The 69975-nt window shown below is 34.3% G+C and overlaps 11 protein-coding genes and 2 pseudogenes across 16 annotated transcripts; 6 read left to right on the plus strand and 7 right to left on the minus strand.

The window, feature by feature from the left end:
• Positions 1–1421: 1421 nt before the first annotated feature.
• LOC142505177 (glucan endo-1,3-beta-glucosidase 3-like) lies at positions 1422–3508 on the minus strand. 2 transcript variants are annotated; one of them, XM_075618145.1, is made up of 3 exons: positions 3148–3507; positions 1928–3061; positions 1422–1739 (listed from the first exon to the last, which is right to left on the minus strand). In XM_075618145.1, the coding sequence occupies exons 1-3, from the start codon at positions 3191–3193 to the stop codon at positions 1708–1710; spliced, it is 1212 nt and encodes a 403-aa protein (XP_075474260.1). In that variant the 5' UTR covers positions 3194–3507; the 3' UTR covers positions 1422–1707. The 2 variants fall into 2 exon arrangements, with proteins under 2 accessions (XP_075474260.1, XP_075474187.1); XM_075618072.1 differs by having other exon boundaries at positions 1422–3061; positions 3148–3508.
• A 1636-nt stretch (positions 3509–5144) lies between these two features.
• Positions 5145–6856, minus strand: LOC142515833 (BTB/POZ and TAZ domain-containing protein 4-like; annotated as a pseudogene).
• A 4296-nt stretch (positions 6857–11152) lies between these two features.
• LOC142551779 (uncharacterized) lies at positions 11153–11869 on the minus strand. Its single transcript, XM_075661576.1, has one exon. It carries the CDS (start codon positions 11867–11869, stop codon positions 11153–11155), a length of 717 nt encoding a protein of 238 aa, XP_075517691.1.
• A 769-nt stretch (positions 11870–12638) lies between these two features.
• On the minus strand, positions 12639–13803 carry LOC142515849 (uncharacterized). Its single transcript, XM_075619821.1, has 2 exons — positions 13174–13803; positions 12639–12996 (listed from the first exon to the last, which is right to left on the minus strand). Exons 1-2 carry the CDS (start codon positions 13672–13674, stop codon positions 12766–12768), a joined length of 732 nt encoding a protein of 243 aa, XP_075475936.1. The 5' UTR covers positions 13675–13803; the 3' UTR covers positions 12639–12765.
• Positions 13804–17962: 4159 nt separating this feature from the next.
• On the plus strand, positions 17963–20443 carry LOC142515866 (cyclin-D5-1-like). The gene is made up of 5 exons (XM_075619822.1): positions 17963–18409; positions 18506–18592; positions 18736–19027; positions 19111–19244; positions 19358–20443. Exons 1-5 carry the CDS (start codon positions 18161–18163, stop codon positions 19568–19570), a joined length of 975 nt encoding a protein of 324 aa, XP_075475937.1. The 5' UTR covers positions 17963–18160; the 3' UTR covers positions 19571–20443.
• A 4872-nt stretch (positions 20444–25315) lies between these two features.
• Positions 25316–26020, minus strand: LOC142505452 (large ribosomal subunit protein uL24z-like). The gene has a single exon (XM_075618464.1). The coding sequence runs from the start codon at positions 25943–25945 to the stop codon at positions 25505–25507; it is 441 nt and encodes a 146-aa protein (XP_075474579.1). The 5' UTR covers positions 25946–26020; the 3' UTR covers positions 25316–25504.
• A 1931-nt stretch (positions 26021–27951) lies between these two features.
• Positions 27952–31672, plus strand: LOC142505518 (adenylyl-sulfate kinase 3-like). The gene is made up of 8 exons (XM_075618568.1): positions 27952–28500; positions 28630–28770; positions 29497–29646; positions 29725–29843; positions 29966–30050; positions 30911–30957; positions 31243–31324; positions 31455–31672. The coding sequence occupies exons 1-8, from the start codon at positions 28212–28214 to the stop codon at positions 31469–31471; spliced, it is 930 nt and encodes a 309-aa protein (XP_075474683.1). The 5' UTR covers positions 27952–28211; the 3' UTR covers positions 31472–31672.
• Positions 31673–34709: 3037 nt separating this feature from the next.
• LOC142505592 (protein SHORT-ROOT-like) lies at positions 34710–37210 on the plus strand. Its single transcript, XM_075618676.1, has one exon. It carries the CDS (start codon positions 35408–35410, stop codon positions 36944–36946), a length of 1539 nt encoding a protein of 512 aa, XP_075474791.1. The 5' UTR covers positions 34710–35407; the 3' UTR covers positions 36947–37210.
• A 2140-nt stretch (positions 37211–39350) lies between these two features.
• Positions 39351–42288, minus strand: LOC142505667 (uncharacterized). 3 transcript variants are annotated; one of them, XM_075618853.1, is made up of 3 exons: positions 41852–42288; positions 40587–41080; positions 39351–40394 (listed from the first exon to the last, which is right to left on the minus strand). In XM_075618853.1, the coding sequence occupies exons 1-3, from the start codon at positions 41922–41924 to the stop codon at positions 39540–39542; spliced, it is 1422 nt and encodes a 473-aa protein (XP_075474968.1). In that variant the 5' UTR covers positions 41925–42288; the 3' UTR covers positions 39351–39539. The 3 variants fall into 3 exon arrangements, with proteins under 3 accessions (XP_075474968.1, XP_075475032.1, XP_075474896.1); XM_075618917.1 differs by having other exon boundaries at positions 40587–41162; XM_075618781.1 differs by having other exon boundaries at positions 40587–41199.
• A 4558-nt stretch (positions 42289–46846) lies between these two features.
• Positions 46847–49201, plus strand: LOC142506045 (ADP-ribosylation factor-like protein 8b). The gene is made up of 6 exons (XM_075619213.1): positions 46847–47105; positions 47906–47987; positions 48094–48126; positions 48243–48364; positions 48565–48726; positions 48810–49201. The coding sequence occupies exons 1-6, from the start codon at positions 47068–47070 to the stop codon at positions 48925–48927; spliced, it is 555 nt and encodes a 184-aa protein (XP_075475328.1). The 5' UTR covers positions 46847–47067; the 3' UTR covers positions 48928–49201.
• Positions 49202–49511: 310 nt separating this feature from the next.
• LOC142505862 (pentatricopeptide repeat-containing protein At5g67570, chloroplastic-like) lies at positions 49512–50604 on the plus strand (annotated as a pseudogene).
• Positions 50388–52387, plus strand: LOC142505940 (pentatricopeptide repeat-containing protein At5g67570, chloroplastic-like). Of its 2 annotated transcripts, XR_012804518.1 has the most exons (4): positions 50388–50581; positions 50836–50993; positions 51244–51681; positions 51745–52387. XR_012804518.1 is itself a non-coding variant. In XM_075619106.1 (3 exons), the coding sequence occupies exons 1-3, from the start codon at positions 50539–50541 to the stop codon at positions 51622–51624; spliced, it is 582 nt and encodes a 193-aa protein (XP_075475221.1). In that variant the 5' UTR covers positions 50388–50538; the 3' UTR covers positions 51625–52387. The 2 variants fall into 2 exon arrangements, 1 of the variants encoding a protein (XP_075475221.1); XM_075619106.1 differs by having other exon boundaries at positions 51244–52387.
• A 107-nt stretch (positions 52388–52494) lies between these two features.
• LOC142506123 (uncharacterized) lies at positions 52495–53735 on the minus strand. Of its 2 annotated transcripts, none has more exons than XM_075619312.1 (3): positions 53094–53735; positions 52858–52994; positions 52495–52787 (listed from the first exon to the last, which is right to left on the minus strand). In XM_075619312.1, exons 1-3 carry the CDS (start codon positions 53332–53334, stop codon positions 52632–52634), a joined length of 534 nt encoding a protein of 177 aa, XP_075475427.1. In that variant the 5' UTR covers positions 53335–53735; the 3' UTR covers positions 52495–52631. The 2 variants fall into 2 exon arrangements, with proteins under 2 accessions (XP_075475427.1, XP_075475495.1); XM_075619380.1 differs by having other exon boundaries at positions 52495–52775; positions 53094–53734.
• Positions 53736–69975: the final 16240 nt, after the last annotated feature.

The following is a 69975-nucleotide window of genomic DNA, read 5'->3' on the forward strand; positions in this document are numbered from 1 at the left end:
GGGAAACCGAGTTCGAGTTTTATCTAAATGATTGTATGCAGGCACTTGGAGAAGCAGAATGACCTTCTAATGGACGCATACAGGTCGATGTCCCATGAATTGCATAGACTCCAGGTTTTTTGTTTTGATCTGTTTGATATTGGATTTCCTTTAATCTTATCTAGATTAAACATACATGAGGTTTCTCGAGGTTTTTTTGTTTTGTTTATCCGGATAATTGGTTTTTTCATTTCCGCCTAAATTTTCTGGATTTTCTCCATACTCATTGTTTATACACAAGGTAGCATAGATACAATTGATTTCAAGAAAATTAGTACAAGTGTTTGGATGTCATCTACTGCTAAAGGCTTCACTTTGCTGCTTCATCTAACGATTTGAAATGGGGTGTATTGCATTTTCACTTAAATGTGGAGGTTCTGAATAATTGTGGGAATTGTAGGTAGAGGAAGAAATGCTAATGCGCAAGTATTACGAGTACATGGCTGCTCAAGGGTTAATCGAGAAGATGTGTCTCATCCTCATTCGTAGGTGTTGCATCTTTATATTGAAGCTATATCGTGGAGATTTTTCTGCTTAAGTTGACGTTGAAAGACCATGATTTTACTGGTTCATTCATGGCAAGAACCCTTCACAAGCTCTAGTTTAGTGAACTGTAAATTGTTCTTCTTTTATGCATCTAGTGATTTGTGATTTAAATGCCGACTTTAACTTAGAGCGTATTTTGTGTTGTTTCAATTTTATTTGGTGCATTCTTGTCATGTACCAATTACCAAAATGATTTAGTAGGCCAAGTGGTACTTTGTTTTATTCCCCTAACTGATCAAAGATCATTGTCCAGTTTCATTAGCATTATTTTGAGAAGTTAAGAATGGAGTTTCATTGGTCTACTGCTATTCTTTTTACAGAAGAACGATAATACTAACGTAGCAAGCAACAAGAAGACTGGTCAAGGAGTGATTGATAATGGGACCAACGAAGAACAGTCATGAAATATCATTCCGTATAGTAAGTATCATACTGGGCAGTTCTCTCAGCTAGTTGCTTATTCCTCTACTATTTATTTAATCTGTTCAATGTAAATTCTGGTCTTGTGCTAAGGTATTAACTTTCTTTTAGTCAGTCTTGCTTTTACTTCTGAAAATTTAGTTCACAATTGTTCTCCTTGGATGCAATGGCAAAGGAATTATATGGATAAAGAATTTCATGGGCACATGTACCAGCACGAAGAGAAATCCCATTAACGGTCATGTAGAATGGAATAAAAGAAGGGGGACGATTTAGTAAACAACCCTCCTTTAAATTTTGGTAGCACAAATTTTATATCCTCGGTAAAACTCTTTTCATATCGTAGGAGGCCCTTTGAAGTTATGGACTATTGCCAAGAAGCCTAAAAATTCCAAAAAAATGTCGTGGGAAATACCGAAACATGACAGCAAAATGCTTATCCTGAATGGTAATTTGGCCATCCAGATTCCAAACGCTACACAATCTTGGTACCATCTCAATTAATAGCAACAGATAGTCAAAAGAGCTTTTCTTATTTAGCATGGAATCCCAAATGCTTCTACTTTAGATTACAACTCAACCAAAGACCGAAGAAAAAAAAGAAATGGTTCGCCTGAGTCAAAAGTCTTGGTTTCTCATTTTACGTAAAAAGCAAAAAGAAACCTAACCCGAAAATGACAATAATCCCTGCAATTAATCAAACTAAGTAAGAACGAATCCACAGTGACCGTAACCTGCAATAGCAAATTTAATGTTGTTAAAATGAGAATATGGAAATCAGAGGCATGTCAGAGCTAATGGGGTAGATGGAAAAGTGAAAAAACTGTTTTAAGGTCATACCTTAAGGCTTAAGTTTCCAAAATATAAAATATGTGAGGCATTCCATAAAATTCATAAATTAAGAAGCAAAAGATATTCTTACTGGGGTCAGTATTAATGAGCATAGCAGTGCCTCCAAAGCTACAAGTGCCGCCATGCCTCTTAGTCTTCTGCCAGTAATTGTTGAAAGCATAAGAAGCATGAGCCACAACAGTATCAGGGGAAAAGCATGCCCCCTGTGGCTTAATGGCTTCACAATCAGCACCACCTTCTCCACAGGCATAGTCTAGGGCTTCTTGCAGCGTGCCAGCTGGCACATTAGGCTTTGCCACACACCACAGTCCATGGTGGACCCCTGCCACTGGTGCACCCACAGAACCAGATGGGTTGCATGGAGGCAAATGGGGTACCCCAAATGGAGGGCTAGTTGGGTTAGCCATTGGTGCCAAATGGGGTAAAAATGGATGGGGTGTTGGGTTAGCTAGTGGAGGCTGTGAAGGACCAAAAGGAAGAAAATTTGGTGGAGGTGAAACTGTTCCAACTAATGGAGGAAGAGGACTTCTAAAAGGGGATATAGGAGTAGGCCTCGGTGGAAATGGAACTATCCTGCTGTATAAATCCATGAATGATAGCTTTCTGGTGAACGGTCTCTCTTTCCTTGGGCTACTGAGAATTATTCGAGTGTTTTTGAAGTGAAGAACTCCTAGACTTTGAATGGATTTTGAGTGGGATTTTAGTATAGTCAAGGTTTCATCAGACAAATCAACCAAATGTGGAGGGGGATTCACAACATAAGGTGAACCTATTTCTTGCAAGAGTTCAAGTAGAGGTTTGATGTAATTTTGGGCCAAATCAACTCTGTAGTTTTCAAAGTTCGATTCCAAACAATTGGAGGACAAAGAAGCAGACACTTTAATCTCATTCTGCAAACCCCACCTAGTGAGTGAATAGTGAATGTTCTTGATTGATGGTGAAATCAAAATCAACTTGTCTTCTTGATCTTTGTTGCATAAAATGGTGTTACCAATTACAATAGTGCTCACATTCATGGCTGGGTAATGTGCAAGAACATTAGCCCTAACCCAAGATTCGGCCATTAAAACACTTTCTGACACATTCTTGAGGTGCTCATTATCTATTTGAACAGCCATGGGAACCCCATTTGCAGATGAAGCTTCAAGATTTTGTGGAGTTGAATCATGGAGAGCCAATAACTCCACCGATTCTTGACTAGTTGCTGCACATTAGAAAACAGAAATATTTTAAAAAACGAAAATGCAAGAGTATTATTTAAAGATGAAGTCTTTGGATTAAAATTATTACCAGTTAGGTATAAGGCGAGGGTGAAAATAGAAAGCAACCAAGCCATAGTCGATCTTCCACACAAGAAGTGAATGAAGATGGGGTGGGGGACAAAGGCTGAAATCCTCTCTGTGTATCACAGAGTCTCATATTCTGTCATTTTTACAGAGCTAGAAAAGGCCAATTGTGCTGATTTTTAAATTTTTTTTAAGGGTTCCACTGTGTTGTTATTCCGAAAGCATGAAAAAGGAAAAGGGGTCAAGGGGATGTTAATGAAGTGCAAAGCAAGGCATTAAAGACGTGATTAAACCTTAAAACATAATTGTTTATGTCTGGGCTTGTACTAAGCACTCCATCATATGGAATCAGAACTTTTTATTTTTTGGATTTTGCTAGAAGTATTTTCTGTTCATTGATTTGATGTTTTTTTCTCTCTTATAATTTTTTTTTCAAATAATTAAACTAATATGAACACGATGTGTGATTCTTAATAGTTAGTATAAAGCAAGAAAAATGATATTAAATGTAGAAACTGAATTATATATTAAGAATAATTGAAGGGAAAAAAAAGAGTCATTGGAACGGATGAATTAATTATACTTAAATCTTGTGAAACTATAAAAATTAGTTTTGAATGATCAGGTACTTCATGTCAGATTTGAGAATATTTACCGGAAAGAATCTTGAAAAATTAAATAAAAGTAGAACCGACCGAAAAATAGTTGACCAATTTGGGCTTCCATTTGGTTCCTCTCTTAGGTCCGCGATGCCATCAAATTATTAGGCATGAAGGTATCTATCTGCTTATTTATTTACATATAAATATTTCACTCCCAATTGTTAATTTTCATATTTGGCTTTCTCTATTTAATTTAGCAAGTTGTTTTTGTTATATGAGAAACAGTTGGTTTTACGTGACTTTTTTTTTCCAGAGTGTGGTTGATTAATCTATTTACATATAAATATATCACTTTCAATTGTGAATTTTTACGTTTGTTCTTCTCTATTTAGCTTGGCAAGTTGTTTTCTTATATAAGAATATTCATTGAATACATTGATTTTATTCATATTTTTCTCCCTTGCGGTTCTCCATAGCTTTTTTTGTCGGAGTTCATTTAATTAATTAGTAAAATATATTTGTCACTTCTCACAAAATTTGAAGATTACATCTCGATTTCTAGTAATTTATTTTGAGCTTGCATCATCCAAACTATATATTAGTATATTTTTATTTTAGTTTTATTACATTAATTTGTTTAATGCATTGAATCTTTTAGAGTTTCATTTTATTTTAGTGATTATCTATTTTTCTTCTTCTATGAGTTTATTTACTTAATTGTTTGATGTTATGTTCGTTTCTTTGATTTATTAATTATTGTAATTTTTATCGATGGTTCGTGTTTTATTTCTATTTATTTTTCTTCATCTTTTTTATGGTTCAGTTAATTTATATAATATATTTGTCATTTTCACAAAATTATGAGTTTATATTAATCTTCAAAGATTTATTTTGATAGTAACTTTTAACTCCCATTTTCCGAATTATATGTATATGGGCATTGATATTCAATTCATTGAATACATTTAATTTGTTCTTATTTTTCCTTTCTTGCGGTTTTACATGGTTTCTTCTTGTTTTTTTTTTCCAGAGTTCGGGTGGTAATTAATTAGTAAAATTTATTCGTCACTTTTTACAAAATTTATTTTGATGGTTATTTTGAGTCCCCCCACATCCAAACTATATAATATATTTGCTAATTTAATAGAGCTATAATTATGTTATAATCACGTGGATTGAAAATGTTATATGAATATGATTTATTGTCATTATGTATTTTTATCTATTGTGTTTTGATATATTTAGATTGATAAATACTTATAAAAAATATGTTATTTAAATGGTTTTAAAATAATCTAAATCTCGTGATTATATGTTTAATTATTAGTCATCCACGTATGTCACACATGAACATTCCTAGTATAAATAAATATTCGACTTCATTGAAATGAGCTAAAGATCTTGGATAATCTCTTTCTGAAAAATGGATCCTTTGTCTTCATAGTACAAAGTAGTATGATATATATACATATGGACAAAGTTGATATTTTCAAATTAGAAGCAATAAAGGAAGCTTTGAACTATGTTGATTCCAACACAAAGAATGGAGCTCCATTTACACTCTTGGATCTCACTATCTTTTTCACCAAGGTTCTCCATCTCAGGTCCTCTTTCTTGTTCTGTTTCCTTCTCCTCTGCCTAAAGTTCCTGTAAAATAACACAACTTCAACAGTTAGCCCCGCCCCTCCTCGGCAATGTATGTATATATATTAGTTCTTTAACAAGACATCACCTGCACAAGGGAACTCCACAAGCATCTGAATCAGCACAAAGCCTAGAATGCAATTCCAAAATTTGCCACATTCTCTTGCAATGGACGCATCCACCGGGACCTCTCAGCTTACATCCGGCGAAAAGGCGAACAAGCGCTTCCAACCCTTTACAAGCCATGTATTCACAAGGTTCACGATCGTCTCTCAAGGTTTTGTTAAACGGACCGATTGTCCGACAACCATCTCTACATATGTGAACCAGAGCCTCCATTAACTCGTATAGTTGCTCGTAAATTTTCCTCGCATTCGCCTTCCTCGTCCTCTCCTTTTGCCTATGGAAAATCAGAAACAATATCCCATGTAAAGGAAATGAATTTATAGTATTCTTCTCGTCTAAGTATAAATACAACTAGAGGTACTTACAAAGTCCTCGTCAATGATAGAGGTGAGTACTTCCTTCTCCAGTACAGGATGGCTATCTTTCATGGCATTCCACCCTTCGGTGGCCTAAACGGATTTGAAATTCTTCAAAACGAAACGATGGCAGATTAAGCTGAGGCGAGAGGCGTCGCACAGAAGCGAAAGCTGGAAAGTATCCACTGCGTTTTCGATGGATAACAATCTTTGCTCGAGCCAAGATTCGCATACTTGTTTAAACTGAGGGACCATGTATGCGTGGGATAAAACCAGCAATGGCATTGCAAATTCCTTCGTTTTTCCTTCTTCGTAGCTGCAAATGCAGAATGTATCAAATTGTATGTCGAATTAGAGAAGAAACAGATCTTGGCATCTTGGTGTTGAATGATGATAATTACCAAGAAGAATATAGGAATCGAATGAAAATTCGAGCTGCCTCTGGTTGAACTCCTCGGATCGAGATCGAACGAGGGTGTTTACCTCTTGTTCGGCCTTTCTGTTGCTTTAACATGCTTCTGGAAACCGGAGAAGCATTACCCTGGATAGATTAAATTACATTTTTAAAACACAATTAAAAAAAAAATAGTTCGTTGTAGATACCCATTTTCCAATAATATCAAAATACATGGGAAAAGAAACTTACAAGAATACTGGCGTGTGCGTAGATGACACCGCCATCATCGGTTAAAATCGAAACGTCTGCTCTGTAAGCTTCGTCAAAGTTAGAGGAACAACAATGCATGGCCTCTGTATTTTGATCCTGATGTGGAAAGGCCTCTCTGATAAAACCTCGTGTTCGAATGAACAGGCAACGGAGGTGGAACAGGCAACATTGTTCTCTCCAAATTCGACCGACATTCCTCATTTCCAGGTCCCATTTTCGTCACCAAGTCTAAGGGTTTTTCTCTGTATGATGAACAAACCATTTCAGCCACGTTTTTCAATAAATCTAAGCCAAGATTCCAACAAAAGTTGAAGTTCAGAAAATCCCAGATAACCTTTCAAGTTCCGTAACAATATCTTACGGAAATTGTGATTTTGAAGCAACAACACTACTTATTTCAATAAAACCAATCTTTTCAAGAATCCCAGAATGCCAATTCTCCTGATAAGTAAGAAAGCTAATCAACAATCTTTTGACAGTGGGATGATTGGCTATTATATTATTACAAAAGTGAGAGCGAGAGAGAGAAATTTAACTAAAAAAGACGGAGAATTTGAGAGATAATATGGAACCAATATTTATAACAAGGGGAAGATGCATGTTTCTGCGTGTGAACGAAGTTTAAAAAATGGGACATTCGATTGTTTTAATAATGGGGAAATGATGTGGAAATGTCTCTAGTACCGTTAGTTTTTGTACGGAAAACGTGGGGTGTGCCGACAGCTTCTCCAAGTCAACGTGTCCAGAACGGATGAGTGTAATATGATGCTTTGGAACCTTGTCCGATTCATGTATTGGCTTCGGCGGGTTCCATATGGTTCCTTTCCGAGAGCTGATAACATGTTGGATGATGTCGGTATTGGCATATTAGGGTCTCGACCCTAAAAACTTTTAGGACTTGGTCTAATTTTAAAAAGAAACTCTTAAATCATAACATGCACTCATATTTTTTTTCAGACACATAACCACTTTTTTTAATTAAATCATTGTCTTAATTTATATATAAAAGATAAAACAAAAACAAAATGATACTAAAAAACAACTCTTTTAGAGTTTTAGAGCTAAAATACTAATCAAATTGTTTAGTTTTGATTAATTTTAACTTTGAATAACTCCGTTTTGTACTTACTACAGTAACCAGAAGACAAAAAATAATTAACAAGAATTGATAAACAATGTGAATAGTTGAGAAATATTTATTTGGTCCAATTACACTACTATGTAATAAATTTATGAAATAAAAAAGGTTTTTTTTTGTTTATATTGATCCCGGGAAAAATAAATTTATATCTGAAAAAAATTATCAAACAAACTATAGATATTAAATAATAAAGGCTCATAAATTATAAAAAAGTTTATACTGGCACATGAAAAATAAATTTTTGTGATACGGAAGAAAAAATATCTATGAATAATAATTTTCTATTAAACCAATTTACACTATTATATAATAAGTTTTTTTTTTTAAAAAAATATGGGCCTTGAAAAAATAGGCCCGAGTTGAATGACTCTTTTGAAACGGCCTGGACATATTATAATCGATGATAATTATATATCTTTAACATTTTTAAATTATATGATAGTTCAAGTGTATTTGATGAAAATTGTGACACTTAAATATTTCAAGAGGACATATTTAATCGTTTTTCTATTGCTCAATAAATATGATTGAAGGATTCGTACAACACAAAGGATTTCGATGTATAACTTTGAGACGAATCTAGTTGTAATAGATTGGTAAAATTCGTGAATTTATGACTATAAACTACACTAAGTACTTGCATAGGAATTTATCTAAATTGTCGGATTTTATTTTTTAACAACAATGAAATGTTTTGTGTCGAAATTTAGCCTAGCCTTAGGAATGCCGAAGGGCCATTTGAACATTTCCAATTCAATCTTAAAACAAAATAACGAGTGATAATGATAATAACGATCATCTAAATGTTCATCGAGCAAGCAATTTCTCAAGGCCACATATTATTGTCTTTAATACCTTCTTTATTTCCTTGGAATGTTTCTTGTCAAAATTAAATTTATTGATATATATAATCTTTTTGCGTGTGTCATCGCTGCTTGTGAATGAATGAAAATTGATCGTCTCACGAAAGTTTTTGTGTGAACTTATATGATAAATATAATTTAGGTAAAAGTAAGTCGTTTTTAAAAATAGATAAAATATGAATATAGATTAAGAAAAATTTATTCCTATGTGGGCGTTATAAGCCTTGTAGCCTCGGACTTTAAACAAGGTGTAATGTTGGGTCTAATAGGACCGTATTGGGCTTCGCTTGCCCATTAACAATGAAAATGAAACAAGGATTAAAATTGTTACCCATTAACTTTTTAAAAAAAAAAAAAAGAAAAAAGAAAAAAGTTTCCCATTAAATTGAAAATTATATATATATGTATATGTATGTATAACATGTTCCATCAGTCGACATGTTATTTCGATTTGATGCTAATAAAAATAATAATAATGTGCATTATAAGGGAAGGGGTGACGATGTTTAGAATATGAGAAATCTTTTTAGAACACGTTTATAATATGAGAAATTTGTAAAATAATTTTGACCAACTATTTTTTTTATTAAAGAAAATGACTCTTTTTAATATATTATAGTTATAAATATTGAAAATATGGAGATGTTTTATTTCAAGAAAATAATTTATTAAAGAAAATATGATGAGTCAAATCAAATCTCAACTAACTCCCACAAGAAAAGGACCGAGCCAGAGAAAATTGAATTTTATTAATTTCATTTCACTCATCAATTTTAACTGCTGAAAACATATAATAGCTTTTTTTTTCATATCTTATATGAATGAGTAGCATGAAGTACATTTCATTTAAAATTTGAAAAAATTTAAAGAAAAAATGATTAGAGAATATGAAATTTTTAGATATATTTCAATTTTCAACCAACCGAATAAAAAAATTTGGTGGTAGAATTCAGAATATAATTCGCCAAGTGATTAAATATAATGTACTCCAATTAGTTTCTTTATTGGGCATGCGTTACATTTTGTGATGATGTTGTCTTTAAATCAATAAAAAAAACTAAAATATTGCATAAATTATAACTGTAATATAATAAGATGAAAAATATTTTTCAAATTAAACTTTTTTTATTGTACATAATAGAAGCAGCTACGATACATAACAAATACATACATACATACATATATGTATATGTATACATATAATAAAATAAAGAAACACAAATATAATAATCAGTCAAAATTGGGAATAGGGATCTTGTTTAGGAAATTCTCAGTCAAAGTTCAGAAATCAGAATCTTTGCACACAGTCCCATGCGGCATAAATAATAATAACCTGTCTAAAATTGGTCTGGATAATACCATCTCGAAAATAATCTTCCCTTTTTTTTATTTTTTTAAAAAAAAATATATATATATATATTCACGAAACTTTTTTAAACCATTTAATCCTGAAAAGTTTTCCTCTCATATTTTTTTGGTCCGATTTCGTAAAAAATAAAGATAAAAATTTGCGTGAGACGGTCTCATCGATCGTATTTTGTGAGACGGATATCTTATTTGGATCATCCATAAAAAATATTATTTTTTATACTAAGAGTATTATCCATTTCATAAGTAAAGATTTGTAAAACCGTTTTGCAAGATAACTACTGAAAAATAAAAATCCAGACATGATAAAGCAGTTACTTGTTTTATTTTATCGTAAATAGTAGACGATATATATAAATTATTATGATTGAATAAATAAGAGAAGAAGAGGAACGTATTGGCATGAATTATGATAATTCCCAGCTCATGCAGGGTTGGGTGGTCCAGCTTCTGGCTCGCTGAACCCGCTCCTGCCCATCACCAATTATAACATTCCAACTACTAACAGCACCCGGTGGGTGTTATAATACACATCACCTCATTAAAAATTATGGGGTTTACATGCCACATACACATTACATGAACACCTTCATTCTCTCACATTCATTTTAACATTAATACTCATTATTTATGGGTCCTCGCTGTCCACTCATTTATCATTATTCTTCTTTTACATAAATAAATATAATTTCAATTTATTTACACAATTTAAATTATTATTATTTAAAATAAATAATATTATTAATTTTAAATATATTTATTGCGTAAAATAATTTTATCTTATATTACGAACATCATTTATTTAAAATTAAAATATTGTTATAAATTTGAAATGAAGGAGTACAAGCATATAAAAAAAACACAATTGTATAAAATTTAAAAACAACGCAGAAATTAAACGTAAAGAGAAATTGTAAAATACTAATTTAAGGATTGCTGTTGTATTGTGACCAAATATGTTCAACTAAGTCGGCATGAAGTTGGTGATGCACATGACTGTCACGTAGTTCAGAATTTGTCATGAGATAATCATGAAATCCTCGGTTTGAGCCCTGGATGGGTTGTGCGGGTTCCTCACCTTCATCGTGTACCAATTTGTCACGTGACCCCCTCATCTTCAACAATCATGTTGTGCAAAATAATACATGCTAACATAATATGTTTTTTAACTTTTTTATGTACCAATAACGAGCTGGACCTCTGACAATTGCCCATCGAGCTTGAAGAACCCCAAATGCTCGTTCAACATCTTTTCTTGCGGCCTCTTTGTCTTTCCTTAAATAACCTCCTCTTGGGATCTTCTGGGCAAGGAAAAGCCTTCACGAAAGTAGCCCATTCCGGATATATTCCATCTGTTAGATAATATCCCTTCGTATATTGAGTCCCGTTGACCGTGAAATTAATCTCTGGGGCATTTTCCTGCAAGACGTTATTGAATATGGGAGATTCGTACAACACATTAATATCATTACGCGAACCTGCGACACCAAAGAATGCATGCCATATCCACAAGTCTTGAGACGCGACCGCTTCTAGCACAATTGTTGGTGATCCATGACCTCTTGTAAACTGGCCTTTCCAAGCAACTGGACAATTTTTCCATTCCCAATGCATGCAATCAAGACTGCCCAGCATTCCAGGGAAGTTGTGCCTCTCATCATGCATTTGAAGAAGACGTTGAACATCATCAGCATTTGGCCTTCTCAAGTATCGATCACCAAATAGTTCAACCACATAACCACAGAATTTGAAAAGACACTTGATGGCGGTAGATTCACCCATGCGTAGGTACTCGTCCAGATGGTCGGCCGAGACTCCATAAGCCAATTGACGAATCGCAGCCGTGCATTTTTGTAGTTGTGACAAGCCTTTTCTTCTCGCAGCATCGTCCCTCTGCTGAAAGTATGATGAATGACTCTCAAGTTCATTCACTATGCGACTGATTAAATCTCTTCGCATGCGAAATCTTCTTCGAAATATTTGATCTGGATACACCGGGTTTGTGGAGAAATAATCATTGAAGAGTCTTGCATGCCTGCTTCGCTATTTCTTTGGATGAACCTTCTTCTTCGCCGCATCTCGTTATTACTTTGATATGTTTCAACTATTTGTCGGCTTTGTTGAAGTAACAATGACATTATCTCATCCCTGGATCATAACCTTCGTCAGCAAATTCAACTTGGACTTCAGTTTTCACTTGTCGAGTCAGAGCTGGTGCTACTTGAATATTGGGACATTTTAGAGAAAACAAATTCAAGTCTAAGTGTTTGCCAAATAGTATATACTTAGAATGAATAAATGTAGAGCACAAGGTGTCTATTTATTTATTTTTCTTATCAACGGCTACTTTGCAACGGCTATATTCCAATGGCTACTTTGCAACTTACAACGGCTATATTCCAACGGCTACTTTGCAGCGGCTATATTCCAATGGCTACTTTGCAACTTACAACGGCTATATTCCAACGGCTACTTTGCAACAGTTATATTCCAACTTCTGCTTCACAGCAGCTATATTCCAACGTCAACTTTGAAATGGCTATATTAATTGAAAAGTATGATAACCGAAAATTACATTAATTGAAAAGTACAATAACCGAAAATAACATTAATTGAAAAGTACACTAATTGAAAAGTACAATAATCGAAAATTACAATAAATAAAAATTACATATTCCATCTCCCCCTAATCTCTTGACATAGATGTTCGTGGATGATAAGTTGTTCATCTGTCATTTGTGAAGTGTCTTTCGAAAAGATTGCGTATTCCTTTAGTTGAACTTTGGCTAAGGCAGCTTTCGCTTTCATCTCCTCAACTTCGAGTTGTTTTTGTTTCATTTCAACTTCAACCTTTTTTACGCTTGTATACTCAGTAAGTTTTGCAAACATATTGTCCAAATTGTCATACCTTCAATGTCAGATTTCATTTTCCCTTTTCCCTTTCTCTTTGCTGCCTTATGACCCATTGGACGAGTTTCATCTTCATTTAAGTCTACATGTAGACTTGCATCTTGGTTAGATGAGGTGTTGCTTGCCCCTGACTCCGAGGTCCTCGCCTTCTTTGTGCTAACAAGGTGATCGACGGACTGTGAAGTAAACATTGGACGATCTTTCACGATTCTCCACACATGCTCAAGATTAAATGCAATGCCGTTATTTTTCTCACGATATTTTTCATACGCAAGCCGCAATATATCCTCATCACTGTGGCCGCTACGATACGCACTATATACACTATTGTAATTTGCATTGAAGCGATATACCTTTTTTTGTATGGTATTGTGCCAGTGCGATCGTATGACACTTGCAATTCTGCTGGGTGTACCTGGAGTACGATTTTCATTGTAGTAGCTTGCAACACGTCCCCAAAAAGCATCCGCCTTCTGATCGTTGCCGACAATTGGATCATCGCTGATAGTGACAAATGATCTCGCTAAAACCTCGTCTTCAACTTTACTCCATGTTGACCGCTTTCTCCTACCAGCAGCGCCAGAATCCGTCTTATCCAAATTTGCGAGTTCGATTAGGGATTCACGGTCAGAAAGTTGAGTCTCCCGAACAAAAGTTGGAGTAAACGGTTCATTTTCTGTCGGAGATGTAAAAGGCATACCGGTTGCACGTGGATTAGATGAATAATTTGGTCGATATGGATTATATGGATAATTTGGTGGGTATGGATTATGTGGATAATTTGGTGGATATGGAAAATATGGATAATTTGGTGGAATTTGTGAATTTTGGGAAGAAGTATTTTCCTCCGGCATTTTTGGGAATTCACGAAATTTCTAAAAAATCCTCGGTTACTTTCATCCATTTCGGAGGAAAATAGGATAATAGAAATAAATTTTCAAAATAAAATTGAGATGATGAAAATAGTAGAAAGAATTTTTTTAGAGTGATTTGGATGTTTGAATGATTGAAATAAGTTGTGTAAAGTTATGAGTATTTATATATGAAATTTTGATTTTTTTTATTAAAGTAGCCGTTAACTAGCCGTTAATTTTTCTTTATTTTATTTTAAACAAAGATAGTCTGACAAAACCTAATTTTAGGTATTTTTTTATTAATTAGCCGTTGGGTTTTTTTAGAACTATGCTTGCAATCAAAAATAACATATTCATTTTTTTTTATGAAAGAATTTTAGTTTTATTTTTTAATTTAGAATTATTTTTAAAAAATAAAATAAAAAACAAACAAATTAAATCCAACATTGAAATTGGGAGCACAATCCAACGTATTTAGTGGGCCACCTTCCACAAACGCCCTTCAAGAGAGCGTGATTGTCCAGTACATAAATTTAAGCATGGCGCGTGTACATACGTATCAGTATGAGACTTAAAAAAAGAAAATTCTTTCAAATTGTGTTAAAACATATTAACGCCGCAGCTTATGTGGCAGTTATAACTGAGAATCACATTGGTTGGAAATTAATATTCATCATTTTAACATTCAAAAAACAAACCAATGCAGATGCTCTAATAAATTCCTTATTACATGTAAATCTTATATTTCTTATACGTACACTATTCTTTCTTTTATTACTAATATCATTATTTATCACATATACTCTTAAGGCTGCATATGATGTGTGTGCGAAGAAAATAAGAATGGAGTTAATGTTTCACTAAGGGTGTGTTTGGTACAAATGATGAGATGAATAAATGATTAATTATGTTATAGATAACAATATTGATATATTATTAATCAAACATTATGTGATACTATTAAGATTGTTTGATTCAACATTTTGAATATGTGATTATCTTTTAAATATTAATAAATTTACTATTATACTTCTGCTAAGTTTACTTATTTGTTGTACACATCTAAAGCAATACATAATATTAGATAATAATAATAATAATGTTAATAATAAATATATTAATAATCTTTAAATTAATAAGTTTAAATATCGTAAAATTAAATATAATAAAAATAAAAATATTATTGATAAGCATAACCAACATTAAAATTTAGTTTTTATTATTTTATTAAAATATATACAAATAAATTATTTTTTCAAAATAAAAAATATATCTTTATATTTTTTAAGTTTAAATCAAATTAAATAATAATGATATATATTAAATATCAGGATCGACATCTAACGTACAACACTTTAAAATAAAGTTTTTATTCAATAAATAACTTTATCATTTTAAGAAATAAGAGGAGAAAAATGTAATTTATTGAGTTTTGATAGTGTATCCCACTTGATTTGTTAGATTAATAATCAAATAGTTATCCACAAAATTGGATCTTAAACCGGGTCAAAATGATTATTAAAACATCTTAAAGTTTTAATAAAACATTGGCTAAGTGTTTGACTATTAATCTATCATTGTTTAATCCACTCAACCAAACACACCCTAAATGTATTACTCTAATATTAAATATAATGACTTGACCACATTAGTACTATTAACATTGATATCACACTTGTGTTAAGACATGACTCGTTAGATACACAATTGAGGTACTGCTATAAAAGTAACATCCCATTAACCTCGTAAAAAATCAAAGAAAAACGATAGTTGTATGATTAAAAATGTAAACATGCTAATTCACGACAAAAATAAAATGTCACAAAGTCATTGAGTTTTTAAAAAACGAAATCGATGAATATGAAGATTAAGAGTGAATACAAATTAACGATTTTATTAGCAAGTGATGCTAGCAATGTATAATCATACTTAATAACAAATAAATGTGATTTTTTAAAAGCAAAATTTATTAACAAGAAGAAGAGAAGCATGGAATGAAAATTTTACTAGTAAGTAATGCAATTATGCTTAAATTTTTTATATTTATGTATTAGTTATTCCATTAATTTGTTCGAGATAATTTAAATTGTAGTTCAAATCTAAAATAATTTTTTTTACGTTTATGTTTGTATCAGTCCTACTTAAGCTTAAGAAGTTTGAAGTTTCACAACCATGTTTCGACGCGATTTGCACTTTTTAGAACCTTGTGAAAAACTCACCTCAACGACACACAAGAATAGTATTTTAAAAGAGATTAATCAAGCAAAAACACGGAATAAACAAAAAAGACGAATTTTTTTTAAACAATAAACAAAAAGAACAAAACACAATCATAGAAATAAATCGAATTCGGGTTCGAAGCTTTCAAATTTAATTGGTAGAATAAAAAATCAGCCAATGCTTAGAAAAGCACCAACTTTGGTATGAGATGGATTTGAAGACGAACACCTCGGTAAGTTAAAGAAATTAACAAGAGAATCATTAATTTCTCAAGTTGGAGAATACTCAACAATATCGTTATTTATTTATTTATTTATAACAAATATTACTTAAAATGCATATTTATACAAAAACAACCCGCCTTAAGATGGTAAACGAGCATCAAATATGATAATTTTTTAACTCGTAAGACATATATACTAAATTCACACAAAACAAATAATAATATACGATTTGGAGGCTCATAACAACAGATCTATTCATATATTCTAATAAACTAAATAATTTTTTGGTACATAGTCAATCTTGAAATTTAATTTTATCTAATCCATTTTGAATTTCCATGCATAATATTTTCGTTCTTGCATTTCTTCAAATAATATGTCTCTTACGATACGGTCTCACAAATTTTTATTCGTGAGACGTCATCCTTATATATATTTACAATAAAAAATAATACATTTTTCATGAGTGATTCAAATAGAATATATGTATCACAAAATTGATCAATCAGACCGTCTCACGTGAATTTGTGGGTTCTTCAAATTATTAATCTCTTGATCTTCAATGTATAAGAATAAAGGTACCGGACTGGTACACCATTAATTTGTTTTTTGATATCATAAAGAGGATCACATAATTAGTATGCATATTAAAAAAACAAAATTTCACACACACATACATATATATACATATGTATATATATAATGTATATATTTGTATTAAATGGTATTTTGACTAATAAAAAATGACATGTATATACTGTACTTCATATTTTCTTCCATTCGATGAATAATAGCTTGTACAATTTTAATGTAATTTTATATAACTCCATTCCTACCAATTGGATATCATAAATTATCCAGATTTTGGATCTTGTGTCCACTGACCTACATATGTATATAACACACACACACACAGATATATATATATATTTATATTTATATATATAGATATAAAATTTATATTTATACTTTAATCCACATCAGTATTCACTAAATTATAAAATTACTATATTGTTCAGAAATGAAGTGAGGCTGCTGCTTGGCTTTTCTATCACTCCAATGGCGGAGTGATTATATGACATTAGAAATGGTCGATATATATGTGTGTGTGTGTATGTATATACATGATAAAATAATGATTTGTCCCTTCATTTTAAAAAAAAAAAATCATAACTCTAAAACCGCATATTTGATTGGGATTTTAGTAGGAATATTAGCTTTTGTCGCTTATAAAATTTATTAATCAATTTTAGTTAATTTTAACGTATTAAGCAAAAAATTTGTCTGATAAAAGAACGTGTAGGATCTTTGTTGTGCTTTAGTTTCCCTATTTTTTCCCCTAAAATATACTAACCAATACATGCATTTCACATCCTATATTTTTTCATTGCTATTTATTTTAATGAACCAAAATGACACAAAAGAGCGACAATTCATCTATGTTTGAGAATACATTTTTAGACACTGTTTTGAGTTTGGCTCATAAAATATTATATAAATTAAAAAATAAAGATTAAACATCGATTCTTTGACTTACACGACATAACCATATTCGAATCATATTTTTCTTCTTGTTTGATTTGTCTATATATAATACATTTATTTTATTTTTTGTTTCTTTTCAATTAAAAAATAATTCTGACCACATTCATTTCCCAATCAGCATTTATGTGCTCTCAATCACTTATGGAAAAGATTTGCTAAATTGGATACAATTCGTGAAATCAAATGACTAATCTAAATTCTTGAGTTAATTGACTAGAAAAATATTTATTCGAGAATCATATAAAAAAATCATTTATCAGACAATAAAAACTCTATAATATGTTCCATGCGCTAAATTTGGCGGCACCAGAAAACCACTCCTCGACCTTACAACCTTAATTCTTGCTTTCTGGAATCAAGATTTCCTCAATCTCTCCACCATTCAACGCCAGTTCAACCCCAGCCCTTTAATTTTCGATACTATTATTTATAGTAATTCTACTTTTTTCTATACCGGGATTGCTCAGTATTTTTGCGCAGGTCGGAGAAAAATCGAGATGGAGGATTTTGAAACTCCATTGTCTAATCTTTTGTGTAACGAAAATGAGACCTGTTTGGAAGAACAGTATAATCAGAAAGATGAAAACTTTGAGCTTTATCCTGTTTCGGAATCCGATTGTGATTATATTGAAAATCTAATACAGAGGGAGACCAGTTTTCAAGCAAGTGGGAGTGACTACTCGGTGAAGGATAAAAGAAGCTGGTTCAAATGCGCCCGTTTGGATGCCATTAAATGGATTCTTGATGTATTTTTTTGCTTTGCTTTTGTGTTACTTGGTACTATTATGCTCCACTTTTTGTTTGATTATTTATGGTTTTATTGGATTTTTGTGTGTATACAGGCAAAAGGTCTGTTTGGATTTCACTTAAGTACAGCCTATCTGTCAATGATTTATTTCGATCGGTTCTTTTCAAGAAGGTGGATCGATGTAAGTGTGGATTTAATTAATAGTTTGATTTTTGATTAATCCCTTTCGTTAAAATCTATGATATAGACATTTCTTGAGACGGGATTTTTATATTTTATCATTCTGTTTGTTATGTGACTTGGGGACTTTCTTGATGTTGATAGGATGAAAAACTGTGGGCTATTCGCTTGTTATCAGTTGCAAGTTTATCCATTGCTGCAAAAATGGAGGAACGTGAAGTACCGGGATTATCCGAATATCGTGTAGATGAATACAATTTCGAAGGAACTGTGATTAAAAAAATGGAGTTATGCGTTCTTAATACGTTGGAATGGAGAATGAGTTATGCCACTCCTTTTGCTTATCTCAATTATTTCACGACCAAGTTTTGTGAGGAATTGAGGCATAAAGAACTGGTAAATCGAGCTGCTGATTTAATCTTGGCCGTAATGGAAGGTAAACTAGATACATTTATATGGTTTGTACTTCGATGTGTCTATAAGAAACTTATTTCTGAATTTTTGACTTCTTTGATGCAGAGATTGACGTATCTGAGCATCGACCTTCCGTTGTCGCAGCGGCGGCGGTTTTAGCCGCTTATGATAATCAATTAACGAAAAAGTTGTTTGAGGTGAAGATTAATGCAATCCCTTCATGGGGATACGTAGAAAAAGTGAGTTCCCTTACTTTATAATGGTTTGCATTGTTTTGTTAATTACTGATAAAATAAAGAATCAGCTGTTCTCTCTATCCACACGATTATCTTGGATTTCTTTATTTTGGCAGGAGCATACATTTTCATGTTATAGTCTACTACAAGAGATTGTAATGTTGAAATCCAAGACCCCCATATCTAACATTTCCCGAAATTTGTTATCCACTAATTCAAGCTCCATCCATGTCGTCGATGATACGACAACCGGGATTGGCACGAAACGGAGACTAACGTATACTGATGGTGATCCACATTGCCCTCTGCATAAGGTTCCTAAATCTTAAGGAGTGAGTGTGACAATAAAGGGTTACGAAGATTGCCTGGTTTTCTTGATATTGATTGTGATATTTAATGAGAGGCTAAAGTTCCAACATATGGTATGGTTTGAAGTTTGATAGGGGGGTGGGGTGCGCTCCATTTTCAAGAATTTTAGAAAACTCTCGAGTAGTGACAACCAAGCAAACAGTGAAAGGAGGAATTTGGATAAATAAAGAAAAGTATACCTTTAGCTTGGAAGTGACGAGTAAGAAGCTAAGTAAAGTAGGCGAAAAAAAGCCAGTTGTTGAGGGAGCGAGAGCCAAATAAATGTCCAAAGGCTCCATTAAAGCCTGTGGAAGGTCATTTTTAGTAGTAGTGTTTGGTTTTAATGAATGCTACTAGTGCATATCACTTTTTTGAAAACCTTATTGTTTATTCATAATTCCCTCATTTCTTTATAACTTTGATTTGTTGCACATGATTCAAAAGACTTTGGTGTATGCCCTACATATTGAAGGGGGAGACTTAAGATTCTTTCTATGTGTTTGGGGAGTCAGTCTTAAAAAGCGTGAATGGGGAATGAGGGATGATAAATTGTTATTCTTTGATGTGATGTCTCTATGCTGCATTTGCCATTCAGTAAAAGCACTGGAAGTCGAATACTGCTGGCTTTTGAATGTTTGGCTCAGTTTCTTTTTCACTTGTTGATAACTTTTTGTGTTTGGGACAATGATTCATGAAGCTCCATGCATTTCAAAATCTTGGGGATGTAAATGGAGGACTTCTAAAGATTGCCCTTCGATTTTTGTGTGTCAGGGTTATAGTTCAAGATTTAGTTGTAATAATAAAGAGCATTTGATAAGCTTGATGGTCCATGCATGTACTGTGCCTTTTTTTTTTTTTTTGCCATCTGTTGGATCCAAGCGCCAGCAATTGCTCTTAGCAAACGTAGAGAATGTTTGGAAACAAAATGCCAAAACTAATACAAGCTAAAGTTAGAGTGTTCGGAGAAAAATCGCTTCCAAATTTTTTTGGGATAAAATTACAATAATATCTTTAACCTACATAACATTTGTTTTTTTTTTAATTATTTAAATTTGGTACTCACACTATCACTATCAACAACGTATTTATATAATTACTATTAAATTTTGGATATTTTGTATCAAAAATTATTTTTATCTTATTATAACTTGAAAATTTATATAAGATTTAATAAAAATAAAAAAAATGAAAAAATTGTATAAATGCACAAGATATGTAAAAAAAAAAATAAGGCAAAAACTTGTGTGAGACGATCTCACAGGTCGTATTTTGTAGGACAAATACCTTATTTGAGTCATCCATGAAACAATATTATTTTTTATTGTGAATATCGTTAGGGTTGACCCGTCTCATAGATAAAGATTCGTGAGATCGTCTCACAAGAGACCTACTCAAAAAATAAACATGAAAATGTAAATTATAAAAATTGATTTTTAAAACATCAAATTTTTGTAATAAAATATGATTTTGAATTTTATGAATTTCATTTAAAACTCTTAAAGACTCATATATAAATAAAATTAACATTTTAAAAAATCTCCAAAAATATTTAATAAAAATTAAGAATAAAAGTGGAATATGAAAAGTTTTTTAAGGATTCAAACTTTAAACCATTAACAAAAAACATAAGTTAGAAAAACAAATATCTCAATCTTGTTTCCAATTTTTGATTAAAAATTATAGAAATTGAAGCAGAAGTTGGTTTTCAACCTCCACCCAGCAGATTTATTTCTATTTGGACCATGTAAACACACTCCTAATCGTGGTAGATTTATTTCTATCTTGTCCATGTAAAAGCTCGAATGATGGTGCGAGTACTCTGCAGGGGGACTACCTCTCGATCACATGCTTGGATCCAGTGCATAGTTTGTCCAGTCTGTAAACGTACTTTCTATATTTGCAGCTCACCATTAAATAACCCATAGTCTCATTCTGCACCCTGCCGTGTTGGTCTTCTGTTGTGGTCCATCAGTTATTACATAATAATAACAACGATGCCCAGCCAAGATTCCTTGTCAAGAATGTGAATATATATATACATATATATAAATGGCCTGCAATTTCTCGCTGTCTTTGAAGGCAAAATTTCTCTCCTGGGATTAGTGAAAACGAGTGAAAGAAATGATATTAGGTGTCGCCATTGTAATAAACAACTGTCAAGTAAAAAGCCAGTCCATTCTTTAGGGAGAACGGACAAATACGATAAAATTGCATTTTAGTAATGCAATTTTGACATTTTGTGATTTTATTCTTTCTGTATCTATAAATTTCAGTTTTAATTATTTATGTTTCGATTTTTGACACTTTTATTCATTTTTATGAGTAATAATGATAGGATACTACATACATAAGTGCATATGAATATTTCATTTGTGCCATATAAGCATCACATAGGAAAAAAGACTAAAAATGTAGCAAAAAAAATAAAGATAGATGACTCCGTACGTATGACCGAAATTCAACAATATTGAATACCAAAACCACACAGATACAAAAATAGAGTAACAAAAACACAATTTTCCACAATCATTATTTCAATGGCCTTATGCACCCCTAGAAAACCAATTCTAAGAACCCTTGGCAATTGGGTTACATGATATATATGATATATCAAACAAAATATTTGTTTTAGAAGGCCAACCAATCCTACTGTGGGGGCTATTTCGAGAGTAGATAACCGGATGCAACATGAAACTCGACTTTGATATCGTGATTTAACATTTTATCGAAGAACATAAGTTCAAACTCTATCTGAACTGTGATTTTATCATAATATCACCAATAATTTTCGTAAAGTTTTGATTCCCATCGACCCATCCCCTTACCCAAATGTTAAAAGGAAAAATCACTTTACGTTGGTGAAATCATTAACATTATCTCCACAGTTTCTTTATTTTTTTGTCCTTACTTTTTCAAGCCATACAAAGTATGATTTCACCATCTAAATAATGATATTCCCGAAACCTTAATTGAAAGAAATCGTTTCCTTAATTTTTGGGATAAAATTTGTAATATATATCCAAAAAACGACACAAGTTTTGAAACCCACGTTGTCCACTGATGGGTGTAACTATGTTGGGTATGGATTTTACAATGATATCACAAGTCATGAGAATCAGAGCCAAGTCCACAAAAGTTTTGAGCATTTAGACAAGTTTGAGATTAAATTCTTTCTAAATTCTAAAAATCTAAAATAAATAATTTCCACAATAATTTTATTGATCAAAATATTAGTATTAGTTTTATACACACAGTTATATCAATATTTGCCAACGAACTTTTGTACTCCCCAAAGAAAAAAATATAAAAAAAAATCACATCAAACCTATGGTTTAGGTTTTGTCGAGAAGATGACAACCTATGAATCAGGTTTAGTGCTTGCTAACCGTTAAGTATAGTATCTTCAGGTATAAAAGTATGGACCTCATAAATTTGGATTAATGATAATTATAACATGTTTCTTGGTTATTTGTATGTTGCGGTGCATCAATTCATCATCATTATTTTTCTTGGTCAATGTATCACGTTGGGTATCTCTTGTACGTTGTGTGCTCTTCTGATTGTAAAGAAAATAACATTACTGAAGCCATTCGTCTGAACCGAACCCCAAACAATCATGGTTTAGCATTTATCACAGATATCATGTGTTGAGTGGATAATGATACTATTTATGTTGGTAACATAAACGAAACTGTCAAATTCTTCCAACCCCTTTAATTGCGGTTGTCCTTTTTTTTTTCCCTCTTCATGCAGCTGGAATTTTAATTCTTCTACCCGCATGGATCCATTACTGAAGCCATTCGTCCGAACCGAACCCCAACCAATCATGGTTTAAGTCATCACTGGCGTACCTATATAGTTGCTTTGGGTGCTGAGGCAGTTACGACACAACATATATTGCTAAAAGAACATTGCCACCTTACCTTAGTCATGAAAGATGTCAAACTACTCCTCTTGTTCGTCTCTTTGGGGTGACGAAGGATACACTTGTGAAGGCATCATATGTACACACTTTATAGATCAACTGAAGAGAAGTGATGCTGGAGATCACATTTGCAGTAGGAATGAATATCATATGCTCTTGACGGCCTCGCCCCAAGAAAACTAGCAACTGTTTTGCAGCACATACTCAATCGTAGAGCCTTCGTAACTATATCCTCTTGCCTAGAATGTTGCACGTAGGAACCAGTACTTTCTGTTTTTCAATGTAATGCGTCATGTAGGCATGAATATTGAAATAATTCGTTAAAAGGCCACTGGGTTAATGAGATCCCCAGGCTATTGAGCATAACTTGCACTGTTTCCTCGAAATATACCGTGTGATGTCAGGCACTTTGTTAATTTTCAGGTATCCATTCTAATCGACAAAATTAAATATTTTTCACATATAAATTTCTAAACATTTGGGTAGAACACAGTTTGCATGATTAGGAGATGTCAATTTTGATAATCCTGCATTGCGTTCAAGCACAAGGCTTGGGATATATCATGCAACTGTTGAGTGTGATGAGGTACATATGCCGCATGAATTGAAAATGAGTTTGGTCACTCACATGTGGATTGAAGCACATAAACCGATTGTCTCTAAAGTTCCAAATGACCTAATTAAAAAATTCTAATCCTATGCGAGTTTGGTCCCTAAAATTTAAATTTGTTCTCTAAAAGCAAGCATAGAAGGCTGCCAAATTACATATTCAGTTTAGAAAAAATATTCGAGTTTATATACATAATTCAATTTGTAGGAAGCAATTAGCCAAAACGTGTACATTTCCAGCTAAAAGTATAAAAATATGTTGTTTGAGCATGACTTCAAATAATACTGGCATGGATAGATCCTTGTGGACAAGTTCATATCCGCGTGACATTTTGAAATTCGGCTTCCATTGGATTACAAGTACCGATAATAGAGTCCATATAAAAAGCTAATATCAAATCAACGACACTGTAAATATTCACATTCTACCAACGATTTGAATGAAGAAAAATATTTCGGCAAAAAAACAATCGGGCCATCATTCAGTGTGATAACAGAGCTCTGGTAAAATCAACAGTGAGATTTCCAATCAAAAAAGAAGATGATAAGCATGTAAACAATTGACATAAAACTTAGAAGGCCAATTTATATTTTCAATTCACCGATAAAATTGCTTATAAAAGTCAATAATTTTCTGGCTTTCATTTCAATTGTGCCCGAAATGAAGATCCCCAAAGGTCAGGGTCAAAAATTTTAACTTGCTCTTTCTATGCAGTGACGAGCTAGAACTAGAAGGTTAGGTTTTCAAGAAGTAGCCAAGAATGGTTTTCTCGACCATATCATCTCATAGAAAATCATATCATTAAAACCATACACATTCTCTCTTCTCCTGCTCATAATCTAGCCCCAAACTCCAGCCAGTTTTCTCACTTGTATGCCTAAAGTTGGTAGTGTTATGAATATTGAATGAAATTACATTAATACGCTCAGTCTTTGAAAAACTCAATATGCACCTTACTGTTCAAATCCCAAAGGAATGACACCATCAATAATCTTTAATTATCTTCCCACTACAGGGTAATTTAAATGGACAAAGAATTTATGTCACCATTGATGTCTCTTCTACAACTAGTACATGAAAAATAAATCAGATAAGCCAAGAAACTCACAAGATTGGAGATGCAACAGTGGGTAGTAAAACATTTTAAAGAAAGTTGTCAATGCCGAAAAAAATCCAGCTTTATAGAAAACATTGACAAACAAGATATAACTTCAGCAAGCGATGATTTCAAAGAAAAGTAGACATTTAGTTCAGTAACCAAGACACACAAACTATCAGCACTGATTTGAAATCCGAAAGTGAGCAAAATTAAGTATCATTAAAGCTGAATAGAATGACATGATTGTCCTAAAAGAAACCCAACAATCATAGCAAAACCTCTTAATCGATGGTCTGCATGATATCCTCGGCGGTGAACTTAGTTCCCTTGTCCTTGTCAGCGGCGGCACGTCCCTTAGCTTTGCGATCGAGGAGGGACTTGCGATCCTTATCGATCCGGAGCTTGGTGATGACAACCTTCGAAGGGTGAATGCCAACGTTGACAGTGGATCCGTTCACCTTCTCACGGGTGATTCGCTCCACGTGGATAACCCATTTCTTGCGGTATACTTGTACCACCTTACCTTCGCGGCCCTTGTACGTCCCTCGAACAACCTGCACCTCGTCGTCCTTTCGGACCGGCATGGACCGGGCATTGTGCTTCGTACGGAGGTCAGCCGAGAGCGGAGCGCTCATCAGAACGCGGCGGACGCTCGAAGGCGCAGTGAAGTGAGCCTTGCGGCTCTTGCGCCGGGAAGAGGAGACTCGAGGGTTGAACTTCATTTAGGGTTTTCGGATGGTTCCTTCTTCTTCCTCTCTCAGAGCGGGGGTGCTGCTGCGGGCCGTGTAGAGGGTTAGGGTTGTAGAATTTATCATAAATAGTTGGGCTGGGCTAGTTTATATTGGGCTTGAAGAATTGGGCTCCTTATGGGTGAGCGCACAGAATCCTCAAATCTAATATATAAATTTAGTTCAAAATTACATATGGATGAATTAATTTGAAGTTAGATTTAAAATGCATAATAATAATTAATAAATTTAATAGTTTGTTTGACAAAATACACTTACAATAAATTTAAAATCTCACTTAATTTTTATTTTGAGTCATCGAGATGTGTTTGAGCCATTTGAAATCCTCCATTCAAATATCTGTTCAAATTCAAACACAGCCTAAAAGAATTTAAAATTTCTTGTGTTGTACAAGTGTGTGTGTATATATATATATAATATAAAATTTTGCTAATGTTACATTCGGTGCTCACTTCTTATCGATATTTACATGTATGCAACGTAGTAAAACTATATATATATTTCAAATTCAAAAATATATTTTTCAGCCTAATTAATTTGAAAATCACACATTTCAAATCATCGTCACAAATCTAAATCCTTCTATTCAAACGCAACATAAATAATTTTAAGATAAGTTGGCAATGTTCTTTGAGTGGATCTCATGTGAGACCGTCTCACGGATCTTAATATGTGAGACGGGTCAACCCTACTCATTTTCACAATAAAAAGTAATAACTCAGCATAAAAAATAATATTTTTCATGGATGACCCAAATAAGAGATCTGTCTCACAAATACGATCCGTGAGACCATCTCACACAAGTTTTTGTCATGTTCTTTTAGCAACATATGTTGTGACGCCATCAATAATGTAAAAAAATTATTCATACTAAATTTTATGTCATATTTTATTTTGTAACTAAAACAAAAAATTCACCACAAAATCCCTATCCGTTGTGATATACTATATCGTTGCGTTTGGTTTGTAGGATTAGGCGGGTTTATTTTTTTTAAACCCACCTAATCAAGCGTTTGGTACGATTTTTATTTAATTAGGTCAATCCCTCCTATTAATGATTAGGTTATATTAGGTAGGTTAAAATAATACATCCTCACCTCCTAGGATTATTTATCTCACTCTTAATCCATCATATTTTTTCAATTTTACCCTTCTCCTAAATCTAAACTCACCACCACTTCCTTCCACCGACCGCCCATTGCTGCCGGAAACCGCCGACCGCCGCCGCCGATTCCGGCCGACCCCGCCGATCTCGGCCGACCCCGTCGATTCCGGCCGAGCACCACCAGACGATTCCGGCCGACAACCGCCGATTCCGGCCGACCACCGCCAGCCGTCGATTCCGGCCGACCACCGACCTGCCGCCGCCCGCCGGCCGTTAGACCACCTCCGTCGCCGGGCCGTGACCAGACCACCGCCTGCCGGCGCCGGAGTAAAGAAAAAAAAATAAAGAAAAAGGGTAATTTCGTCATTTCATCAAAAAATTCAAAATTATCTCATACTTAAAAATCATACCAAACATAATACTATTTTACATAATATATTATTTTTCTTTCACAATCATTTTTTTTATCATTTACATACTAATCATTGGTTTATTTTATTCTTCCAACCAAACGTAGCCTATAGGTTTTTCATACAGTAAATATATTAGATTAGCCAATGAATATAATATAATATAATCAAAAAATTACGTGAGATGTTTTATATGTTAATTTGTTTTGATCACTTATAAAAAAATATTATTTTTTTTATCATATATATTAATTTTTATTATAAATATAAATAATATTACTTATCTCGTAAATAAAAATTGATGCAATCATATTGACCAACTCTAAATATAATTATGGTTCCGTATATAATTAACGATCCAGCTTCATATTTTTCTTCAAAGAAATGTCAATTCTATATTTGTGGTATGAAATTGCATGGTTCAAGTTGTATATAAAGCATTCGTTTGCTGATTCCCTCTCAATCTCTCCCACCAATGTCAACATCACTATAAATTCCGCCTTTCTTTCTCTGTTTCTTGATTCGGTTACAGAGAAAATCCAATTTTCCTGAGATATTCTACTAAATTATTTGAATTCTAGATGATCCTGTGTTTCGAATTGTTTCTTGAGTGATTCAGCGGTGCTTCCGATTTAATGCAATGCAATGCAAGTGTTCGTTCACGTGTTACTCTCCGCTGCATTGCGAGATATAAATTAGCGGTGCTTTCTATATATTTTTATTTATGTTAAAAGTGGAAAAAATGACCGCGGTTAATTGTCAAAAGTTGAACTTGGGTAAAACGGGAGATTTGAACTCTCCCCAGGCATTATACACCAGGTTGACGCCTGTGAAGGTGGCGGTGTGGAACGGCAAAGGTAAGAAATTGGGGATTTGCGGAGCAGCTGGAAGATCAAGCCTTTTGGCGCCAATTAAGGCGATGGAAGCTTCCAAGCCGACGACGTATGCCAATGGCCAGACGAAGGGGGTCGAACGCGATTCAGCCGGCGATGTTCACTGCAGCGGTTTCACGGGTATTTCGTTATTTTTGCCGTTTTATTCCTTTTTCCACCTTAGGATCGTTTAGGTCGTGGGAATTATTGTTTGAGATATTTTTGGAATTTTTTTCGCCTAATTAATTTGCTTGATAATTATATGCACAGATAAAAGCACGCTCGAGATGTCAACGATTGGAAATTCATCAAATATTGTGTGGCACAATTGTCCTGTTAGCAAGATGGATAGGCAGCACTTGCTTAATCAGAAAGGCTGTGTCATTTGGATCACGGGATTAAGTGGTTCAGGTTTGTGTAGCAATGGGATTTTTGGCACTTTAGCATCCGCTGACATTAGTATTTTTGGAAGCTTATTACGTTCTTGATCGATCCATGATATGTGTGGCTGCACTATTTTCATGTGATCAAGATAGTTTCTATGTTTTTACTTGTTGGGTATGGGAATGATTAAAATAGTCCCACGTTATTCTTGAGTGTGCTCTGAAGATGTTGACTTGAAGATGATAAAAGACGGTTTCTTGGAGCATTTCTTTGACTTAACTCCAACAGGGATTTAGCTAATAAGGGGACTATCGATTATTATTGACTTTTTCCTAAATTCTTGAATCTTGTGAATTGTGTAGTAATTTTATTTTGTCATATCAAATCGTCTGCAGAGGTTGAAATTTCTAAAAAGGAAAATTTTAAGACAGTGACTTCGTTTCTTTAGAATTCCTCAGTCTCCAGAAGAATTCATCCCATGGTACATATGCATGTTGTGGTCCAGCGTGATTATTTTTTTGTTTTTTCGTGCAGCAAATGATCTTCTAGTTTTTGTGTTTAAATTAGTTCTTCTTCTTCTTGCGTTATAATTCCTCTCTTGTCTTTCTTTTATGTTCTAGATTTAATACGGTTCGTCATTACTGGTAACTTCTCACATGTTTTTGCCATGCTTGGCCTTTATGTGCTGGTGGTTTTGGCAGCAGGAAGTTGGTGGTGGTATTTTATTTTATTTTACACAATCTCTTACTTCAGGAAAGAGTACTCTGGCATGCGCTTTAAGTCGTTCCTTACACAGTAGAGGAAAGCTCTCCTATATCCTCGATGGGGATAATTGCAGGCATGGTCTTAACCGTGATCTTAGTTTTAAAGCTGAAGACCGTGCTGAGAACATTAGAAGGATCGGTTGGTTTCTATGATTATTCTTTTCAAACAACTTTTCATTTATTTCGATTTGAAATGCTTATTGATTTACTTCATCAGGAGAGGTAGCAAAGCTCTTTGTGGATGCTGGAGTCATTAGCATTGCAAGTTTAATATCTCCCTTCAGAAAGGACCGGGATGCCTGTCGGGCTTTACTTCCTGAAGGAGATTTTATTGAGGTTGGTATTGTCTTTGGAAACTTGTTTCGCTGATTTGATTTGCCTCCGGTTTCTACGGGCAGGCAAGCAAAGTTGTGAAAATGATAGCTCGAATTACTGAATTTAAGTACGGTGATATGCAGGTATATATGGATGTTCCTGTACAAGTGTGTGAGACTAGGGATCCAAAGGGGTTGTACAAACTTGCAAGAGCTGGAAAAATCAAAGGTATGTGTTGTATTGCTGAAGATTGTGATTCTAAAAAATATTAATGGTTTCTCTTATCTACTATAGTTCATTACTTTGTCATTATGTCCTAGAGATTAAAGTCCTTGAGTAGCTGTTCCCTGGCCAATTTCTTCTCTAGCTTCTTCGCACTTATGCGTTATTTATAGATGCATTGAACAAATTTTGGTTCAAGAAAGCAAGTATCAAGCTACAAGCACTTGGCCCTGCTGGGAGACTGGACCCGACCCACTTCCACATGGCATACATCTAAGGCATATAAGAGCGAATAAGCTACAGCGGTTCCCTGACTCATTATTATTATTTTTTGGTACATTTAATCAATATTTTCAGCATGGTATACAGTTACAGAATCTTAAGTTTCAAAATCGATTGGTACACAAAGAAGTATTCTTGATTGTCATGGGAAACGATGGGAGTAGTGCATGACTACTATATGAGTAAAGACTCCTCTCATGAGTCATAAAAGAATCACAAGATCACAAAGTTATTTAACTTTTATATCTGACACTTGAGTGAGCTGAATTATGCCTAATCTCATACTAGATGCAGCTAAATATTGTTTTTTCTTTTCACTCTTCTCCAATCCGTTTACAAAATATCATGTGATTTTTTGTTTGATCTCTTTGTGCGAGTGTGCCTTATGAAAGTACTATCTGCACTGGCTTCAACTACCCTTCGGGGAATTGTTCATGTTGTTGTTTTTAAGGGCTTTGAAATTAAATTATCTTCTTCTACTATTAAAGAGGAAGAAACCAAAGACGTATGTTTCCTGTGATTTATTGAAGCCCCTCCATTGCATTTATATTTTCCGAGAAATCAACTTCCTTGCTCTTTAACAGGTTTCACCGGTGTTGATGATCCATATGAGCCACCTTTGAATGCTGAGGTATATACTTTTCTAGATTCAATAACAAATGTTTACTTGCTAAAGTCTTTTCTCATTCACAGATAGCCACGTGACACGATACGTCTTGTGCTCTTGAAGCTACTATGTTACCACATTAATATTGTGTTGATTCAGTGTTACCATGATTAATTATGTTCAGTTAGCTTTTCACAACAAGTTTCTTTTTTTCTAAAACATGATCCTCGATTTTACAATATAATGTCTTATGAAAGAAAATTATAGAACATGGTTTTCCAAAGCGATCTCTTTTTCTTTTTCTTCCAGATAGTGCTGCAGCAAAGCGAAGAGATGTGTGATTCTCCAACTGTTTTGGCTAAAGTCATTGTTTCGTTCTTGGAAAGAAAAGGTTACCTCGAGGCCTGATAGCCTCAACCTCTCATGCCTGATGAGTGAATCCCCAGTCTATTCGTGCATGTTCTGTGTGTGTTATTTGTTCCATCAACAAATTTATCTTATTTAAATATGTTCGTTGTCAGCGAAAGCGCACAGTTGATTGATCAATCAACTGAGGAGCAAATAATTTCCAACTTCTGAATGGTGCATCAATGTTTAATCTGTGAATAATCTATACTAGTTATTGATTAGAAACTAGTTTGCCTGTAATTTTTTATTTTATTTTTTATCTTGCGTACTTATGAATTGTAATAGATTGAATTACTGTCTTGATCAATAATGAAGCGTTTGTTGTATTTGATTTGGTTCTTCAGTGTCGTGAATAAAAATATATTTAGTGTATTGTAGTACGATTATTTTCTGACCATTCAATGTGCTGAATCAGATTCTGAACAAATTTTCTTACCATAGCTTTTGATATTATGGTTCCTCTCCAATAATCTAATGTAATAGTGACAATATTTGCTCCTGAATTTTATCATAATCTTCGTCTGTCAGATGGGTACAAGACTTGACAAACCGAGATGCATATAAGACTTGACAAACCGAGCAAAACCATTGAGGTGGTAATTGTACAATCCAGAAAAATAGAAGCTCAAGGACTAAGGAGATTGGGGATTACTAATTTAGGAAACTAACTGTAAATTCTAGAGATGTTGAAACAGTATTGAGCCGCCATACTTCGGTGCGGGATGACTACGAATTTGGCGGGCTATAAAAAACTGTGTGGATTTGTCCAACTCAATCCACTTCGGGTTGTGGGTCAGACGGACCAATCTGTCCACTACCAAAAGGGTTGTTAAAATCTTAACTCAACCCGCATTTTGATGGTTTGTATCAATCCGACGGTTTGACTCATTTGACAACTCTATCCTAATATCAAATATCAATAATCTAACAATCCCTTCTGGTAGGCACCTAAGTCAAAAAAATTGTTAGGTTCGTATGGATATCTTATTGCAACTCGAACGATTTTGGACGCTGTGCGATATGTTAACCGATGAAAGGGTCACGTAGTAGTTCTAAAATTTTGAAAATGTTGTACATAAAATTTATGTATTTTTAAACATTAGAAGAGATTTTGATCTGTCTTACTTTATACATGAAAATGGAACTTAAATTTGAGTGTCTTTTGAGCGAAAATGGGGTAAAAAGTTTGATGTCACTTATTCTTCTTGTTCTTCTTATCATTCTATTTTGGTCAAGCATCATATGGGGACCAATAAATAATTGTATCATGAGTTATGGAAGTGGATGCCTCGTGTAGCTAAATTTATGAGGCTTTGTTTGGTTAGAAATAGATCGAATAAAGGGGAATGGGTAGATTTTAGGATAGGGCAAATTATATATAAGATAGGCTACCGCGTGAATCTAAGGACTTTGTTCGATGATGAACGGTCTTGAAGAATCTCAAATGCCTTCAAAAAATATATAAAGAAAAGATAGGAAGAATAATTTCAAAGTCTTAGCTACTTTTGTAGCTATACATTGAAGAATTAGAGTTTTGGATTTTAGAGTAGGTCTCTTGTGAGACGGTCTCACGAATCTTTATCTGTGAGACGGGTCAATCCTACTGATATTCACAATAAAAAGTAATACTCTTAACATAAAAAGTAATATTTTTTCATGAATGACTCAAATAAGATATCCTGTATCACAAAATACGACCCGTGAGACCGTTTCAAACAAGTTTTTGCCTGGATTTTAAAAATTAATAAGCTCCATCAACTCCATGGATCCAAAAACAACAAACATAAAAAAAATGATTTTTTTATTTTTTATTTAGTCTAATGGTTAGTATATGGATAAAAATATCATTCATTTAATAAAATGTACTTTAAAAAAAAAATACATCAACCAGTCTTTTGATCAAAATTTTTTAATGCTTCCAATAATAAATAATTTGCATTTTCGTGTGGAATTTTAAAAGCCTAAAATATAAATTTAAACTGACGAAGACTTTTGCTTTCATTGTCATTTTGACGCACTTTCTAATAAGGTTTTGTTGTTACTCTCCAAACAAAAGATATTTCAGTGCAAGTCTCATATTGCCGTCTTCCCTTTTTTTTTATCTTTTTTTTTCCAGATTTTTTATTATATATTGGTGGTTAATGACACGACATCTAATTTATAATTATATAATATAATAATATTATTTTATAACTCAATGCTTCTAAGTTCTAATTATATAATATAGTTGAGATAGGTGGAAAGTTGAGTTCGGCTACCTTAAATGTTTGGTGATTTTCCATGTACATCCTTTTGATTTCATTCTTGACACTTTCGGCCAAGAATTTTTTGTTTATTTTACTTTTGGAAGTTCTTCCAAATTTTAGTTTCAAGGACAAATCCATCATGTTCCTAAGAATGTAAGATAAATAAATAGATGATCGAAGATAATACTATTTCTTATATCGAGTGTTCACGTCAAAAGAACGAAGTTGTCGTCGCATTAAATCTGTGGTAAATAAAATTAGGTTAAAAAAGTGAGGGGTTCGTTGAAAAATTTTCCGAATCGAAAAACCTACCCATGCATGAAGCATCGATTCACCATTTGTTTTTTCTTGGTATTTATTAGTGACCAAAAGAGTTTGGTACCTAAATTTAAAGTTGAGACTCTTTCAATTCCGACGAAAAATTCTTGGGAAATTATTTGGACCCAATTTAATAAAATGACTTAAAAAAAACCCTGACCGGCCTAAATAGATCGATGAAGAATTTGGAACCTTTCACTTCACATTTTGTCTCCATTTGAAACGAAATACTATGTATTATTTACTCATTTCTCGAAGAAGACAACAATAGTCCAAAGAAGGAATTTGGTGCAATGATTGGAAGATAGAAGAAAATAAAATTAAGGGAATAATTTAATCGAACTTGTGGTATAAGACTTGCATATTCATATCCATCACCAATATTTATCTATAAAATATAACATTTTTTTTGTTAAAAACTGAAGCAAAATTTGCATAAAGCATAGCACATCAGATATCAATTGAATTGGTCAAACGCACGAAACCGTTGGGGAGGCTTAGTCTAAATCAAGTAGATGAACCAACTTTGCACGCACTATAATATTTGCAACTTTTCTCGAGGAAATAAGCCATCAATACACAACATGGGGTGGAGTGAAAAAGTGAAGAGCATGCCCTAGATTTTGGGGAGATTTATATGAAAACCAATATAATATATGAAATGAGATTGAGCTAACAAATATATAAGAATGATGGGTTATTTTGTAGTAATAATTATATATAAAAAAGGAGATTAAAGTGGGAGATTTATTGGCAGAGTTTGGAGAGGGATTGGGGGGCAAGGAATGTGGGTGAATTGTTGTGTTGGTGGTGATGATACTGCACGCCGGCAGCTTTTTCTTGTGTCTCTTTCACAACCCATTGTCACGCCTACTCCCACTCACTCATTCCACCAATATTATATATGTAAATCTCCACAAAAAAATACACAGTTTTGGGTGTCTTTTCTCTTTCCTTCACACACAAAACACACAGACTACAAGGGGTCTATGAAAAGCTCATCCATTGAGCCACTTGATGCAAATGCTTTTGTCACTTTTAAATTTTTCTTCATCTTTATAAATCTAGCTACTTGGATAACTATATGTTGAATTTGAGTGTTGTAATCTTTTAGAGTAGTACTTCTTCATGTGGTACGCAATGATATTAGTGGTAGTATAATATCAAATATTGAGTAGACTTTGAAAACCATCTATATCCAACTCACCACTTCATCTCTTCCAATGGATTCCACCATAAAGAAGTTGGAAATAAAATCCCAAAAAGCTTTATACGTAGAGAAATTCCAATTTCAAGATTCTCCTCTCTACTTAATTCAATTCCCCAGTATCCTATTTCTCACCAAATTTACATAAAAAAAAGGAAAAACAGAGAGAAACAACTCCATCTTTCTCACCTTTAATTTCTCCACTCCAACAATATTACTATATATTCCAACAGAATCACAAAACCAAAGCCAAAGTTTGAATTTTTATTTGATGTGTGGGTCTCCTCTTGATTAGATGGATACTTTGTTTAGACTCGTAAGCCTCCAATCCGATCAGTCTCTCAATTCCAGCAGAACTTCCAGCAGCTCGAGATCCTCCAGGCAAAACCTTTATCAGCAAGAAGACGAAGAATGCTTCAACATTTTCATGGATGATGAAGATTTCTCTTCTTCTTCTTCCAAACACTATAATCCCTATCCCCACCACCAACTCCACCACCACCAGCAGCACCATACTGCTTCGAATACGCCCACTCCCACCACCACTACCACCACCGGCAGTGCCACCCCGACCCACCAACATGTCTATGATCAGTCTGCCGATCAATTCTCTTATTCTCCGGCACGTGACGTGACCCTCGAATTCGCTGCCTCACTTTCAGGGCAGAATAGCAGGTGGGCTTCTGATATTCTCTTGGAAACGGCGAAAGCGATAGCCGACAGAAACAGTACTCGCGTACAGCAACTCATGTGGATGCTCAACGAGCTCGGATCGCTTTACGGAGATATCGATCAGAAACTTGCTTCTTACTTTCTCCAAGCTTTGTTTAGCCGCATGATGGATTCCGGCGAGCGCACGTACCGGACACTGATCTCCGCGTCCGAGAAGAACTGTTCTTTCGACTCTACTAGAAAAATGGTGCTGAAATTTCAAGAAGTTAGCCCGTGGACTATGTTCGGCCATGTTGCTTGCAACGGTGCGATAATCGAAGCATTGGAAGGTGAGAGCAAATTACACATAATTGACATTAGCAACACCTTTTGCACGCAGTGGCCTACTCTCCTCGAAGCCATAGCCACGCGTAGTGACGAAACCCCACATCTGAGGATCACAACCATCTTGGTCAGCAAATCTGGAGGCGCAAACGGTGGCGCGGCGGGGGTGCCAAAGGTTATGAAAGAGATCGGCAGCAGGATGGAAAAGTTTGCTAGACTGATGGGCGTGCCCTTTAAGTTCAATGTCATACACCATGCAGGTGATTTATCTGAACTGAGTTTAGCTGAATTAGATATCAAAGAAGACGAAGCACTCGCCATAAATTGTGTGGGGGCATTGCATTCCGTAGCAACAGTTGGTAATCGTAGGGATTTGTTGATATCCATTCTTAGGAGGATGCAGCCTAGAATCGTGACGGTTGTTGAAGAAGAAGCTGATCTTGATATCGGCGTTGATGGGCTTGAATTCGTTAGGGGTTTTCAAGAAAGTCTGAGATGGTTTAGGGTTTACTTCGAGGCATTGGATGAGAGCTTCCCGAAGACAAGCAATGAGCGTTTGATGCTTGAAAGGGCAGCCGGGTGCGCCATCGTGGACCTGGTGGCGTGCCCGCAAGCGGAGTCTGTGGAGAGGAGGGAGACGGCGGCGAGGTGGTCTCACCGCCTGCAAGGTGGCGGATTTAGACCTGTTTCTTTCAACGAAGAGGTATCCGATGATGTGCGCGCCTTGTTGAGGAGGTACAAGGATGGATGGTCGATGATACAGGGCTCAGATTCCACCGGAATATTCCTTTCCTGGAAGGATCAGCCGGTGGTATGGGCTAGTGCGTGGAAGCCTTGATGATTGAGAGGACTTCCCACAAGAAAATGCTCACGAGGAGCCAGCCACACGTGTGTCTCGGGTTTTAGTTGGCACGTGCATGGAAGGAATTTGTGAAAATATTGGTGAAATTTCTCGGAGAAAAATATGAAAAAAGGTATTATTGGTCTTTATTTTTATTTTTTTTTGAGGGGTTTTAATTATCATTCTCCCATTTGGATTTGGATAGAATTAATCTACTTTTTTTTAGTAATCTTGTTCCCAACTTGTGATTATTTTGCAATATTTTCTCACATGTCACTATGCCAACTTCAAGAATGCAATATAAGTTATGAATTCTTTCCAATTACAATTAATATATCTCAACCTAGTCTAAATCAAACACCATTTGCAAGGCAAACAAATATTTTAATATATTAATAGTGATGATTACACACATATCCTTTTAATTAAATTTTTTTTTGTAAATTGATTTGACATTAATTTTAATAATGTACTACTTTAATTAAATGGAGTTGGTATTAGGTTAAAGATGATTTCACTAAGAATATTGAGAGCCTAAAAAAAAGTTGTTAATCACTAAATTCACTCGAACTTATAAAAAGACGTCGTTTTCATGAGTTTATAGAAAAATATTTAGGACGGCAATGGAGTTGGGTCTTGTTTGGAAATCTAATTCTATCCTAAAAGTGTTTAGTCTTTTGTGGCAATATGGTGGTGTCCTCGTGGAATCTTTTTCTATAAATATTACTGTATGCTTTTTGCCTGACTATATGATTGTAGTATTTGTCGTTTTATCAAAAATTATAGTTGATAACAACTCTGCAAATCAAATCTTTTAAGCAATACAATAACTCAAGTGTCGTATTTCAATTCGATTATTCTACTCAACAAAAATAATTATTACATCTAACAATCTAATCTATATTTGATAATGGATCCTTCTCAAAATTTAAGTTAATATAACTATTTATTTCATTATACATAGATTTAAAACGGTGATTCAAAACAATTAATTAGCGAATAAAGGATTGGCCCCCATGTCATGCTTTTCTGATTTCTTTATTATTGAAGGTTACGTTTGGATGGAATTATTCAGATCTGTTAGTGGGATTTCAGATAATTCTTATCTTGTGTGAATCTGAATTATATGGAGCGCATTCGAAAATCTTTGACTTGATATTCTTCAATCCAAGTTCATTACAATATCGGGATTCGATAGATTAACTTGATTTTGAGAGGAAAAAAAAAGTGTTTAATGAATATTTTTCAAATGACTCGATTTCGCGAACATTTTAAATAATTTGTATCAACTTATTAATTAACAAAATAAAAGTTGAAGTGAGGAAATTTAAATTCACATAATTTAAAGAGGATCCAGATAAAAGTCCAAAAGAGTTTAAATGTTTTTTTAGAATCCAAGAAATACCCCTATTTCATTTTTAGAATCCTTTTTTTTAATGAAAAATTATATTTATGTAAAAAAAAGGTGATAAAAAATCTAATAATAAAAACAATAATAATAGTAATAATAATAATAATAATGAAGGGCAAATAGGCCCACCAAAAGGGAATAAATATTTGAGTGGGAACTTCTTTTAATGGTTAACATCTTTATCTTTTGATGAGACTCGCCATGCTCCCCTCCACCTTTATATTAACATTCCCCCACTACCTTTCTCATCTCTTTTCATTTAAAATTATGTAACCAAATAATATTAATAAATAATATACAGTGCTCTTTATTTCAAGATTTTAATAAATTTTTAAACACAAAAATAAAAAAATTTAAAAAAAAAAACCCTTTGCTCTCTAATTTATCCAAAAGCTTTGATTTTGTTTGATATGAAAATTGACGAAGACTGGCAGTTTCCATTCTGTTGATGGAGTCCAGGTGCAAGCTGACAGCAATTGCTTATTATACCTTTTGAATTATCTTGCTCTGATCCATGTGCATCAATGTTATACCATGTAAAATTTACACACACACACATATAAAGAACATTATATTCATATAATATTATTTGATCATGTGAGTCTCGTTCGTTATAACATTAACCCCATCGATTGGGGTCCGAAGACATAGATTTGTCCAAACTTCAAAGGACGTAAACCGACTACAATTTGTAATTTTTACAAATAGAGGTCATTTTTAAATTTATAATCTTTCTTTCAATTTCTTTTCTAAATGACTTTCTTAGACTAAATAACATGATACCATCAATTGCACAAGGTTATTTTATCAAATAAAGGTTTACTTTTTTATTTTTATTTTTAAAAAGATTGACCCAATTCTCCTTTTGAATTTCTGCGTAGATGTTTCGGCCCATAAAATTTATTAAAGCCCAATGATATGAATTTATCCAAATGTGAGCCGATGACATAGTGCAAGTGTGCAACTCAGCACCAACCATAGCAAGCGAAATTTAGAAAACTATCAGTAATCAAAATAAATTCATTCTATACTCCCTATACACATCATAACTGGGAATGAATAATATACACCGATTTTCAGAACTGTAAACCTGAAGATTCCAAGAAAATTGGAGACAATAACACGACATAAAAACAGAGTGAGTAGCGTTGTGATGCAAGAATTGACCTCTCCAGATCTTCAGAATTTTGTCCCCCTCCACGCAGCAGGAAGCCTCCATCCCTTGTGCCAAAAAATCGACACCCTCGACCATAACGGGAAACCGAAACTGTAATCAAGAGGACGATCTGCAGCTCCTCCTATGGTTAAAGGTAACCATACATATCTCGAATCCCTCAAGTCGGCTGGATTCCAGCGGTCGGCCATGAATATAAAAAAACCGGGTAATTCTGGTAAAGGAAGAACGAATGTACTCTGAGCAAAGAATGTTGTGAGTCGAAAGATTTTGTTCCCACCGAGGCATGGGCTCCCCATTGTCTCCCACGGCCCCATTATCGATTCAGATGCGTGGGCAAGAGCCTCATTTGGGGCCCAACCCGTACATCCTGAGGTGATCATGTAGTATGTTCCATCGTGCTTAAACAGAGCTGGTGCTTCTCGATGTTGTCCCACAAGAATTCGCCTCATAACTTGTGTGACGTCAAGATACTCTTCGTTGAGGGGACCGATATGAAGCTCGCTATTGTCATCAGATGAATAGATGAGATAAGCGACACCATCATCATCTTTGAAGATGGTCATATCTCTGCTGTCAAATCCATGGGGACGTATACTGTAGAGGTAACTGAAGGGACCGGTTGGATGGTCACTAATTGCAATTCCTACAGAGGCTTTGGTATAGTTAGCATCGTCTATGTGCATCCACATTACATACTTTCCGGTCTTATCATTGTAAATTACTTTAGGCCTCTCCAGAACGTTTGACTTGTGAAGGTCATGAGGCTCATTTTTCTCATCGGCTGCAAGGGCGATGCCTTCATTTTTCCATGTCCACAAATCACTTGATGAGTAACATCCCACACCAATAACATCCACCTGTAAGGATGAGAACAAGTATGAGCGAAGTAAAGATTGAATCTTGATGCATTTCCAAAGTTGGACCCTGCGATTTGCAAGAGTAAAATTTAATGGCCATGTTGTAATCTTCATTCGATCACACACCAACACTAAGTAACTAACAAATGCGTTACAAAACATTTTCCATGTAGAAGAAAATTCCGAACTTACCCTTGCTGCTCCTTTTCTGTGGGCATGATAAGTAGGACCATCTTTATATTCACCATACCAATAGAAATTCCGGGATTTATCATCATACAAAATACCACCTCCATGGGCTTGTATAGGAATTCCTTCAGTGTCGAGCCATATTCTCCCTGGATAGTAGTATAAACTCTCGTTGCCAGCATCCTTCATGGGATTCATAGCCCTATCCATATTTGGAAAAAAGATGTGCCTTATTTGAGAAGACTCATCGAGAAATTCATCAATCAAAGTAGTAGGGCGCCTAGGTTTTCTTTTAGCAGCTCGTGGGGATCGCCTCCTTGGTGGAGGCATCTGTATATTTTCCTCCTCGACTTCTTCTAGTTCGCGAAATAGCTGATAGTGGCCCACACTTTTATGTATCTGTCGTTTATATGCATCTGAGTCGCTAGTTAAAGTGTATAGATGAAGGATGACAAGAAAACCAACAAGGCTCCACACTAAAATTGACCATCTGTTCCCTGCATTGCAATGTAAAGTAGTTGGTTTCCGATATTTGTTCCTCATCCTCATTTTTTTCGTTTTCCTATCTCCAGGACAATGCTGCATTTGGAACATTCAACCCCATGGAGGTCCAAAACTAAAGTCACAAAACTCATTGTGTTTAGAACATAGTTGAACGGTTTTCTATGCAATATCAAAACATGTGAGCACACCAAAAGGTCAGTGAAACCGTAGGAAACCAAATAGCTTTTCACGACACACAGCCTAATAAAACTGAACTGCAACAATGGTAATTCTGAAGACTGAATGAACTCATGCTTCAATCTTGTCAAACAAGTTTCATAGCAGCGAAACTGTCTAACTAATTACGATCATTTCACAATGAACAGCGAACTGAAAGAACATGGGTAAATGCAAGTCTCATATCGCTATTATCATCGTTAAAAAACTGAGCTTCGAATCACAAATCCTGAAGAATACTCAGATTACATAATAAAGGTTTCCTCAAAATTAAGCCACAAAGGATTTCTGAAAATCACCAACAAAACAAGATTATTACAAAAAAGCCCAACAATCCCGTTCGCAAGCAAGATTCAACTCAACCAGCGGCATAAGTTTCACATAACAGAAACCCATAAACAGATCCATGAAAAGCTCGATCATATATAAGAAAAGCCCCAATAAAATACCACGAACAAAAGTCCAAATAACGACAATCACATTAGAAATATCAAGAAACGCAAGAACTAGAAAATCATGAGGTCTACCCGAAAGTCAAAGAAGCTCACCCGCAGTCAGAAACTGGAAGAAATTTCTCAACAAAGGCTTGGCGGTGATAGCTCTCCTAAATCTTTTCATCATATCTAACACTCAATATCATGAGCATACCTTCATTAAATTTCTCAAACAAATGACACGGTACACTCCAGAGAACCCCTTTAGACTTTATTCTGCAGATGACATTAAAAGCGTGAACAAGAAGATAATTTTAAAGGGAATTGATGAGTACAGAGAAAAAGTCAGAAACTTTGAACTGGGTTCTGGTTATTCGTTGGATCTTGAGTTGATTGACAACGACGACGATGATGACTTGAAACCTATAATGGAACTCTTGCCGTTTTTACGGCGATAATTATAAAGCGGTGTCTAGAATTTATTTTCTAGGATTGTGGATTAGCACTTGGTAAATTTGGATTGAATTTTCTTTGGGAAAATGGTGATTGGATAAGATCATTAGTTATTGCAACAAGGAAACTAAATTTAGGAACTTTAACTGTAGATGGTCCATGGAACAATTAAATTACGAGCGTATTAATTACTCAATTTTTTATGTGAATTTTGGGCATTCCAAATTCCAATTAAAGTAGATCTCATGTTGTACGATCTCCGTGAAACAGTCTCACGGATCTTTATCTGTGAGATGAGTCAACTTTACCGATTTCACAATAAAAATTAATAATCTTAGCATAAAAAGTAATATTTTTTCATGGATGACCCAAATAAAAGATATGTCTCACAAAACTACGACTCGTGAGATCGTCTCACACAACTTTTTATCTTCAATTAATGGTGGATGCTTTTGTTTCCAAATTTACTGCTTGGAAATCAATCAAAATACTCACAATTGTATTCTTGTTTTTCAGTTTCTACTTATTTATTCATATTATTCTATGATATGTTTAGAATATATATTTTTCTATTATAGGGTTAGAATATCTTTTACGTTTTAATATAATATGTTCAATTGATAATTTGAATTTAAAATAAAAACACGTGAAATTTACAAGATGATCAGTTGAATATATCATATTAAAATACAGAGAGTGTATTACTCTAGGTATAACACATAGTTAACTCAATAATTTCTATACATTCCACTTGAAAAATAAATACTGAATGCAAAACTAAAAGATCCTGCCAAACTATATTTTTATCCGTGTAAATATACATGAGAATGTGAAACCTTTTTGAATTGTACAACACTTGTGCCCCAAATTTCCAACTCCTAAAATGTACAAGTTCCAACTTCATTACATAAATTTTTTGTCGAATAATTCAATGAATTTCCTGCAAATTTATTTTGGGCAATTTTTGTACTTAATATTTACACTGGCCTAAGGGAAAATGGACCACCTATTGTAGCATCTTCCTCTATCTTGAATGGCTTTTTCACACCAATCAACACCAAATCACCATGAAAATGGAGAGGCTTAGCATTGCTGACCATGGTACTTCAGTTTTCAGTTTCATTGGACCACATTTGTGCAAAACAATGTCTGAGAATGCTTCTTGGACATATGAACAACTCACCAGTTTAGATAAATCCGGGTATATGTTCCTTAGGTCCTATATTGATTGGCAAAAAGCCAGAGTCATGGAATATATTCCTACCGGGAGGATTAATCTTCCATCTACTTCGCAATTTCCTGATAAATTGGCTTCGATACAGACGAATCTTGACAGAATCTGCGCGATAGAAGTGAGGATTCGTGTATTTTAGTTGTGACTTGGAATGTTTCTTGAAATGGTACATTTTGAAAAGCTAGTGGTATGTTACACCCCTTTTTCTGTTGGCCATTCTTATGCATAGCCCGCCTATGGTTAGCTTGAGGTTTTTGACTAACAAAATTTGAAATAAGCATGTATAAAATACCTACAGTAGGTAAATCTCCAACTTGAGTACAATTGTTTCCTCAATTTTCTGGTGAATAGGTGTAATTAGGTGCACCGGAAAAAGGGTCACAAACTCCCTGGATTTCTCGATCTTCATTACTCTCGTTCTTTACGAACACTTCACGCATGCGCACCTCCGAAATCTTTAAGTTTATCTTTGTTCATGACAAGGGAAAAATGAGAAAAACGAATATGTAAGCGGTGTCGAGAATGAAACTCGACTTTTACTTCAAAATTTTCTAGACACCTGAGTTTTGAAATTGTGAACTGTGTAGCCAATCTGTATTAAGATTCGGTCGGAAAATGCGGATTTTGGGCATGGAAGCAGGTCTGCTAAGCTGTTGTTTTGTGGGGTTTGCTCAAATTCCTTCAAACTTGAACAGGTGTCGCGCGCCAATGAAAGTGAACAAAATTCAATCCATTAGCATCGATGCAGAAAAATGATACAATAATGAAATTGCGTACAATGAAGTTCATAATCGCCTACATATCGAATACCAAATCGATACCAGTTAGAATCCAGCTCATTGTTGTTAGAATCCAACAAGAAAAGATTAATCTTAAACGCAGCAAAAAGAGCACTTGTCAGATAATGAACACGTTTTTGGTCTGATGTACAAACTTTGTGTCACTTTCACTACAAGAACGGGACGATATTGCAAAGCGAGTAGAACTGAGCCAGAGCCGCAATCCATTAGTCTAACCAATTCAAATTGTTTTTTGTCACACATATATTTGTCAGAAAAAATTACAACATAATCACATTATACCATATAATATGTGTGAATCCCAACAATCGATGAAGCATTAGTTGTCGAAAACTCACCTAATCCGGCAAATAAAGACACCAGGTCGGATGAAACGACCACAAGATTTACCAAGAAACTAGAGTTACATGGAAGGAAACGTCCAAATTTACACCGTAATATAAGCATAAATGGCCCTTTACAGTGTTTGTATGACTTGATGACAAGACTGCGTCATTTGGACGATAAAATTTTGAATACTCGATGATCCTTTTCTCAGACGATGAATTATAAAATCCAACAATTTGCAAGTTTTCGAGTCGTATGGATGCAAAACAGTCCGTATGTGCAGCAATGTATTCTTAACTTCTCCTATAGCTTGATGAGCATCATTTCCAGCATCGAATATAGTTTTCTCGAGCTTGTTAGCCCTCTCTATTGACTTCTGGTTTGCTGCAATGACCGCACTGCTACCAATTCTGCAGTATTTATCAAAACCGGCCAAATGATGATTCAACAGCATGCGAACTAAGGTAAATATTAAGTAAACGAAAATTGAATTGCATCAAATTTACATGGCAAAAATGGCGAACAGAACAAGAAGCAAGAATATTATCAGATATGAAGAATGCTGTTGATCGACTATTTGAGATGCTGCGCTGCATGATTTCTTTAAGACTATAAAAATCCCGAATCCCATTCCATTGAGTAACCAGAGTCCTGACACTGCATATCCATGAATTCCCCTAAACGCCTCAGACTTGATTTAAAAAAAAAAAAAAAACGTTTACCAACATAATATCATAGTATACTTTTCGAATGAAAAAAGTCTTTAAATTGTTAGCATATTAACTCACAGCCAGTAATGTTTGTTCCGGATATCATAATCTCCACCATAATGTTTGAATTTTCGCAACGGATCAAGACTTCTGGCGATCTGGTATGATATAGGGGAGCCAAACACTAACGAAATTTGAGATAACAGAAATATGGAAGCCACGAGAAACACAATAGGAATAGGAATGGTACTCTTTTGACTGGATTTAACCATAGCTACTTCAATATGTTTTCTGGGATTTGGTTGAGAAAAAATTGATGGATGGCAAATACAAGATGAAAAAATTCAAGCAACTGAAATCTTTCACTTGTTTATTAAGGTAAGGATAGCTTGTAACAAAAGCCCAAGAGTATGCTATTGGTGCATAACACAGTCACTATATTACATATACATATGGACATCGAATCGCTACAAAATTTATTTGGATTGGCATCGGAATCACTTTATATGATCTTTAAAATATAATTTAAATCAAAAGAGATGATACAACCATATTACATATACATACAGTTCAAAGTCAACTTTAGTTCATGGAAAAAATGATTTTCAGTAAGCTTACAGTATAAGGGACGTACTCTACCATAATTGTACATTTACAATAAATAATTGGCAAAATATTTGAGCTCGCCTACCTTCAGTCATCAACAATTATATGGGAAAAATTTACTATGGTCGACGTCTAACTCATTCGATATCAATATTATTCTAAATTAGGCATGTCAATGAGTTATGTTTGGATAGAATTTCACGATCTCATATCCATCTTCGTCTTCATACCCGTAAGAGAATTCGATATCATACCCTAGCCAAATATCTGATTACCACCTATAATTTCATTTCTCAAATTTAATTTATTTCGAGTAAGTTACAAATACTTACTAAATTGTTGAGAACAATAACAAAAAAATTTAAAAAATTAACATTACAGAAAATAATAAAATATTAGAAACAATTTATTTTAACATCATTTTCCAACAAAAATAGCATAACTTTATACTATTATTTTTTTCATTATATCTAGCTAATAGCATTCAATAAAAACAAATTAAAATTAACATCATAGTCGAAAAATTATATATATATATATAATATATTTATTTATTTAATTAATTGGGTATTCGAGTCGGATATGAATAAAAAATATTAAGATCCGCATCCATCCTTGTACCCGGAAATTATATACCTTTCGAATCGAGTATCGGATTCTCCGTCGGATCAAAAAAAAATTGTTATCCTTATTCTAAATTTGAAACAGAATCTTAGATTCCAAATCACTTATAATAAATATCACTCTAAGCTAAAAAAATTAAATGTCCTAGTGAAATCAATCACAATACAAAGACATTAAATTCCTATAAATTAAAAATTATATTTCTAATTATGATTGAATAATTCCCATATTCCCATATTAAAATTTAAATATTATATCATTATAATAAACAATATAATATGATAATTTTTGTTGCTGTCCCAAATTTCTCGGCGTGTGATTCGTCTTTCCATCATTCTTCCCCAGTCCATATGATGATAATCCCGGGCCAAATCCGTAATTTCATCGTAACACTGGGCCCGTTACTGTTACAGGTATTTGATTCCTAATGGGTGTACATCATCGTACCATATATAATCGAATCAATCAGCTGCTGAGGACTGGTCTGGGAGAAAGGAAAAATTTTGAGAGGTCAATTGGGTGAAGACAGAGGAGAGATCCGTCACGTTTCCCAGTCGTCGTGAATCGATCGTAGCAATGGGTCTCTGGGATGCTTTTCTCAATTGGCTTAGAAGGTCTCTGCTCGTTTCTTTTTTTCGCGTGGAATGCCTTTATATTGAATGAAAATCGAATCTTTCATGGTGATTCATTGTCGGGTATCTGAAATATTTTCGAAAGTTATGCATAAGTTTGTAATATGATTAGTTTTTAGCGAATTGGTGAAGATGTACTGGGTTGGATTCTGGGTCGACCCCTGTTTCGGGTGTTTGTATATCATAAATGGAGAATGATATGTTTTTTGAAGGTTTTACGTTGTGGTGTGTTTCGGTGCTGTTTTTGTAACTTTTTTTTTGTCTGATTTACTGAAATGATAAGAAGATTGGCGTATGCTTTGTGTGCGTGGAGCTTTTGATATTATGTTTGAGATTCGAATGGCTATCTTATCATCTGTGATGGATTTTCAAATTGCTTCCATTTTTTACTAAACACCATTAGAGGTTGAGATGAATGGAGGTAGCGGGGGCCAAGGGGGTAGGGGGAGCAGTTGCCGCCTCCGTTTTTATGCATGATACATTAATGAAAGCATGGCTTCGACTCCCTTAAAATTTACTATGATAGCTACATATATTGCTTGATGCTAAGGATTTTGTTTGGAGTATCTTGGAAAAAGGACAAGTGCGGCACTATATGACGGATCAGTCACCCCAATTCAAAAGAAAGAAGCCCATCAAAACACAAAATTGTGAACCTGATGGAATATTTAATTTTGTTTGGAAGAGTCATTTAAAAGAAGATTTTGTTGTTACTTGTTTGGTGTTGAACGAAAAATTTCTTTTTGAATTTACAAGAAGTCATTTTTCTTTTGTGGTTGCAGCCTCTTCTTCAAGCAAGAAATGGAACTGTCTTTAATTGGTCTTCAGAACGCAGGAAAAACTTCGCTCGTTAATGTTATCGCTGTAAGTTAATGTATATTGTCTTTTCATACACTGGTTTGCAAGTTTAGCATAAGTTTTTCATTAACTTCATCAATGAACCGAGCTTTGCATTTTAATATTTTCCTAGACTGGTGGATACAGTGAAGACATGATCCCAACGGTTAGTTTCCTTCGGTTCTGTGTGGTCTGAAATTTTTAAAATTCAGTTACCTGTATTCTATTCTGGATTATTGATGTATTTCAAGATATCTGTTTAGAGAATCTTTTATTTTTCAGGTGGGATTTAATATGCGAAAAGTCGTTAAAGGAAATGTCACAATGAAACTGTGGGATCTTGGAGGTCAACCAAGATTTCGCAGTATGTGGGAGAGATACTGTCGTGCGGTTTCTGCCATTGTGTAGCTACTCACGCCATCTTCAGTTTCTTATACAAGTGCTTTTAGTATTTGGAGGGCATTCATTTTAAATGAAACTCGCCACTTACATATAGTATTTGAAGGGCATTCATTTTGAATGAAACTCGCCACTTACTATGTTAATTTAAGACTGGAGTAATGTTTCTTGACTTAATCCGATTCTTGCGCATCTTCTGTTGCAGATACGTAGTTGATGCTGCCGATCAAGGCAACATCAATATCTCTAAACAAGAGCTTCATGATTTACTGAGTAAACAATCACTCAGCGGTATTCCTTTGCTGGTAGTAGGAAACAAGATCGACAAGCCTCAAGTCGTGTCTAAACAGGAGTTAACTGATCAAATGTGAGTGGCAATGTGTGTTGGGTGTACTTCTTTTCTTGCACAGTCTGTGTTGCGTAATCTAAAAGTAGGATAATGCCGTGCAGGGATTTGAAATCTCTGACAGGGCGAGAGGTATGTTGCTATATGATCTCGTGCAAGAACTCGACCAATATCGACCAGGTTATTGATTGGCTAGTGAAGCACTCGAGGTTGAGGAGCTGAGTATGGATTCCATAATGGATTTCTATCGTTTTTCTCGTTGATACATAATCTGTACATTCTTGATTTCTTTTTTGTCTATTTGGCTGGCTGCTTTCTTCAAAGTTGGCAGTGTTATGTATATTTAGTTACGTTCGATTCTTACCACAGAAGAGTATCATTTGGCTTTAGGATAAATTCATTCTCTGCTTGGAATTGTCGGCGGAAACATATTTGTGTTGGAATGTTTCCTTTGCAAGTGCAAGCTTGCGAGGAATGATGCATAACATTTCTTTTATATTTGTTTTTTTATTTTCAGTGTTTTACCCTATAATTTATTTGAATTAAATTTCAAACTAAACACTTTAAAGGTTTATTTAAGCAAACTAAGTTAAAATAATCTGATAATAGAATTGAATTAATTGAATATCAGTTAGATACATATGAAAAATTTTATGATTATAAATATTTTTATTTAGCAAATTATATCATGTTTGTATAGAAACTCGATTTTTGTAATAATAATAATCAAAATTCACGTTTTAATGTGTTTTTTTTTTTAATTTATTAGAAGAAGAAATAATAATAATAAAATTTTATGAAAAAAACATATAGAAGGGAGGATAATCTTGAATGGTTTCTTTCATGGAGGCCTCAGCACCTCCAAACCTTCCAAATCCCCGACCGCAACCTAATCTCGAAGCCACAAAGCAGAAATTTTTGAATCATGGAATTCAACCAACTCCCAAAACTCCAAAATCCAACCGGCGGCTCGCCAAAGAAGCCTCCAAGCAGCCCCTACCCCTTACGAATGTGCAAAAACTGGAGATTGCAGAAGAAACCATTTCCAGATAATCAAGTATGAGTACAAGAAGTTCGCGAAATCCATGAAAGAAAACAATAAAATGGTGGGCATGCCTTGGGAGGGGTTGGAGAAGCTCTGGTTGAGAGAGCTGGCGAGTCAGAATTTGGAGTGTGGTGGTGACAAGTTGAAGCCTGAGAGCTTTAGGGAGCTGAGTGATATGATTGAATGTGAAAGGGACAAATTCTCTTGGCTTTTGGATGATGATGTTGAGATTGAAGATGGATTGTTTGAGAAAAATGGCAGAGGTTGGGTCCCGCGTAAGCGAAGCAACGCTGAGCGATCAAGTTTCTGATAAATAGGATTCTGTTTCTTGCTTAGCCATTTGTCATTTCAATTGATTTTCTTGCTGCTTATTGGGATTGCTACTTTAGGCTAAGTGAAACAGATTTGAGAATGGAAGATTGGAAATTCTCACGTATGATGAGACAGACAGGGTTGCAGTTTACAGAAGGGCGAATACGGAAGATAGTAGAAGGGCTAGGGTATAGAGGACAGTGGAGGCATGCATTGTTTGTGGTGGAATGGCTTTATAACTTGAAGGATTTTAGCCAGTATAAGAGCAGGAATATGTTTTTTTTTTTAAATGGAAAAAGTCACGATATTTGATAACGATTCTGTTCTTGACAAAGATGGCCCTTTTGAGGTATTTTAGTAGAAGCGATAATTTAGTGTACTTCAATTTATGAAAAAACACCATTACCATATCTCAAGGACCTCTTTCAAGAAACTCTGTGGAATTCTTGGCGAAGGTGATGTAAAATAGACGCTCAATGGTGCTTTCAGGAACACTTCTCTCTCTACAAATCGATAAGGGTATTTACAATGAGTGGTCATCAGGGCAACCTGAATCCTATATTATGAATTTTTTTATTTTTCATTTGACTCTTACTGGCGTTGCCTTTTGAAAGCAATGCTGCAATCTGAAAAGTAGGACCTTGTCCACGATTTTTTTGAGAAAATGAAAAGAAGCGGGGAAGCTCTAAATGCATTGACATAGGTGTTCTCCCCCTCATCAACATATATTCTCTATTGTGTTTCTGTTCTTATCTGCTTTTTGTATTCCACAGTTCTTGTGAAGGCCTTCTGGAAAGAAGGTAAACTTAATGAAGCTGTTCAAGCGGTCTGGAATTTGAAAAGGAGAGGTGTAATTGGAATAGCAAGTGTATATTATGAGCTAGGTCGCTGCCTTTGTTATCATGGAAAGTGGCGAGAAGCTACTTTGGAGGTTAGGCTTCAGACGCAAATTTCTCGTATTATTTCTTAAATGCCACAGATTTGGCTTAAGATGGTGAAGAATTACATGATTGCTGGTAATATGACAGGAGCAGCCATAAAAATAAAGTTGAGCATGTTTTGTTCTTGAAGATGAACGACATCTGAACGTTGCTTCTATGAAAAAAAAAATCCAATGTTTTTTTCTACGTTAATCTCTAACTCCATTCGTCATAAATTCAATTCTTGTGAAATTTCTGCAGATTGAGAAGCTAAGAATACTTCATGCTACTCGACCTTTGGCAATAACTTTCTCAGGCATTATATTGTCTGCCGTGAATGGTGGGCACGATCAAGATTGCGTTTCCATCTTTGAGCACTGCAAAACCGTCTTGGCTCCTGATATAGGAATCATCAATGCCACGTTGAAAGTTTATGGTAAGAATGATATGTTTCATGAAGCTAAAGAACTATTCGAGGAGACTAGGAAAAATAGTTTAGATTTAGATACAAGTGTCAAAGGTCACGTTTCTTCCCCCAAAACCGATGCATACACTTTTGGCTCTATGCTTGAGGCCTCTGCAAGTGCTCACTGGTGGGAGTTCTTTGACTATGCATATAAAGAGATGAACCTCTCAGGTTAAAAGCTGGATTTTATCAAACATTCTGCGTCATTATTGGAAGCATCCCTAGCTGGAAAGGTACTCTACTGGTTTACTCACCTATCTCTATCTTATTTCTGATTTAATTTTTCTGCTATCTAGAATAGGACCCGCGGTGGTAAAGAGGTTTTAATTTTCTGATACGGTGGCATTTACTGGAGCACTTGTTTGACACAATCTTAGAAGCTGGTGAGATACCTCCTGTATCATTTTTCATTTCAGTGAAATGGTATGTCAAGCCACTGCTCAATGTGACTATGAACGAGCTGTGAGTATTGTCAACTCAATGGCCCATGCTCCATTTCAAGTTGGTTTTGAACAGCGGGTCAATCTATTTGAGAAAAATGCGGATATGATTGATCGTGCCAATCTAAATGAGCTTCGAGAAACCCTTATCAGTCGAGATTTAGCACAAGAAGCTACTGTCTTAAATTTGTCCAGGGTATTGCGATACATATGCAGATCTCACGACCATGGTTCAATGATAGGTAAAGTTACTTCAGATAGCTGTGATGGAGAATCAGATAGCAGTGAAAGCACAATCCTTCTTAACTTTTGCAATAATATTGTCCAGATTTAGCGGACAATGATTATACTCGTCAGGGAGACTCAAACAATAGGATGCGTTGTGCCAAAACAAGCTTTAACAGGGAGGATCAAGAAACGGAAGAAAATGCCGGTGTAACAGAACTTGTTGAGCAGTTTTTGGACGATGATCCGGAATGGGCTCTTTGTGTAATTTGAATTTGATCATTTTTGTAAACAGAAACAATTATAAAATAAGTACTAGTGGATTTTTATAAATTTAATTTGATGTGTGATCATAATTCACATGCGTTCGAATCACATCCAGTACTTAATAATCCACTTTATTAAATCTAACTTTTCCTCGACAACAAAGAAGTGTTTTTTTACATGTAACATGTAAGGCAAGAAAATAAGGGACTGTGGGAAGGCGAGAAAGTTGTAGCTATGATTGATTCAGTCAGTCAAGTTCCAAGTTCAGCTATACTCTGTAAGGATGGTCTCCACTGGCCTCCGCTGGCCTGATACCTTCCCAGGCCGCTCCCGATGATTGCTCCGCCACTGCTACTGCCGCTGCTGCCGAGGTGGTGCACATCTTGGTGTTCCGTCTGAAAAAGTATCTGGCGGAGTGAAAAATTAACTTCCAAACTAAAGTCAACAATTCGCCTCAATTAAAGAGAATGAAGCTACCTTCTTGGAACAAGAATTTGCCGATTTTGGATTGGATTTTGAATTGGTTTTCTTTTGCCCCGCGTTAAATGCTCCTCCCTCCTGCAACGTCTTTCTGACTTCGACGCATTTCTTTGCAGCAAACCCTTTCAGCACATCTGTACATTCACGTTCAAGAAAGCCGAAGACTTGATCAAGAAACCAAACCCGGAAACTCAATACCAAATAAACTAATTCGAAATGGATAATCAACCAACCTTCAAAGCTGACAAGCCTGTAAACCTGTCCAAGAAGCAAGATATCATCAGGCCGGAGAAGCTTCAGCTGCCTCCCCGGAGGAACACCTACGTTTTCACGGATAAGCGCCACGTAGTGCCCGGGGTTCGAATTCATGACCTGGTTGGCACACACAGGCGAGTAAATCCTCTCCACCTTATCGTTCCCCGGATGCTGTATCACCACCGTCGTCGCCGCCTCCGCCGCCTGGCAGTTCCCCATGACTATATATATCCTACGAATTAATTAACTGGAAGTTGGGTGGTGGTTAAACAATCAAATTCAGTTAAGCATCTACCAAAAGAAATGCGACAGATGGACATAAACCCTTCATTTATAATCCATGATGACGATGATTCTGAAAAGGGATAAGAGAAACAATCAAAAGAAGAAGAAATTCTTCAGAATACATCGATGGTTGGCGAGCGTATTAATTGGTGGAATAAATCATATATATAGTTGAAAGTGAAGGAAGAACAATAAAAAAAAACAAAAAATGGAGAAGATAATTTACGAAAGGAGCTAGCATTAATTAAATGGGTTAGACATGGGATGTTAGATGTGCCTAACTGCGTGAAAATGGAGATGGCGGGCTCTAGCTCATCACCAACACTTCTGGTGGGTGGGAGAGACGAGCCACTTCCCAAGTATTTTTATATTTATTATCTCCATTATAAATATTATAATTGTTCTGAAAAAAAAAAAATTTTATGGTAAAAAGTAAAAACCCCAAACTTTCAAAATTTACCAAACTACACACTTTATAATATTTTTCTCTCTACTCAATTGTGAATTTCTTCACAAATGAGAGATCTATTTATAGGAAATCTTTATAAATAATCCAAAAATAAAATACATCATTACCTACATCATCACACACTAATTTTCAATATTTACAACTCTTATTTTCAACATTCAAATATTCAACATTCAAATATTCAACACACACATTTTAAATATTATTTTTCAACATTTAATATATTATTTTCAACACTCTCCCTTGTGATGATGATCATGATACGAAGATGTCTTCATTACGTGTTTTTGTACTGCCTCGTTAAAAACCTTACTAGGAAAAACCCATTGGGATAAAAACCATAGTAAGGGAAAAAGAGTGCAGTCACGTAAGCTCCCCCTCAAGTTGACACGAACAATTTTTCACAAATTTCGTAGATTGCGCATCCCAATCTTATATATGTGCTTTCTGAATATTGACGTAGGAAGTGCCTTTGTGAAGAGATCTGATGAGTTTTCACTTGATTGAATGTGACGAACATCAATACATTTATTCTTCTCTAGCTCTTTGGTGAATGCGAAGAACTTAGGAGGAATATGTTTAGTTCTGTCGCTTTTTATGTATCCCTCTTTCATTTGAGCAACACATGCAGCATTATCTTCATATAGTATCACAGGCTTCTCGTCGAATGATAATCCGCATGAGATTTGGATATGTTGGGTCATTGATTTTAACCACACACATTCACGGCTTGCTTCATGTAGTGCAATAATCTCGGCATGATTTGATGAAGTTGTTACGAGTGTTTGTTTCAATGAACGCCAAGAAATTGCAATGCCTCCACGAGTAAATACATATCCAGTTTGGAAACGTGCCTTGTGTGGATCAGATAAGTATCCAGCATCGGCATAACCAATTATACTTGGATTAGCATCTTTTGAATACAAAAGTCTCAAGTCTGTCGTTCCTCGTAGATAACGGAATATATGTTTAATTCCGTTCCAGTGTCTCTTTGTTAGATATGTGCTAAATCTTGCCAACAAATTTACGGCAAAAGATATATCAGGCCTTGTACAATTTGTAAGATACATAAGGGCACCGATAGCACTTAGATGTGGTACTTCTGGACCAAGAATATCTTCATCATCTTCACATGGACGGAATGGATCCTTTTCTATGTTTAATGATCTAACAACCATTGGAGTACTTAAAGGATTTGATTTATCCATATTAAAACGTTTAAGGATCTTTTCTGTATAATTTGTCTGGTGAACAAACATTCCACATTCTTTTTGTTCAATTTGTAAACCCAGACAATACTTGGTTTTTCCAAGATCCTTCATTTCAAATTCTTCCTTCAAGTATGACACAACTTCTTGAATTTCCTTATTTGTTCCAATGATGTTTAAATCATCAACATATACAGCAATAATTACGCATCCGGATGTTGTTTTCTTAATGAAAACACAAGGGCATATTGAATTATTTACATATCCCTTTTTCATCAAGTGATCACTTAGCCGATTATACCACATTCGGCCGGATTGCTTTAACCCATATAACGATCTTTGTAATTTCACAGAATAACATTCTCTGGGTTTTGAACTTTGTGCTTCAGGCATCTTAAATCCTTCAGGGATTTTCATATATATATTACTATCAAGTGATCCATATAAGTAAGCTGTAACAACATCCATAAGACGCATTTCTAAATTTTCAGATACCGCCAAGCTAATCAAATACCGAAACGTAATTGCATCCATCACGGGAGAATACTTTTCTTCATAATCAATTACAGGCCTTTGAGAAAAACCTTGTGCAACAAGTCGAGCTTTATATCTTACTATTTCATTTTTCTCATTTCGCTTTCTAATAAAAACCCATTTGTATCCAACAGGTTTTACACCTTCAGGTGTAAGGACTATAGGTCCAAAAACATTACGTTTATTTAGCGAATCTAATTCAACCTGAATGGCTTCTTTCCATTTTATCCAATCCTGCCGATTTTTACATTCACCAAAAGATTTTGGTTCATGATCTTCATTATCATTTATGATGTCGATTGCCACATTATAAGAAAATATATCATCAATTTCTTCTATATCTTTTCGGTTCATATTTTTCCAGTATTAATATAATTGATAGAGATTTCATGATTCTCGTCAGTCTGTGGTTCTGACAGAACATTTTCATCATCATGTGTTTTTTCAGGAACACCATTCTCTATTTTGTGATCATCATGTGTTTCTTCAGGAACATCATTCTCTATTTTGCGATCATCGTGTTTCTCTATGAATTTTCTTTTTCGAGGATTTTTATCCTTGGAACCGACTGGCCTTCCACGCTTCAGGCGTTTAATGACATCATGAGTATTTTCAATTTGTTTCTTCGGAATTTCAATTCGAGCAGGGGCATTTGCAGCATGTATATATGATTTAGTTACCCCTTTTGTATCTGCAAATGCATCTGGTATTTGATTTGCTATTCTTTGCAAGTGCACAATTTGTTGTACATCTTTTTCACATTGTTTTGTTCTTGGATCCAGATGTAACAATGATGATACATACCATGTAATTTCTTTTCGGTATGTTTTTGTTCTCCCCCTAACATTGGGAAGATTTCCTCATTAAAATGACAATCAACAAAACGTGCTGTGAATACGTCGCCTGTCTGAGGTTCAAGATATCGAATGATTGATGGACTATCATAACCGATATAAATTCCAACCTTTCTTTGAGGTCCCATTTTCTTTCGTTGCGGTGGTGCAATAGGCACATACACCATACATCCAAAAATTCTCAGATGAGAAATGTCTGGTTCTTTACCAAATGCAAGCTGCAATGGGGAGTATTTATGATATGCACTTGGTCTGATGCGAAATAATGAAGCAGCATGTAAAATTGCATGTCCCCATATAGAAATATGGAGCTTTGTTTTCATAATCATTGGTCTAGCAATCATTTGCAGACGTTTAATCAATGATTCAGCCAATCCATTCTGTGTATGTACATGAGCAACAAGATGCTCAATAATGATTCCATAGACATACAATAATCATTGAAAGTCTGGGAAGTAAATTCACCAGCATTATCAAGTCTAATTTTCTTGATTGTATAATCGGGAAATTGATTCCTCAATTTTATTATTTGAGCAAGTAATCTTGCAAATGCAACATTTCGAGTTGACAATAAACATACATGTGACCATCTGCTGGAGGCATCAATTAATACCATAAAGTATCTGAATGGTCCACATGATGGATGGATTGGTCCACAAATATCACCCTGAATACGTTCAAGAATCATTGGTGATTCAGTTTGGATTTTGGCTGGTGATGGTCTTATAATAAGTTTTTCAAGAGAACATGCTTTACATTGAAACTTATTATTCTGAAAGATCTTCTGGTCTTTCAGTGGATGACCATGTGTATTTTCTATAATTCTTCGCATCATTGTTGAACTAGGATGTCCTAATCGATCATGCCAATTGGTTAATATTGAAAAATTATCAACTACCATGTTTGATTCAATGGGACTTATATGTGTATAATGCAATCCAGTAGGGAGCATTGGTAGTTTTTCAATCACATATTTCTTTCCTGATTTATATGTGATAAGACACATATATTTCTCATTCCCTTCATTCATTGTTTGAGTATCATACCCATGAGAATATATATCATTAAAACTCAACAAATTTCTTTTCGATTGTGGTGAATATAAAGCATCATTGATCAAAAATTTTGTACCATTAGGTAACAAAAATTGTGCTTTACCACATCCTTCAATCAAGTCTACATGACTTGATATTGTATTCACCGTTGTTTTTGTTGGTTTTAGTTCCAAGAAATATCTTTTATCTCGGAGGATAGTGTGCGTTGTACCACTATCGGGTATGCAAACTTCAGCTTTGCTCATAGCATTTTCCATATTTGAACTTCAAAAAAAAATATGCAATGAAATAAGATTACTGACAATACATATGTAAATATAACACATATCATAATTGTACAATAAAACATTATTATATGAATACATGAAAAATAAATTATTGTACATTTATATTCTACCATTATATTGTTCATTTTCAGAGAAATCATTGAGAAAATCAGTAGCATCAATATTGTTCATTTCTATCCCACCAACATATTGATCATTTCCAGAGAAATCATTCATAAAATCAGCAGCATCAAAATGAGTTAAATCACTCAAACGGTCACTGCGTTCAGTGAAGTTAGTCTCTTTTTCTTTCCCCTTTATCGATTCTTTATAGAGCTTGCAAAGGTGCTCAGGGGCTCGACAAATACGAGACCAATGTCCTGGAGTGCCGCATTTGAAACAAGAACTTTCAAATCTTTTCGAGTAATTTTCATTAACACTCATGTTCTCATGATGCCTTTTCTGTTGGTGGTTCGTGACGTCCTTTTGAGATGAGTTATAAAAATAACTATCTCTATTGTTTTCAAAACCATGGCCTCGACCACGACCACGACCAATTCCACGTCCACGTCCACGACCTCGACCTCAACCTAGACCAAAACCTTGTCTTTGAATTTGATTTTGGTTTCCAGGTTTAAATTCATTTTTACTTACAGCATTTACTTCTGGAAATGCTGTTGATCCAGTGGGCCGGGACTGATATTTCTCATTAGCAGCTCGTTGTTCTTTTCCGCCACAAGAAGACATGCGATGAGTTCAGAATATCTCGCAAATCCACGCACTCTATATTGTTGCTGTAAAGTTATATTTGATGCGTGAAACGTGGAAAATGTTTTTTCAAGCATTTCCGATTCTGTAACCTCATGTCCACAAAATTTTAGCTGCGAGATTATTCGATACATCGCTGAATTATAATCACTGACTTTCTTAAAATCTTGGAATTTTAACATATTTCATTCATCACGGACGGTCGGAAGTATAACTTCCCTTATATGTTCAAATCTTTCTTTCAATCCTTTCCACAGAGCCATGAGATCTTTCTCGATGAGATATTCAAATTTTAAACCTTCATCGAGATGTTGACGCAAAAATATTATAGCTTTTGCTTTTTCTTGTGATGAAGATATACCATTTTCTTTAATGGTCTCGCTTAGACCCAATGACTCAAGATGCATTTCTACATCGAGAGTCCATGGCATATAATTTTTTCCCGTGATGTCGAGCGCAACAAATTCGAGCTTTGTCAAATTTGACATGGTGATACTAAAAAAATTACGATGCATTTTATTAGTTAATGAATATTGCAATACAAAGTAATGGATAAACAACAAGTACAAGCATTTGTAAAAATAAAGAAAACACACGAGGAGGATATTCTCCGATAAATAAAAGACTTGTGATTATGATAACCAAAATAATTAAAAATAATCTTGAGAAAGCCATCTTCTTTTTTCTTCGAAAAATTTGATGAAGAATAATTTTTAGAGAATATGAGAAAGTTGGAGTGATTGAAAGAGTTTGCGAGATCATATTTATAGGGCAAAAACTAGCCGTTTTGTTACTGTTTATGACCGTTGGTGTACAAAAAAATAAATATATGTATTTGTATAATTTTATGGTAATAATATGGTGTATATAATATTAGTCATGTTTAAATAATTATGTATATCATATCACATTATTATAATGATGTGCCTAAGTTATTTTGTTTAAAAATCTTATAGGCTTTTATACTTGTCGTATCCCTTACCGGGAGTGTGGGATGTCGTCTTAACATCCTCCCAAGATTTATAACAAGTTTTTGAAAAATTTATTTTTATTATTTTAATAATAACATTATATTATATATTAAATATATACACAATAAATAAATAACAGTAAAATAAATATTATTATTTTTGTTACATTTTTCTTCTGTTTGGAGCTTGGAAAAGTGTGGAGGACTTTTAGAGCTTCGTGCTGATAACGTGTTGTAAAAAAGTAAAAATTTATGGTAAAAAGTAAAAACTCCAAACTTTCAAAATTTACCAAACTACACACTTTATAATTTTTTTCTCTCTACTCAATTGTGAATTTCTTCACAAATGAGAGATCTATTTATAGGAAATATTTACAAATAATCCAAAAATAAAATACATCATTACCTACATCATCACACACTAATTTTCAATATTTACAACTCTTATTTTCAACATTCAAATATTTAACATTCAAATATTCAATACACACATTTAAATATTATTTTTCAACATTTAATATATTATTTTCAACAATAATAATTTTTTTATTGGCTGTGTTTTATTTAATTTTTATGTACATATATACAATTCAAATTTTTCATGTGGAATTTTTAAGTGAAGTCCATGAACATATGCCATATTATTTTAATTGTGTTAAGAACTTAAAATATATCAAATTATACCAATATTAAATTATTCGAAGTCGAAAATGTTTTTCGAGTGTAATAAATATAATAATATTTTCTTCCTCTATTTTTATTTTTTTGACGACAATTTTCTTACAATCTCCTCGTAAAAATTTTGACATACCATAGAACAAGGGAAAAAAATTCGATTTCGAATATTCTAAACAAGGTAAACTTCATTAACAGACATATGAAATACATATGCCGAATATAGAGCTTTATTGGTAGGGAAACATTAATTTACGAATTTAAAAACACGTTAAAATTTTTTTATGCAATTATCAGAAATTTAAGGTAAGACATGCATGTAGCACTAATAATCGTTACCTAAATTATATTTATTTAGCTATACTATTTTATAATATTTGAGCATTGTGTTAAATGAAGTTAAACATCTTATATTAAAAAAAATATCGGTGAAGTTTTTCATAATTTAAAAAAATTAAACATTATACCTCATATTTTTCTTGTCATCTTATAATCATACCTTATCTTCTATTATTTTAATTTTAAAAATTAATGACTTTCATTTTATGTTATTTTATTTTTTAAAAAAATAATTCCTTTTTTGTCTACGGATCACACATTACTGTCACCAACCGCTAATTTTTAATTATATTAATTGAGACTGACATACAGAAAATACCTTGTTTCGGATGATGAAACCAAATTTAGAATTTCGTAAATACCCATCTAAAATAACAAAAAATATATTATATTTTACAAACAAAAAAAAGAGTAAAAAAATGTTAAAATGTGTAAAGACCTCATCAAAGAATGAGAAAACTTTATTATTGAAGAAAAAAATGTTTCAGAATTACATTGGAAGAAAAGAAGAAGACCCCTATTTATACTTGAACTAAAAGGGAAAGTTGTGTTTTGTACAAAAGCGTGTTTTGTGCAACCCTTATCTATCAACACTCCCCTTCAAGATTGGTGTAGGTTGAGGACACCAATCTTGGACAGTAGATAGGAATGTTGCTCCCGACTCAGTCCCTTAGTAAAGATATCAGCTAGCTGTTCTGTGGTAGAAATATGTGCGGTTTTGATGACTCCATTCTTGATCTTCTCCCTAATCAAGTGGCAATCAATTTCAATGTATTTTGTACGTTCATGATACAAGGGATTTGCGGCGATGTGTAGCGCTGCTTGGTTGTCACAGTACAACGTTGGGGTTGCAAGTAACGTCACTCCCATATCTGTAAGCAACCCAATTATCCATGTAACCTCACATGCGGTGCTTGCCATTGCTCGATATTCCGCTTCGGCAGAGGAACGTGACACTGTGTTTTGTTTCTTAGATTTCCATGAGATCAAAGAATCTCCAAACTTGACACAATAACCGGTGATTGAACGGCGTGTAATTGGACATGATGCCCAATCAGAATCACAATAAGCATGTAGGGAAAACTCATTAGTTGCAGACAATAAAATACCAACCCTGGTGCAGATTTCAAGTAGCGTAGGACGCGAACTGCAGAGTCCATATGAGATTTCTTGGGTGCATGCATAAACTGACTAAGCACTTGCACCGCATAACAGATGTCCGGTCTCGTAATCGTAAGATAAATGAGTCTACCAACTAGCCTTCTATAAGCATCAGAATTGGACAATAAGTCATCATTGACACTGGAAGAAGAAACCTGCTGATTCAACTCATCAAGCTCTTGACTTGTCAACTTCTGATGTTGAGCAACATGAGTATCACATGTCTTGGCACCTGTCAAACCCGAGTCACTCAGCAATTCTAACAAATATTTTCGTTGGTTGAGATAAATCCCTGCTTTGGACCGGGCAACTTCAATACCTAGAAAATACCGCAATGAACCAAGATCTTTAATGTGAATGTGAGAATGTAAGAAATTCTTGAGATCAGAAATAGCCTTCTCGCTACTCCCAGTAACTATAATGTCATCGACGTAGACTAGCAATAACGTGATATGAGCAGAATCACGCTTAGTAAAAAGAGAATGGTCATTAACCGATTGAACAAACCCTGCTAGCTTCATGACATTAGAAAATTTGGTGATCCATTGCCGCGAAGCCTGTTTAAGACCATATAGTGACTTAAGCAACCGAAACACACGTTGCTCCCCTTGAATATGATGTCCAGGTGGTACTTGCATATACACCTCTTCGTTTAAATCCCCTTGAAGAAAAGCATTTGTCACATCCATTTGGTAAAGAGGCCACCGCTTTGCAGCAGCAACACTTATTAAACAACGTATGGTGACAATTTTAGCCGTAGGGGAAAAGGTATCATGATAATCTATCCCTTCTCGTTGTGTGTATCCCTTGGCTACAAGGCGAGCCTTAAAGCGATCAACAGTCCCATCCGGATGTCGTTTGATCTTATATACCCACCTACAACCAATGGCCTTTTTGTCAATCGGTAACTGAACCAACTTCCAAGTGTGGTTCGACTCTAAGGCCTCGAGTTCTAAATCCATCGCTGCCTTCCATCTAGTATCTAAGACTGCCTCATGATAGGAACTAGGCTCCCTGTCAGAGGAGAGGCATGCCAGAAATTTTTGGCGAGGTTGTGAGAACTTAGAATATGCTAGATAGTTATTGAGGGGATATTTGGAAGTGGCTAGATTACTGTGAGATAATGTAGGACAAGAATAATCCTTGGTCCATACAGGACGTGTTGATACACGCACGGATCTTCTTTGTGGCTGGGAAACTGAAGGAACAAGAGGTGGTGCTGGAGGAACAACAAGATCAGAATCAGTAGGAGAGGTATCCCCAACCAAATCTGTTGCAATTGGGTAAGCACCAGAAGTTGTATTTGAAGGAAAAATAGGTAAAGGCGGATCTGGCGTGGCAAAAGGAAAGATATCTTCATGGAAAATGAGATCTCTTGAAACAAAAAACTTTCCAACATCAAGACTCATGACTTTGTACCCTTTTTGAGTGCTTGAATAACCCAAAAATACACAAGCATGTGCTCGAGCAGCAAACTTATCCCTGGGAGTTAAAGAAGTGGCATAACATAGGCAACCAAAAAAACGAATATGATCAAAGGATGGGATTTTATGAAACAATATTTCATACGGTGTCTTATTCTGAATTAATGGGCTAGGGGTACGATTAATGAGATAGCATGAAGTCAAGACACACTCTCCCCAGAATTTTAATGGCAAGGAAGACTGAAAACAAAGGGCCCGGGCTACATCAAGTATGTGCCTATGCTTGCGTTCAACAACTCCGTTTTGTTGTGGAGTATATGGACATGAACTTTGATGGATTATCCATAAGGATTTGAACAATGCGGTGCATTCACTTTTGAAGAAATCACTCGCGTTGTCTGTTCGGATGGTTCTTATAAGGGCAGAAAATTGAGTATGAACCATCTTGAAGAAAACTTTAAAGATCTATAAGACCTCAACTTTAAAATGCATGAGGTAAACCCAAGTGGCTTTTGAAAAATCATCCACTATTGTAAGAAAGTATTTCTCGCCGTTATGAGTTGGTGTATGAAAGGGACCCCAAATGTCCACATGAACTAATTCAAAACAGTAAGAGGTTTTAGATGAACTCATCAAAGGAAATTGAAGTCTTGTCTGTTTAGACATGGGACAAATTGAACAATGAGGAAGGACTACAGATTTATGCATGAATGGCAACAACTTCATTCGAGATACAGACATGTGTCCCAAACGTTTATGCCAAACAAAATTCTCATCAGAAACACTAATCACTGAACCTTTATTACAAACAGAATCAATACAGGCAGAATTAATAGATTGGTTAGAAGATACTAGACTGAGATTTGAGCTGGAAAAGAATCTGGTGTCAAGGTGATAAAGGCCATTGAATTCTTTACCAATCCCCATTAATCTCCCAGTCTTGAGGTCCTGAAACAAACAAAAGTGGGGGTAAAATGTGACAAAACAGTTGTGGTCCTTGGTAAACTTGGAAATGGAGAGTAAGTTGAAGTTAAAATCTGGCATATGCAATACGTGGTCAAGGATGATGGAATCAGTGAGAAGAATAGAACCTATCCTACTGACAGGAGCCTTGCTACCATTGGGCAATCTTACAGACCTATAAGAGGTCATTGTAGGTTCAGAATTGCGCAATATACTAGAACAACCGAGCATGTGCGCATTGGCACCACTATCAATTATCCACTGGGATGCCAGACTTGAATTAGAAGTTGTACCTGCCATGTTCACAACTGGCTCGGTTGGAGATTGGACTTTGTATGTTCCCAGCATCTTTATAATTTCAGCATACTGGGCTGGTGTGAAAATTGAAGCCGAGGCCGGACTAGTGGCTTCTGTGTGAATGCTTGGTGAAGTTTCTGTGAGTACACTATCTGTTAAGTTCGCATACGGCTTCTGATCTCTAGGAACACTCTTGTATACTCTTCCATTTTGTCCCTTTCTACCATTGTTAACTGTGTACAGCTTGTGACCAGGAGGAAATCCAACAAGTTTATAACAAAATTCCTTCGTGTGACCAATCCGGTGGCAATAATCACAAGTTAATGTGTCTCTCTTTTGATTATTCAGTTTGCCTTGTACAGAGAAAAGAGCTGTTGAAGGCGATTCAACCGTAGATAAGGACCTATGTGATTCTTCTTGAGATATAATTGAGAATGCTTGACCGACAGAAGGCAGAGGGATCATGATCAAGTTTGGCTCCGAATTTGGGCATAACTCTCATTGAGTCCCATCAAAAATTGCAGAAGCTTTTGTTGTTGATCATGTGCAATGTATTGCCTCGCAGTATCACATTCACATGATGGAAGCACAACCAAAGACGAATATTCATCCCATAGCTGCCTCAATCGACAATAGTACTTGATACAGTGTTGCTAGCTTGCGTCAACCGTCCAATCTCTCGGTGCAGAGCAAAAATTCGTGATCCATTAATTTTATCATATTGATCCTTAAGATCAGTCCAAACAGTAGAAGCGTCAACTGCGTATACAATTCCCCCAAAAATCTCTCTCGAAACGGAATTCATGATCCACGACAACACCAATGCATTGCACCTTTCCCATTGGTGCAAAGTTGATTGTTCAAGAGAGGTTTTGTGCACGTACCGTCAATGAATCCAGTTTTGTTCTTGGCACGCAATGCGATAAGCATTGCTCGACTCCATACTCCATAATTTTCGGTTCCTGTCAAGTGATCATTAACGAGGCACATACCAGGGGTATCCGACGGGTGAATGTAGAGGGGATCGTTGAAGCTAATATTAACCGCCATGGAAGGTACAGGCAGATCAAACAAGAACAGTTGAAGTTCCAATCAAGAGAATCAACAATCATGGTGCAGAGATCCTCAAATCTAAACGATGCGAAGCAACGATTCGAAAAAAATTCGAGATGGATCAAAGTTTCCTGGCTCTGATACCATGTTAAAATGTGTAAAGACCTCATCGAAGAATGAGAAAACTTTATTATTGAAGAAAAAAATGTTTCAGAATTACATTGGAAGGAAAGAAGAAGACCCCTATTTATACTTGAACTAAAAGGGAAAGTTGTGTTTTGTACAAAAGCGTGTTTTGTGCAACCCTTGTCTATCAACAAAAAACTAATTTCTTTAATTCTTTCTCACATAAACTCATTAATTGATTTTACCAACCATGGAAGAAAACATATGAAAAGTATTTTGAAAAATAAAAAAAAAAAATCTAATAAATTAGTATAAAAATGGTTGAGGTGACATCATGTTAAGTTGTTTGAATTAACCAAAGGAATCGAACTAAAAAACATTAGGCATTTGCAACACGTAAGGTACCACTGATTATAAATGAATTGTTTCTCGATTTTATAATTATTTCGACGAATTTAATTAGCTTTATTAACTAAAATATGAGAGAAGGTTCATAGCAAGAAGTGTTTTTATATAAAAATAAAGCATTAATGACTTCGATTGTCCATCGGCCGTATAAGTCATTACTTATTATTGAAAACGTATTAAATTGTAATATTTATTATAGTAGTTTCATTTTGTAAAGCATTATAGTACTTTTAACAAACAAACAAAATAATACCAACTCTAAAGTTGAATATAATATTTAAGGTTTTGTTTTTGTAGCGACCATGAACTATCTCGATTTTGAGTTTTTTAAGGGAACATTTTCTTCAAAAATTTCTTTTGCTTTATTACTCATAGAATATTTTAATTCCTAGAAAATGAGTTTCTTTCGGCCCAACACTTGAATCTAAGACCTCCGAAATGAGTATTTAGATTCATGAGAGTGGGTACCAATCTAACCCAATTGAACCACTCTCATGAATAGAATCTTAGGTTCGAGTGTTAGGAGAGACAAAAAGAACCTATTTTCCAATATGAGAATATTCTATGAGTAATGATATACGAGGAAGCATGTGACGGAGGAGATCCGAGATGAAGCCTGTTTATACAGAAAGACCCAATAGGAAATCCAAAATCGAGATAACTTATGATCGTTATAATATTATATTTTATTCGTTTTATGTTTTTAAGATATTAATTTATAAGCATGGAACATTACCCTTACTTTAATTATAAATTATTAAGAATGATTTTGGAATTGAATAATGTTGCTGTATTTTAATGCTTTTTTTAGCCTTTTAAGTTGTTGGTGGGTTAGTGTTAACATTAGAAGAAGAATATACTAATTTTTAAACAGTAATAGTTTTTGAGTGGAGATAAAGTTACGAGGAAGGCTCGAATGTTTACTATATATACGAACGAGTTCTCTGGTTTAAAATAAAAGGGGAGAAATATTTTTTTCCCCAAAAAGCGTACGACTTTGAAAACATGTACTTATTATAAATTTAAAATAGTTTTATTTTTTTAAAAAAATTCACAGAAGATGTTAAATAATTTTTGTGATTTTTAATAATTTTTTTGGAAATATTAAAATTGTTTGTTGCTAGCGCTCACTATTAACCACCACAAATTAATACCAACTGTATAGTTTAATATATTCTTTATATTATCAGTCTTCATGATTCTCATGTTCTATATTTATATTATTTTAAATTCATTTTATTTTTAAAAAATATTAAATGTATAATGAATAATCATATGTGTATCATGTATACTAATTTGAAATAATGATTTTGGAATTAAATAATGTTTCACTATTTGAAAGGAGTTTTTCCAACCTTATATCCTTTTAAGTACTTGGTGTTACATCGCAAGAATATACAATTTTTTTTTTTATAAAAAATATGTTTTTAGGCTCGGAAGTTTAATAAATTAATACACTACGGAATTGTTACCGTAGTGTACCGAAATTTTCGGTATACCAAAAATTTGATAAATTCGATATTTTTTCGGTACGGTGATCTCGTTATACCGAAAATTCGGCATTTTCCCACCCTGTCCAAATCTCACTTTGTAAAGGCATAATTATTAAAGAGAAGAAAGAAGTATAATTGAATACCTCTCGGAACATAATTAATATTATGGTTTACCAAAAATAATGGTTAAAAAATTGGTCTCAATAAATTAAATGTTAAAATATAGATACATTGAAAATAAGAGCTAAAAATTAATATCAATCGGTCAATGCTCTGTATACAATAATTTTGAAAACAATTCAAGAAACAAAAAAACTTTTATTGCGAAATGATAATAATTTTATTCTATAATAAATTGATTTTTATTGTATTTTGGGAAGCTCAAAATGTGTTTAAAAATAAAAATTATTAATTCTCTAATCCAATGTTCTTGTATATAATAGTAATAAGCTAGAAAAAAATTAATATAATATAAATATGCACTTTATTTTATTTCACGAAGGCTTTTTTTCAAAAACAACTTCATAAATGTGTAATAATAATTCAGAAGTTGACTTGAGAATTGAGAATTGACTAAAAGCAAAGACCGGTAATAATAATGCTTGGATAACCTTAGTACGATTGACTTTTATATGTAAGGACTTTCGACGAAATTTAATTTTGTGACCAATGTTATTTTAACTAATTATATTGTTAGATTTAAGCAATTTTATTGAAAAAAAATTGATATCATTTGAGACATTATAACATTTAATATCAAATTATTATGTAATCAGCTGGCCTTCCCGATCCTAAAGGGTTATTTCATGCGTGTATTGGTTAACTCATGCTCTACTAAATATTTTTTTTAAAAAAAATGTCGACGTCGTCAAAAATTAAAAAGGAATATAAAAAATTATGCTACGAATTGAATTTTGATATATAAACTTGAAAATGTTGTTTATGTTTAAGAAATAATGTATGTAATTTAATTCATTCGTTTATTCATGCCAATCACTTTAAAGGGTCTAAAGTTTCATTTTAACGACAGAGGTCAAATATCCGCCTAGGTAGCCTTGCTACGGTCTCGTTGTATTTCACCATCCGTTAGGTAGATTGGGAATTCGATCATAATAATAATCGAGAAGTTAGTCAAGAACTATGCAATCATGTTATTGTTTGATGTATGTTTGGGGTGTCATATTTGCTCCGATTAAGATAGTGATCCAACCGTAGCGTTTTGATTATTGAAAGATTTAAAATTAGAGTTGCACCGTTATCACAAATTATATTTTCTGGTACAATGACAAACACATAATCTTATAATCATTGTTCTAAAAATCAATCTAGTCGGAGCCTAGGTGCTAGGCAGTGGCCGACCACCTAGGAATAATGTTATTCGGCCAGCTTAGGCGACAAGATTACCTAGGCGGTTCTAGGCGGTCCTGAACTGTTCTAGGTGATTAAGGCTTTTTTGTTGGTTTTTTTTGTTTTTAAAAAGGTTTTTGGTCTTTTAATACTAATAAAAAATTTAAAGGTCATTTTTTATAGACCCTAAACGAAAGTCCAACAAGAAATGTAATGTATTGGTTTGTTCTAAAACATCAAAGTGAGAAAAAATCACGAGGATAATTTTGAATTTGAAAAAGAGGAATGTACAACGATGATATTGAGTTAATTTAAACAATGATTAATATCCTAAAATAAACTTTATTTTATTTTTTATTAGTCATGTTTCCTTACCTATATCAACAACAACACGATATAAGATTCTTAAATAAAAATAAAATAAAAAATAATTTAAAGATATTAATGTATAATGTTATTAAATATTACAAAAATTAACTTACAAAACCGTTTAGGTGGCTAGGCGCTAGGTCGTAGGTAACCGTCCGTCTACTGTTTTTTAGGACACTTCTTATAGTTGATATCAGAGCCAAACTGACCATATGTTCGATTTTCATGGACAACAAGGATATGAAAAAAATTGTTTTGGTGTAATATATGTCTGTAATAGCGATCGAATCTTCACGTTTGGGCTATTGTAAGCAAATACTTGGTATCAAAGTCAAAGTTATGATTTCCATTCTCATATTGAGTGGATGTATAATTCAAATAAATATTAGAATTATACGTTTACTATTAATTATAACATTTCATAAAGTACACACTTTTGATTTTACACTCTAAAGAGATGATTGTATACTTAGGATTGAAATGAATATCTGAAAATATAAGACGCTCGAGTGTATGTAAGTCATGTGCAACTAACCCATGGCACTCGTCGAACCACAAGTTCATATTCTATATGTCTAATTAACGAGGAATTGTACAAATGTCATACTCAAATGGGTTGGATTTAAATGTAAAACTTTGGCACAAATCTTGACCAAAAAAGTGGGCTGGGTTTCATAATTCTAGTAAGATTCTTGTTAAACTTTAAAGATAGTTTTGACATTAATTGAGTTGAAAATAGATTTTGAAAGCTTATTTAAATTATACAATCCAATATAATCAAATCCCGAACAACTCA

This window comes from Primulina tabacum, chromosome 1 (assembly GCF_025594145.1).
Source record: "Primulina tabacum isolate GXHZ01 chromosome 1, ASM2559414v2, whole genome shotgun sequence".
Taxonomy (NCBI): Eukaryota; Viridiplantae; Streptophyta; class Magnoliopsida; order Lamiales; family Gesneriaceae; genus Primulina; species Primulina tabacum.

Coding starts and splice junctions, on each gene's coding strand:
- LOC142505592 (XM_075618676.1), top strand. CDS start 35,408: ATGGATACTTTGTTTAGACTCGTAAGCCTCCAATCCGATCAGTCTCTC.
- LOC142551779 (XM_075661576.1), bottom strand. CDS start 11,869: ATGCGAAGAGATTTAATCAGTCGCATAGTGAATGAACTTGAGAGTCAT.
- LOC142515849 (XM_075619821.1), bottom strand. CDS start 13,674: ATGCCGGAGGAAAATACTTCTTCCCAAAATTCACAAATTCCACCAAAT. Junction 12,997..13,173: donor ACAATACCATACAAAAAAAG/GTATATCGCTTC, acceptor TTTACTTCACAG/TCCGTCGATCACCTTGTTAG.
- LOC142505667 (XM_075618781.1), bottom strand. CDS start 41,177: ATGTTCCAAATGCAGCATTGTCCTGGAGATAGGAAAACGAAAAAAATG. Junction 40,395..40,586: donor ACAGAAAAGGAGCAGCAAGG/GTAAGTTCGGAA, acceptor TCATCCTTACAG/GTGGATGTTATTGGTGTGGG.
- LOC142506045 (XM_075619213.1), top strand. CDS start 47,068: ATGGGTCTCTGGGATGCTTTTCTCAATTGGCTTAGAAG. Junction 47,106..47,905: donor TTTCTCAATTGGCTTAGAAG/GTCTCTGCTCGT, acceptor TTGTGGTTGCAG/CCTCTTCTTCAAGCAAGAAA. Junction 47,988..48,093: donor CGCTCGTTAATGTTATCGCT/GTAAGTTAATGT, acceptor ATATTTTCCTAG/ACTGGTGGATACAGTGAAGA.
- LOC142505452 (XM_075618464.1), bottom strand. CDS start 25,945: ATGAAGTTCAACCCTCGAGTCTCCTCTTCCCGGCGCAAGAGCCGCAAG.
- LOC142505940 (XM_075619106.1), top strand. CDS start 50,539: ATGGTGCTTTCAGGAACACTTCTCTCTCTACAAATCGATAAGG. Junction 50,582..50,835: donor CTCTCTACAAATCGATAAGG/GTATTTACAATG, acceptor TGTATTCCACAG/TTCTTGTGAAGGCCTTCTGG. Junction 50,994..51,243: donor GGCGAGAAGCTACTTTGGAG/GTTAGGCTTCAG, acceptor AAATTTCTGCAG/ATTGAGAAGCTAAGAATACT.
- LOC142505518 (XM_075618568.1), top strand. CDS start 28,212: ATGTTAAAAGTGGAAAAAATGACCGCGGTTAATTGTCAAAAGTTGAAC. Junction 28,771..29,496: donor CACGGGATTAAGTGGTTCAG/GTTTGTGTAGCA, acceptor CTCTTACTTCAG/GAAAGAGTACTCTGGCATGC. Junction 29,647..29,724: donor TGAGAACATTAGAAGGATCG/GTTGGTTTCTAT, acceptor TTACTTCATCAG/GAGAGGTAGCAAAGCTCTTT.
- LOC142505177 (XM_075618072.1), bottom strand. CDS start 3,193: ATGGCTTGGTTGCTTTCTATTTTCACCCTCGCCTTATACCTAACTG. Junction 3,062..3,147: donor CCTCGCCTTATACCTAACTG/GTAATAATTTTA, acceptor TCTAATGTGCAG/CAACTAGTCAAGAATCGGTG.
- LOC142506123 (XM_075619312.1), bottom strand. CDS start 53,334: ATGGGGAACTGCCAGGCGGCGGAGGCGGCGACGACGGTGGTGATACAG. Junction 52,995..53,093: donor CAGGCTTGTCAGCTTTGAAG/GTTGGTTGATTA, acceptor GTGAATGTACAG/ATGTGCTGAAAGGGTTTGCT. Junction 52,788..52,857: donor CAAATTCTTGTTCCAAGAAG/GTAGCTTCATTC, acceptor TCACTCCGCCAG/ATACTTTTTCAGACGGAACA.
- LOC142515866 (XM_075619822.1), top strand. CDS start 18,161: ATGGAGGATTTTGAAACTCCATTGTCTAATCTTTTGTGTAACGAAAAT. Junction 18,410..18,505: donor CCATTAAATGGATTCTTGAT/GTATTTTTTTGC, acceptor GTGTGTATACAG/GCAAAAGGTCTGTTTGGATT. Junction 19,245..19,357: donor CATGGGGATACGTAGAAAAA/GTGAGTTCCCTT, acceptor TTATTTTGGCAG/GAGCATACATTTTCATGTTA.